General features: G+C 42.0%; 7 protein-coding genes across 8 annotated transcripts; 2 read left to right on the forward strand and 5 right to left on the reverse strand.

The window, feature by feature from the left end:
• Positions 1-1,974: 1,974 nt before the first annotated feature.
• On the reverse strand, positions 1,975-2,913 carry LOC134504689 (olfactory receptor 5J3-like). Its single transcript, XM_063314040.1, has one exon. The coding sequence runs from the start codon at positions 2,911-2,913 to the stop codon at positions 1,975-1,977; it is 939 nt and encodes a 312-aa protein (XP_063170110.1).
• A 5,851-nt stretch (positions 2,914-8,764) lies between these two features.
• On the reverse strand, positions 8,765-9,703 carry LOC134504761 (olfactory receptor 5AP2-like). Its single transcript, XM_063314169.1, has one exon. It carries the CDS (start codon positions 9,701-9,703, stop codon positions 8,765-8,767), a length of 939 nt encoding a protein of 312 aa, XP_063170239.1.
• A 5,197-nt stretch (positions 9,704-14,900) lies between these two features.
• On the reverse strand, positions 14,901-15,839 carry LOC134504841 (olfactory receptor 5AP2-like). Its single transcript, XM_063314286.1, has one exon. It carries the CDS (start codon positions 15,837-15,839, stop codon positions 14,901-14,903), a length of 939 nt encoding a protein of 312 aa, XP_063170356.1.
• Positions 15,840-24,198: 8,359 nt separating this feature from the next.
• LOC134504921 (olfactory receptor 5AP2-like) lies at positions 24,199-25,137 on the reverse strand. Its single transcript, XM_063314401.1, has one exon. The coding sequence runs from the start codon at positions 25,135-25,137 to the stop codon at positions 24,199-24,201; it is 939 nt and encodes a 312-aa protein (XP_063170471.1).
• Positions 25,138-40,405: 15,268 nt separating this feature from the next.
• Positions 40,406-41,356, reverse strand: LOC134504998 (olfactory receptor 5AP2-like). Its single transcript, XM_063314528.1, has one exon. The coding sequence runs from the start codon at positions 41,354-41,356 to the stop codon at positions 40,406-40,408; it is 951 nt and encodes a 316-aa protein (XP_063170598.1).
• Positions 41,357-51,875: 10,519 nt separating this feature from the next.
• On the forward strand, positions 51,876-54,523 carry LOC134487335 (olfactory receptor 5AP2-like; the record flags this gene model as incomplete). The annotated part of the gene is made up of 2 exons (XM_063289082.1): positions 51,876-52,787; positions 54,506-54,523. Coding segments are annotated over exons 1-2 (930 nt in total), but the record flags the coding sequence as incomplete, so codon positions are not given.
• A 9,085-nt stretch (positions 54,524-63,608) lies between these two features.
• On the forward strand, positions 63,609-68,101 carry LOC134489793 (olfactory receptor 5G9-like). Of its 2 annotated transcripts, XM_063292662.1 has the most exons (2): positions 63,609-63,623; positions 67,172-68,101. In XM_063292662.1, the coding sequence occupies exons 1-2, from the start codon at positions 63,609-63,611 to the stop codon at positions 68,099-68,101; spliced, it is 945 nt and encodes a 314-aa protein (XP_063148732.1). The 2 variants fall into 2 exon arrangements, with proteins under 2 accessions (XP_063148732.1, XP_063148740.1); XM_063292670.1 differs by lacking the exon at positions 63,609-63,623 and having other exon boundaries at positions 67,166-68,101.
• Positions 68,102-72,089: the final 3,988 nt, after the last annotated feature.

Below are 72,089 nucleotides of genomic sequence, written 5' to 3' on the forward strand. Positions count from 1 at the left end.
AATGGTTTCTGTTTATATTTGCCCTCTAGGACAGGTGAGGGGAGCATGACATCGTGCAAGCAAAAAAGATTTCCGATGGTTCACTTCCTCTAGCTGGCTAAGATACCTGGCAGGGGTGACAGTATATCTAATAAAGTCTGGAGCCAAGAACGATGGGGCTTTCTCTAATGAAGAGGAGAAATTATCTTGGAGGATTAATGGTGCAAGGCCTTGAGGAAAAAAATTAAGTTTTAGCCAAAGATTAAAGGAAGCTATACAGATTCTTGATTCAACTTTTGTCAATCCTGTCTCCAGGGGTAGACAGGTTTTTGAGACACAACCAGGCATCTGGAGAATTGCTATAATAAATTTAGATTGTGTTTTTTCCAGCAGTGTAAAACAAGAAGCTGAGGGTCCAAGCTGGGTCCCATGAAGAAGCTGTGCTAGCAACTTGGCCTAAAAAAGCTTAATTGCAGCAGGGACATAGTATCCTCCTTTAGAGTGGAAGGATTTGAGGATGGCGTTAGCTGATCTTTGACCAGAGGCAACTGCATATTCACAATGTGCTTTCCTTGAGCCAGTGGCATGTATGATCACACCTAGATACTTAAAGGTGGTCGCTTGTTCTATGTTGTGTCCATTGAGATACCATGGGTGAAGTCTTGGCCTTTTAGCAAAGGCCATAATCTTTGTTTTCTGATGGTATATTTCCAGTTTATTGTAATTACAGTACTGGAGCAAGGCTCGCAAGGCTCTTTTAAGACCTACTGGTGTCTTAGAGAGGACTACTGCGTCATCTGTGTTACTGCATAAAGCAGCAGGGCGATACTGCGATCTCCTATTTTGTGGGGCTGGTAATTTGGATTGTTTATCCATTTTACCATAAAAATTAAAAAGCATGGGGGCCAAGACTTTCCACTAATATAAAAGATAATGAAATCTGCATGGGGGACTACTAGGGAATCTCAAATAGAAATTAGACTAGGAAGGTGAAAAGCATCTCAGAAAACGACAAGGGCAGACAATTTCTGGATCACACATGGATCCATGAAGTCACCAGTAGTTGAGTTTGACCAGTGGAAGACTTTACCTGAATCTTGTACATTATTAAATCAATGCTATATGACTTAATATTGGCTTAATATAATTTATTGAGACAAGGAAAAAAAGGTGGATACCAGATGGCTGTTTTTCAGACAGCTTTCTGGAATCAGTGGAACTGTCATATTTTAGTGTTATTATAAAGGGTGGCAAGCTATAGAGTTTCCTGGGTGACACATCAGATTCTTTAAATCGATTGTTACAGAGTTTGGCAAGTGATACTAATAAAAAATAGGACACCTATAATTTGGCACTTTATGGAACCATAAAGGGAATAACCGATCTCTGCTACCTAAACTTGAAGGAATAAACATATGGACACACGATGGAAAAGAAGAAGTAAAGAGAAAAAATTTAATTAACTTGTACATATTGCTTAAAAATAGAGATTTATATAAATATTTCTCACTGGAATCTATTCAGATTGGAAATCCACATGCACATAACAGAGACTAGGCAGGTCTGGCAAGCTGAATAACTGCTGTCCAGCTAAGGAAGCTAATAAGGAAAGATCAGCCTGGATTCAGCCAGATATGAAGGCTGGCTATCTTTTAACTCTGAAGAACTGGTTCTCTCTGTTCTTCTTCCTCCTTCTCTGCTCTGCCCTTTGGTTTGTAAGCAACTAAAGAGCAGAGCCTGTCATTCCTTCCTAATTGACGGCAATCATTAGGGCATGATAGCTATCTGAGAAATGGCATAACTCTTCTTGAGATTTCAAATTTCATTTTTTGAACTGAAAAGTAAATGGATAGTTAGTACCAGAGCTCTAAGAACTTTATACAGCATAATTTTTTTTAATTTAATGAAACTCAATGATATAACCCATTTGCTACTAGAACAGCTTTTGTCTAAAGCTGAATTTTGGTAAAGAGCAATGGCTCTAAAAAAGTATAATCATATAGGTTGAACATGAAATGTTCTTGCTAGGACATTTCTGAAAGCACCCCTTACCTCCTGGTTCCTCATGCTGTAGATTAACGGATTGAGCATGGGGGTCACCACTACATAGAACACAGAAGCCATTTGGTCTAGGTGCTGAGACCATCTAGAGCTTGGCTGTGCATAGATGAAACTACCACATCCATAGAAAATACCAATGACCGTGAGATGAGAGGTACAAGTGGACAGGGCTTTCCTACGGCTCTTGGCAGAGCGGTCCTTTGAAACAGTGACCAGGATGTAAATGTAAGAGGTGAGGATGGTCAGGCTGGTTGTTATTACATTGAACCCAACAAATATAAACCTCAACAGATCATTAAAGATAATGTTGGAACAGGCAAGTTCTAATAGGGGAGGAACTTCACAATAAAAATTCTTAATGACGTTTGGACCACAGTAGGATAACTGAGATGCAGCAGTTGTGTGCACCAAAGCATTTATGATCCCAGCAATATAAGAAAATGCTATAAGCTGGACACGCTTTTTTGGGGACATGGTGACCAAGTAGAGTAGAGGATTGCAGATTGCCACATAGCGGTCATAGGCCATCACAGCTAGGATGTAACACTCTGTGGTGGCAAACAGGCCATAAAAGTAAAGCTGAGTAAAGCAACCTGCAAAAGAAATAACTTTATTCCCTTTTAGAAGATTGGATAGGAACTTTGGAGTGACAGACGATGAATAGCAGATATCCAAGAACGATAGGTTGGTGAGGAAAAAGTACATAGGTGTGTGGAGTTGAGGACTGGTCCTGATTAAGGCAATCATGCCCACATTCCCCACCAGAGTGATGGCGTAAACAGCAAAAAAAGTCACAAAGAGGATCAGCTGCAACTGTGGGTCATCGGTCAACCCAGTGAGTACAAATTCTGTCACCTGTGTGCTGTTTCCCATTGAGTCATAATAACGCTGTGGAAACTGAAACAAGCAGTAATCAATATTACATGTTCTCTTAATCATTTCAGGTATGAATAGGGTGACAAAATCTTAAGGATCATTGAATCCTACAAACCCAACCCCATGGCATTGTGTCTGAATATCAGGAGAGGTCAAGGAAAGTGAGGTAGATTATTCCTCAGAAATAATGTATGTAGTAGCAGATGCCTCCACTATGAGAAATACCCACAATGGTACAATACTATGTCACAGAAATATATACAAAGGGAGAGAGAGAGACATAGACACACACATACTGCATTGTGGGAAACGGACTTGAATTTTAATCCAAACAAAACCAAACTAGACTAAAATACATCCTGAGGTGAAAATGTTCTTGCAGGAAGAGAATGTTGTTACTCTACATTGTAGTAAATGCAAAGAGCAGAGGTCTCCATCTTAGACTTGACCAAAGAGATGAATCAGGTCGACCACCAGGCCAGAAAAAGACGTTGGCTCAGGATGACGAAGGATGAGGAGACTCATATCATGAAGTATCAATATTCTGCTGATCTATTATCATTTCTTCAGTATTACTACTGGAGGACAAATCAGTAAGTAGACAGTACTCCAGATAGGCAGTGAAATAGATACGAATATACCCTGATCCAAATTAAGGGACCCAAAAATATCTCTTCCAGTGCAGAAATAATAACAACAGTGCTTTCAGCTAAAATGTTGGATGGAGACTCATGGATGAAGAAGGAAAACATTTCTTACTTCAATTCCATTTCAAACTTTAAGTCAGACTAGAAAAATAATAAACTGCTTGTCTTCCACTGCAGTGAAAACCGTTGACAAGCCATTATGCCAGGTCTTGTGTTCTGGAATAAATAGGATGCTTCCTATTTATTCCAGAACACAAGACCTGGCATAATGGCTTGTCAACAGTTATTCTTAGAATAGGATGTATGAGGAAAGAATTTTCAGTCAATAATACAGAGCAGTTTTGTAAATGTCAAATTAATAGAGATATCCTGTGAAACTTATCCTATTAGACTAAGCTCAATCACAGCTTCAACAGTTTAAGGCATTCTCTTCCTTCAGAGCTTATTTTGGGTTGGGGATTGATTACTTCCATGTGAAACCAACTGCAGAATTCTTTGAGTGTCGGGAGGTAATTCAGATATATTTCAGCTCCAGGTGACTCTAGCTGTTCTTATTACTATGGTAATCAATTTTCCCATGCGGTCTTTGGGACTATGCAGGAGAACTTAATTCTGCTGAAGAAATCCTTGGTATTCCCTAAGTAGTTCTGATCCCACTATTTGTTCTAATAGTTACCAAGGGAAGTGCATCAGAGCGGAATTATAATGTTTTCAGTATATGAGAGAACAAAACACTCATTTTTAAAGCACAGACTTCTCTGTAAAATGTCACCTTGTAGTGACAGGCTGCTTGTCCCACTCAGTTCTGAAATTCCCTGCTGAGTGGGTCTTCTTGCCCCATGAACCCCTGAATGCCAAAAATACGCTTGCAGTTATCAATTTAACCTGATAATCCCCAACTTTCGGTATTCTTTTTTCAGCTCATCCAGCTCCAGTGCAGTGAAGTCTAAGCATGATTGAAGAATTGTTATTATTATTATTATTATTATTATTATTATTATTATTATTATATTATTTCTGCACTGGAAGAGATGTTTTGCAGTGTTGCCAAAGAGATGCCTATAAATAAATAAGACCACTCCCTCTCCTTCCCCTCTGCTTTTTGCTTTCTCTGCCATCTACTCCCTCCATTCCTTTTGGAAACCAAATATTTATAGCGAAGCCATGATGGAAACCTTTTATCATTTCTTTTCCAGCTCTCGGATCAGATTTGAGCTCAAGAACTCCCTTGGTCATTTTGGTCTCAAAAAGGCTACTTCCTTGAACATTCAGAAGTAGATGAACTTTCATCCTCTCCAGTCATCCTGTATTTGAACCGTTGCAGCCTTATGCCAGATGGTGACTTTTAAAAGCATGGAAAAAAAGACCCCAACAAGAGTGTACTTGTAAAACCCTTCGCATGAATGATTACCTCTGAGTGCTGCGTAGACAACATTTACGTACCATTCAAAAGAGACAAGAGAAAAGCCCATCTACTCTAATAAAGATCAAAAATAAAAAAGCATGTAAATTGTCTGCCATTATAGTTAATACAAGAAACATGAATTAATATTATTTTTTAAAAAAAACTTTAGTGATCATAATCCCAATCATTAACAATAAGTAAAGTCATCCAAAGCCAAAAGAATAGCACCTGGAGCTGTCCTCCTTGGCTCTGAAGAGTCCTGGTGCTGCCATCGGGGAGGTGGCTGGACACATAAATCTGCGTGCTAGGTTTTTGTCTACGAATTCCCGTAGTGCCTGCCGCTCTTTTTGTGTCAGTCGGTGCAGTCTTCTGTCCTAGGCAGCCTCGCCCCCGGTTCCAGTTCAATGGCATAGTCTGTCCTTTCGGGGTGGGGGGAAGCTGGTTTGATTCTTCCTCCCCAAAAACTCCCTTCAGGTCTCTGTATTGTTCAGGGATGTTGTCAATTTCTGACTCCCCCCCACTCCCCGTGTTTTGTTCTTTCGATCTGAGGCTGCGCCTGCTAGTCCTTGCCTGTTGGTCTATGGGCTGTGCTTCCTCACACTTCCCATCCCTGAACCTCGAATTGCTGTGTATCCAGTCCACTTGGGGGTTCCAGGCTTGCAGCCATGACAACCCCAGGACTACCAGCAGATCTGACACAGGGGCCACTATAAACTGCAGCGCTCCCCGTGCCCCGCTATTTTCATTCAGACTGATTCAGTACAGTCCTTAGCCAGTCCACCCTTCATCTCAGTCCCATCGAGTTGAACAAAGTCGATGCATTCCTTTAGTTTTTCCAGTTTTAATCTCAACTTGTTAGAAGAGTAGGGTGCGTGAGGCACTGAGTATACCCCAGTCCAGGAGCCCAGTGAGGCTTACTCTGCTTCTGCCTCCCATTGCATTTTTACCAGCATTGCTGGGCAGTCCCCATTTATCATCCAATTTGCATGCCCCTTGTGCTCAGTCTGTTCACAGGCGCTCAGAACAGACTTGTGTTGTTTCCCACCCTTTGGTACTCCTCCTCCGTGGAGTCCCCCACATCTGACGGGGTGCCATGGGGTCTGCCCCTTTTGCCACAGCCATGGGTCCCTTGGGCTTTGCTGCTGGGGTCTTGACACCGCCTCCCACCTTGCTCCCTGCAAGGGCTGCATTCTGAGGGCAGTCTACGATGCGGTGTCCCTCCCCTCCACGCTTAAAGCAAAGTCTCTTCTTTACCCAGCGCTCTTTCTCCTCCCCCCATGTTTTATGAAATCCGTGGTTCTCAGATTGGGGGTTGGGTGCCCCTGAACACTTGCCTCCCACCTTGTTTTGCTATTGCTCCTTGACATGCACTTGCAGAGTTTCTATTTCTCCAGCCAAGCAGATCCACTCTCTTACAGTCTTTGGGCTGCCCTGCATTAGTGCCCACTGTACTATTTCCGACTGTAGACCCCCTTGAAAACACTGTACTTTCAGTGACTTGGGCCAACCTGTCAGCCTCCCCACTAGCTTCCTGAATTCCAGCGAGTATTCAGAGACCAATTTGCTCCCCTGTTTAAGGCGCTGCAGGTTCACTTGAGCTTTCACTTTGATCAGAGGGTCCTCAAACCACTCCGTTAGAGTGCTCGTGAATTCGTTAAAGTTACTCAGTTCTGGGGCTCCTGCATCATGGAGCCCCACCAACCATTCAGCTGCCTCCTCCTCCAAGCAAGTTGACACGCAGTTTATCTTTGACTCCTCTGAGAAAAAGGACCCCTCATACTCCCTCATAAAGCTCCTGATGTGGGTCAGGAAGCAGGCTAGGGTTTTTGGGTCCCCATAAAATTTTGCCTTCAGTTCCTTGGGGCCGAGGGGCCCGTCAGTCCCTCATGCAGGGTTCCCTGTCCCTGCTGCACCCCCCATGGCAGGGGGGTTAGTGGCTGTATCTTCTGTCACCTGCTGCCCCCCTCTCATTCCAGGACCTCCAAGGTCCCCCTCCAGCATCCAGTGGTTCCCTGTCTCTGCTCTGCCCGGTGCCCATGGATCTAGTTTCCGCAATACTCTCTCGAGCATTGCCTGCATGCACTCCATGTGGTCTTCATCTGGCCAAGCCTCCAGCCCACCTCTCTGTCTGCTCCCAGGCCCCTGAGTTCAGGGCTTCCATCCGAAGTGAATGTTCCCATGAGCAATCCCCTTTCAAGGTCTTCCCCGACGTTTCAGGACCACCTCGGATTATACTCTGGCTCCTCTCCGTCTGCACGTTCGCTGGTTGTTGCTGTTTATGGGTTGTTTAACAATCATTCTCCACTGGTGCCATGTCGGAATAACACCTGGCCAGGGGCTATTCATGACACAACTGCTCTTTGGGAAGGGGGTGTTGCCTGCTCAAAAAGCATATCATTTTCATTTCCCTTCTACTTTTCACATATTCCCATGGTCAGTTACTTCTAAGCGTATTCAGAAATTTCCAGTCCAACTGATCATGACAGCATGTTTTGATCTGAGTTTTCAGATTATCTCCCCTTGGAATGGATATAATCTATCTTAAAAATAGATTTCAGCAACCAGAAATACCATATATACCATCTAATATTGGCTCCTCCTTACCGTCCTCTCTCAGACCAAGCACACACAAGTGCACTAAGAGGCAGTTGCAGACTTTTACTAGGTGGGTTTTTAAGCAACCAGCTAGCAGCAAAGGGAAGGTTATGTGCAAATGTACACATGCGCACAAGAGCAATCAAGTTCCCACAAGTCTGGCAAACTTGCCTCAAGAGACAGTCCAAAATTCAAAGGAGCAGGCGCAAGAGTGTTCAGGCAGATGCAGGGGTCCAAACCGTTAGCCAGGTCATCAGCCAGTTCACACTCAAAGTCGTGGCCACATGGGTTTGAGTCCAAAGGCAAGGCGCGCACAGTGTCTGGGTTTGCAAACCGTTGTTTCCAACAAAGAGAGTCGAGCTCATAGCTCTTCTTAAATTACAGCAGCCCCGGTGTGGCTCATTTAGGAGGGTGATGCACCTTCCTGGTGAGTAATCTCACAGATCGCCTTGCTCTACTCTCCTCGCCACCCACCGGGCTCCTGCATTGGGAGGGGTTGGTAATTCCATGCCCTCATCTTCAGAGAGCAGCAGCAGCTCTCTCTGCTGAGTGCTGGCCTGCCCCGCCTCCTCTGCCTGTTCAAGCGCTGTTCATCTGGTGATACCGGAGCTGACTGCTCTTTATCCGTGGTTACTTCTGGTGCTGGTTGCCCTTCTACATCTGAATCTGACTCCAAATCCGAGCCCACAGTGACACTTGCCATATAGTACATTGGGCTGCTGTAGGCATTTGCTGTGGAAGTCGGGAACACAAAGCATGTCTGACATGCTTGAATAACTGCTGTCCAGCTGAGAGAGCTAGGAAGTGAAGATGAGCCTGGATTCAAGCAAATACATATAAACATTGGCTTTGTTCGAACTCTGAAGAACTGGTTCTCTCTGTTCTTCTTCCTCCTTCTCTGCTCTGCTCTGCTCTTTGGTTTGTAAGCAACTAAAGAGCAGAGCCTGTCATTCCTTCCTAATTGACAGCAATCATTAGGGCATGATAGATATCTGAGAAATGGCATAATTCTCCTTGAGATTTCAAATTTCATTTCTCGAACTGAAAAGTAAATGGATAGTTATTACCAGAGCTCTAAGAACTTTATACAACATATTTTTTTTAATTTAATGAAACTCAATGATATAAACCATTTGCTCCTAAAACAGCGTTTATCTAAAGCTGAATTTTGGTAAAGAGCAGTGGCTCTAAAAAAGTATAATCATATATGTTGAACATGAAATGTTCTTGCTAGGACATTTCTGAAAGCACCCCTTACCTCCTGGTTCCTCATGCTGTAGATTAATGGATTGAGCATGGGGGTCACCACTACATAGAACACAGAAGCCATTTGGTCTAGGTGATAATTCTGCCTAGAGCTTGGTCGTGCATACATAAAACTACTACATCCATAGAAAATGGTAATGACCATGAGGTGAGATGCACAAGTGGAGAAGGCTTTCCTGCGGCTCTTGGCCGAGTGGATCCTTAAAATGGTGACCAGGATATAAGTGTAGGAAGTGAGAACAGTCAGGCTTGTTGCTGTTATATTGAAACCAACAAATACAAATAACAGCAGATCATTAAGACTAACATCTGAGCAGGAAAGAGCTAAAAGGGGAGGACCCTCACAATAAAAATTCTTAATGATGTTTGGGCCACAGAAGGACAGTCTAGATGCAGCCACTGTGTGCACCAAAGCATTAATGATCCCAGCAGTGTAGGAAATTGCTATCAGCTGAGCACACTTTCTCTGGGACATGGTGACCAAGTAGAGTAGAGGATTGCAGATTGCCACGTAGCGGTCATAGGCCATCACAGCTAGGAGGTAGCACTCTGTGGTGGCAAAGAGACCATAAAAGTACATCTGTGTAAAACAACCCCCATAGGAAATAATCTTCTTCTCTTTCAAAAGATTGGAAAGGAACTTTGGGGTGACAGATGATGAGTAACAAATGTCCAAAAAAGATAAGCTGGTGAGGAAGAAGTACATTGGTGTGTGGAGCTGTGGACTAATCCTGATTAAGATAATCATGCTTACATTTCCCACCAGGGTGATGGCATAAACAGCAAAAAATGTCCCAAAGAGGATCAGCTGCACTTGTGGGTTAACAGTCAACCCAGTGAGTATGAATTCTGTCACCTGTGTGCTGTTTCCCATGTAGTCACAATACCACTGTTGAACAACACTTCAGTCAATTTTCCTTTGCTTCTCAAATATTGTAATGTAGCCTCAAATATTTACAATTTCAACTGAGATCAGAGTCAATTTTTAACTTTTTAGCCAAGGAAAGAGAAATTGGAAGATTTCTGAGAAAGAGCTTAAGTAGTACAATAATATTTAGTTTAGAGTGAGCAAGATTCAGTCTGCATAAGTAATGTTTTCTTCTGAACTGCAACTAGGTTGTCATACTTATAGAATTCGGTGCTATGCAGTGAAATAGCTAGGGATATGCATTGTATGAAGTTCGCTAGGCATCTGGACAAGAGCCAAGCCAAGGTAACCATCTTTGTAAAAGGACACATCAGGTATGATATGTGAAAAAAAACCCTGCAAAGATTGAGGTCTCCTTGGATTCCTAAGCACCCCCTCTTGCAATCTCAGCTCTGTAAAACACCATATTTAAAACATAAATTGGACCTGGGCACCATTTTGTATGCTTGACATGCAGGCTTGATCTGGCGTTCTCTGAACATCCAGCCAGATGTTCTCCTTGAAGTAACAATAACTTGTCATCCCATGAACTCCTACAGCATATTCTCACAAGCAACAAAAGACAACAGTCATATAGTTGTCTTTTGATTAGCAAGCTCACTTATATTCTTCCAGCTCAATAGCATCTATCACATTTTAAAATATCGTATTTTTTCAAGCTTCTGATTGCAGGTCTTTGAAGATTATGCCAACATCCTTTTGCTGCTCTGAAGAAAGCCAGATATTTTCCTCCAATCTTCAGCAACTCAACAGCTTTCTGTGTTTCTGCAGACAGTAATGATTCTTTCAACTCTCTCTGGAATAATGGAGAACTCTACTGAGAAAACATGGGTTTGAGGAACATCTCCCTGAAGTGCTTCAGATTGCTCCATCCACTGATTTGTGTTAATTATACAGTCAAGATTCAGTAAACCAACTCACAATTGTTGGAAACATTTACCAATAGAAAATGTAGTATTCAGTAGAGATCACATTTGGTCCTTTTCTTTCTTTATTAATATTATTATATCATATCCTTTTTCCACACAATGATGTTCTTCATATGGACACAGGGACCCTTTCAAAAATTATTATTATTATTATTATGTAAATAGAAAAAAATACATATTAGCAAAACAGTATTCAAAACAGTATTCAAAATATCCTAAGATTGTTCACCTGCTTGGTGAAGGCCTCCCAGGAGGTGGCATGTGGCTGAGTCCAAGCAGGGGTGAATTCCTCCTTGAGAGAGGGACTGGTCTCACCAGCACTTAGGGAGACAGTGGTCAGTACCCTCTTCAGGAAGTCATAATTGCACCCGACTATGTTGGATAATTTCCAGCAGTTCCAAAGGGGCTTGGATCAAGCAGATTATCTGCACTCCTTTCAGTCCGGTTTCACACCTAGGCACGGTATAGAAACAGCATTCGTCGTGTTAGTTGATGACTTGTGGTAGGACCAAGATGGAGGTAGTGCACCCTTCCTGGCCCTCCTTGATCTCTTGGCTGCCTTCAGTACCATCAACCATGGTAACCTCTTGGCAGCTCAGGGGTGGGGAGTGAGAGAAAGAGAGAGAGATCTTGCCCAAGACCCTTACTTTGTAATGTGCCTCAGCGACTCAGAGTGTTGGGTCCAGAAGTGGTACAACCCCTTGGATGAACTTTTTCTGGGATTTATGTCTTTGTATGTTGTTGTTTTATTATTTCTTTAAATATTTTGTTTTACTATTTTTTAATTGATTCATTATTGTTATTGAATTATTGTTATTGTTATTGAAGATGCACCCTGTCTGAGTTGTGCACTAATTTGGGTGGCTGTATAAGTCAGTTAAATAAATAAAATCTTAAATCTTACCTTTTTAAAAATTGGGGAACAGTCCTAACAGCCAAGCTTTTACCTGATCAAGCACTCATGAAGAAGACCCAATTTATATCAGAAGGCTGGATAAAATTTGCCCCATACTGATTGGCAGTATGCACTACTACTATGCAAACTGCATCCAGATAGGGAATATTTTGATGCTCAATTGTGTGATGACACAGTTTACTGAAGAGAATGCTGTTTTGCAGTATTCTGGCTGCTGGAACATCAAGATCAAGAAGGAGAATTGGGCTTCCGATGCTGGAAGCTTTTTGAAGAATATTCGGACTTTTCAAGGCAGGCGGCAAAATTGGAGACTTCTAGGGGGAAAGCTCTGTGTATAATGATGATATATATAAATACATTGCTTTATTTCGAAGTGGGATAATTGCTCAAATATGTTTATCAGGATGGCTCTTTAAGGGTTTAAATAGATGCTTCTGTTTTTTGTATAACACTCTCATCTTTGGTAAAAGGATATTAACAAAATTACCTTTTTACACAGTATATATAATAGTAATGAGATGTATGCAGGTTATTTTTTGTTAGTTTAGTTGGCAAAGAGGAATACAATTATACTGAAGAAAGATAATATTTAACTGTTTGCTTATTAGGGGAAAAAACATGTTTGAAGGGGATTTTCTATGTTCTTTAAGTGGGAAGGAAAATTTGTTTTAGAGGAGAATGCTGTATTGAGAATTGAAAGGCTCTATAGAAATAATGTTTATCATAGTTTAAAAAGGGATTGATATTGATTTACGTATATCTTTGCTGTAGAAAGTCGGAAGTCACTCTGTAGTAGTTTTCACTGTATTTTTACACCTTTCTAGTTTCTTTTTCTTCTTTTGTAAGTTTTTTTATTAATGCTTTTTAATTTTTACCTATATGTTGAAAATTTAATAAAATTTAAATCCCCCCCCCAAAAAAATCTGTCACAGGGAGGACAGGGTCTTGAAATACTTGATTCAGTAGAGGACCGGTCAGCCCTCAAAACAGAGGGGCCCTGGCTATCTGATTACTCACTGATAAACACAGAGTCTTTGAGATCATATAGAGAGAACCTGAGGGAGAATCCCAAGTTTAGTCAATTGCTGACTTCACTGTTTTCCACCGCTCATGTATAGAAGTTGTAGGTCAGCCTTGCGAGGTACTCCAGGCAAGAAGCACACCCGGAAATACTAGCCCTAACTTTATTCTAAGGTTACATCAACAGAATCTTGCCAAGTCTGAAAGTACATCTCTCCCCCCTCAGCTTTACAGTCGAAGAAACTACGGAGGGTCCCTCCTGTGATGTCTGCCACGTCCACATTCCTCCTGCAGGCTCAGCTGCTGCTGGTCTGACCATTGTGTAGTCTGCTGTATCTTCTGCACTGTTGCTACAGCCTCCCTCCTCAATCTTGGGGTAAAGTAGGCAACGGGGAGGAAATTGGAGGAGGGGCACAGCTATCCAAACCCACCACCTGCTGCTGTTTCCTGTTCAAGGATGATGCGCAACTGGTGCTACCGTTGTGATGCTACGGATCGGTGGAATGCCAGTGTTTTTTACTTGGCAGAGTAGTTATGTTTTTATCCCAATATTGTGAGAATCAACCTCTAAAACAATGTCATCTCGGAACTGTTTTACATAAGAGATGTCTTCTATTTATTGCCAAAAATAAAATGCTGATAATGCAATCCTTTAGATCACCTCCTCCAGTGTATGTGAAAGAGCTCGGATGTCCAAGATGGAATTTGTTTCATGTGAGCTTGCCTCTCACCTCCCCTGCAACCTGCAGAACTATTTCCTGGGTGAGAGACAGCAACTTCAGACAGCCCCCAATTGCTCTGTGAGAGAAATGGCAAGGAATCCAACTATTGTAGAAATGAAGCTGGCTTATCTGGCTTTTCTAAGCTGCTGGATCAGCCTATCCTGAAACGGTGGCAGCGTTTTCAGCTAAAAAGTTGGATGGAGAAAAATGGATGAAGAAGGGAAACAGTTCTTACTTTCTAGAGTCCTTGGTGGTCTCTGAGTTTGGTTGTTTGCTTACAGATGTTTAGTTGCCCGACTAGGCAACATCTTCAGTGATAGAAAGGAGTGGGGTTTGCTCTCTGTTTATATACAGTAGCTTGCCCTGACAGTGTTGATGTGGGTGTTTACAACTACATGGCATCGCTGTAGCATGCACACAAACCAACTAAAGCCCTCCAAAACACCTTTGGTAAACCAAAATACCCACTAGCCCAAGAAGTAAAAACAGGAGTCATCTACAACATACAGTGTATGGACTGTAACAGCCACTATGTAGGACAGACAGACAGAAGACTAGCTGAACTCATCCATGAACACCAACTAGCAGCCAGAAGACACAAAGAAAAATCTGTCCATGTGTTGGAGATGGATGGACAAAGATGTCTGTCCATCTCACAACACATGGAGAGACTCGACCATACTTTCAACTGGGAAACTGCGAGCATCCTAAACCAAGCTAAATCCTAAAACACTAGGGAATTCCTGGAAACTTGGCATTCAGACAAAGCAGCCATCAACAGACACATAGAGGTAAACAACATTATATACCATTCAAAAGAGACAATAGAAAAGCCAAAAGACCAGTACACTCCCTGGCCAGCAATCAACACCCAGATAAGCAAAAATTAACACCAGGATTAACACCAGATGAACAATCAAGCAGTAAGCAATACCCTAATCAAGGAACTACCAAGGAGAGAATAATGTCCCCTCCAACACTGTCAGGGCAAGCTACTGTGTATAAACAAAGAGCAAACCCCACTCCCTTCTAGCACTGAAGATGTTGTCTAGTCAGGCAACAAAGCTGTTTAATGAAACACAATGACATAAACCATTTGGTACTAGAACACCTTTTATCTAAAGCTGAATTTTAGTAAAAAGGAAGACAGAAGGATATAAACCACTTGATAAAGCTGAATTTTGGTAAAGAGTAATGGCTTTAAAGGGATGCGGTGGCGCTGCGGGTTAAACTGCTCAGCTGCTGAGCTTGCCGATCGGAAGGTCGGCGGTTCGAATCCGTGTGACGGGGTGAGCTCCCGTTGCTAGTCCCAGCTTCTGCCAACCTAGCAGTTTGAAAACATGCCAATGTGAGTAGATTAATAGGTACTGCTTCGGCGGGCAGGTAACAGCGTTCCATGTAGTCATGCTGGCCACATGACCACGGAAGTGTCTATGGACAAATGCCGGCTCTTCGGCTTTGAAACGGAGATGAGCACTGCCCCCTACAGTTGGACACGACTGGACTTAATGTCAAGGCAAACCTTTACCTTTACCTAATGGCTTTAAAAGGTATAATCATGTATGTTGAACACGAAATGTTCTTGCTAGGACATTTCTAAAAGCACCCCTTACTTCCTGATTCCTCATGCTGTAGATTAATGGATTGAGCATGGGGGTCACCACTACATAGAACACAGAAGCCATTTGGTCTAGGTGATAATTCTGCCTAGAGCTTGGCCGTGCATACATAAAGCTGAGACATCCATAGAAGATGGTGATGACCATGAGGTGAGATGCACAAGTGGAGAAGGCTTTCCTACGGCTCTTGGCAGACTGGATCCTTAAAATGGTGACCAGGATATAAGTGTAGGAAGTGAGAACAGTCAAGCTTGTTGCTATTAAATTGAAGCCAACAAATACAAATACCAGCAGATAATTAAGACTGACATCTGAGCAGGAAAGAGCAAAAAGGGGAGGACCCTCACAATAAAAATTCTTAATGATGTTTGGGCCACAGAAGGACAGTCTAGATGCAGCCACTGTGTGCACCGAAGCATTAATGATCCCAGCAGTGTAGGAAATTGCTATCAGCTGAGCACACTTTCTCTGGGACATGGTGACCAAGTAGAGTAGAGGATTGCAGATTGCCACGTAGCGGTCATAGGCCATCACAGCTAGGAGGTAGCACTCTGTGGTGGCAAGGAGAATATAAAAGTAAAGCTGAGTAAAACAACCCCCATAGGAAATAATCTTCTTCTCTTTCAAAAGATTGGAAAGGAACTTTGGGGTGACAGATGATGAGTAACAAATGTCCAAAAAAGATAAGCTGGTGAGGAAGAAGTACATTGGTGTGTGGAGTTGCGGACTGATCCTGATTAAGATAATCATGCTTACGTTTCCCACCAGGGTGATGGCATAAACAGCAAAAAATGTCCCAAAGAGGATCAGCTGCACTTGTGGGTTAACAGTCAACCCAGTGAGTATGAATTCTGTCACCTGTGTCCTGTTTCCCATGTAGTCACAATACCACTGTTGAACAACACTTCAGTCAATTTTCCTTTGCTTCTCAAATATTTGTAATGTAGCCCAAGAGCAGAGTCAATTTTTAACCTTCTAGCCAAGGAAAGGGAAATTGGAAGGTTTCTGAGAAAGAGCTCAACTAGTAGAATAATAGTCAGTTTACAGTGAGCAACATTCAGTCTGCATAGATAATGTTTTCTTCTGAATTACAGCTAGGTCATCATACCTATAGAGTTAGGTGCTATGCAATGAAATAGCTGGGGTTATGTATTTTATGAAGTTCACCAGGCATCTTGAGAAGAGCCACGCCAAGGTAACCATCTGTGTAGAAGGACACGTTGGGTATAACCTACAAGTTGTGATTAAAATAGTTCCAGTCCATGAATAAATTTCTCCACTGGATTATTAAAGACAATTGATAACCATAAGAGTGCAACTGAAATCTTCAAGCAGAGCAACTCTCCTTTAAACCTGGAAAGAGATCAAACAAGTATCAGAGCAAATACCATTTGTACTTACTTTCCTTTCACAGGATGGCTGGACCAGCTGCAGTAAAGAATTAGCAAGCCAAACTAACTGAAGGGAGGCTCTTATCCCTTTCAACTGTGTATATTGCTCTGTTTGTGCATGCTGGATCTCCATGCTCTATGACTTGTAGAATCTGATCTTTGGACTAGAAGGGCTCCTCATTTCTAGAGATGATCCAATGAATTCTGAATAGCAAAAGCCACACTGATTCTCATATTGTATTAGTATGTGTTGGCTTGAATATAACACTTGTCTTGTTTCATCTCAAAATACCTATATATCTCAAAATATATTTATTCCTCACTGATCTTTTAAATTTCCTGATCTATCAAAGGTTTTTTTTAAAAAAAAAAAACAAGGTTCAAATCTTGAGGTCTTCTTAGATTCCCAAGTAGCCCCTGTTGTTTCTGATGCAATCTGATTTATGTAAAACACCATATTTAAAAAATAAATGGGCCCTGTGCATCATTTTGTATGCGTACCATGCAGGCTTGATCTGGCCCTTCTCTGAACATCCAGTGTCTTTGAAGTAACAATAACCTGTCAGCCCTTGAACTCCTAAAGCATAATCTCACAAGCAACAAAAGACAACAATCGTACGATTAGCAAACTCACTTGTATTCTTCCAGCTCAATAGCATCCATTACATTTTAAAGTATTGGTAATTTTTCAAGCTTCTGATTGCAGGTCTTTGAAGCTTATGCTAACATCCTTTTGCTGCTCTGAAGAAAGCCAGATATTTTCCTCCAGTCTTCAGCAACTCAACAGCTTTCTACGTTTCTGCAGACAATAACGTTTCCTTCAACTCTCTCTGGAATAATGGAGAAGAGAACTCTACTGAGAAAAACATGGGTCTGGGGAACTTCTCCCTGAAGTGCTTCAGATTGCTCCATGCACTGATTTGCGTTAATTATACAGTCAAGATTCAGTAAACCGAATCAGAATTGTTGGAAATATTTACCAATGGAACATGTAGTATTCAGTAGAGATCATATTATTTCCTCTTCTTTATTTATTAATAGTCCTTTTTCCACACAATGAAGTTCTTCATATGGAGACACAGAGCCTTTCAAAAATAAGATTCTTCTTCTTCATGTTATTTTTTATTAGTGGTAATACTATTTAAATAGAAGAAAATATTAACAAAACATTGTTCAGACTTGTTCAGGGGATATATAAAGAAGTGATATAAAGTTGTCAAGCAGTGATTTTCAGGACTATTAAAGACAGTACGATCTTGTTGGCATGATTTCAGTCAGAGTTGAACTGTGGTTGGGCAGGTCTGGTGGAGTTGGTTGAGGCACAGTCTCATGTGATTATCTGGATAGAGTTTGATCCTTTTGGCCCCGAGGAACTGAATAGCATCTTTAGTGCTCCAGATGTGTCCACCTGCATTTTAGACCCATGCCCCTCCTGGTTGATGAAGACCTCCCAGGAGGTGGCATGTGGCTGAGTCCAAGCAGGGGTGAATTCCTGCCTGCATTCTGCACTAATGTGGGTGGCTGTATAAGTCAGTTAAATAAATGAAATCTTAAATCCTGCCCTTTTAAAAATTGGGGAACACTCCTAACAGCCAAGCTTTTACCTGATCAAGCACTCTTGAAGAGGGCCTAATTTAAATTGGAAGATTGGATTGGAAATATGCCCCATACTGATTATGCAGTATTATTATGCAAACTGCATCCAGATAGGTAATATTTTGGTGCCTAATTGTTTAATGATAATGTTTTCAAGTTTGTATGGATTATGCCATGTTTATCTCCAAAACTATGTAAAATGTATCCTAAATAAATATATAAACTTTTCCATTATCATGGAATTAAAACAGTCATGTAATTACTAATTCTAAACCTCATTACCTTCAGGTAGTTCTCAGCTAACGACTGCTCTGAGAAAGTAGCTTTGTGACCGGTCCTCAAACTTACAACCACCTCAGGGTCCCACAGTCATGTGATTACTAACAAATAGACAACGTAGTCCAATCAAATTAGAGACAACACCATTCCCAGAAACCAATGAATCAATACCACCCAGGAAACCTCCAGTTACTAACCACCACCACCTCCACCTGGAGTTCAATTATTATTCAGACTGGAAACACTGCAAGGCAACCCTCATCTTTGAACCATTGCCCTGAGGAAGCCTCACTGAGACATGGGTGAAAATCTGCTCACACACACACACAAAAAGCAAACTGATCAAGACCTCAGTATTGATCTCCCAAAGGCTAGAAAACTCAACTACTAAAATTGCACAGCAAACCTGGGCAACCTCTATTCCTAGAAATCCATAGAAACCTGTATTTTGAACATCTGTATAATATTATAATATTATTGTATTTTGAACATCTATCAACCAATACAATAATAGGTTGTATTGAAATTCAAAACTTTGAGGACTTCCGGTGTGGACAATGGTGCATTGAACAAGTTTTCCCCCAAGCTTTGTGGGCTGATCTGAGAGCGTGGCATTTTTGCAAGGGGGGAGGAGCTCAGGCAGGCTTCCTTGGAGCCCAGAAGTGTTCTCTGGATCAAGGAGAACCCCAGGAATCATCCCTTCATGTCCTCCAGAAAGCTGGTCACAGCCAGAAGATTGCAAAATGGGGTTTTGAGTTCGACTGGTGAGTGATCAGCGGGGAGGCAGGGTTGTCATCCTTTCCCAAGCTGCGCTGAAGCCAAAAATGGACTTTAAAACCAACCACCCCATTTCTAAAACACCAAGGTTTTCTGTATATTTGTTACCTAAGAGAGGCTTTTTACAGCTGCTGTACAAAGAAATGAGGAATCTCCTGGCGATTTTCATTATGTTTTTCATTATTTTGGGGATTTATTAATTTGGAAATTTGGCTTTTATGTATATGTATATGTATATGTATAAAGTGTAATGCTGGGAATTAAGATCTTTGTTTTTCTATTGCCATATTTTAAAATAAACAAAGGTTTGTGGATTATAAAAGAGCTTTCCTACTTCAGTGAATCTGTGGAGTTGAATTTCAACCTACCTCTTTTTACCTTCCTGTGGGAACAGTCTTTGTTTTTGTTTTTTCCATGCTGATTGGTTCTTTCCAAAGATAAAGAGGTATATATTTATATATGTTTACATATTTCATACATTATATCTCCACCATTTTATATTTAAACAATAATCTTATTAATATCCTTTTACCCAAGTTAAATTCATTATCCCAAAAGTGAAAACTTCTGTCTAAACCTTTGAAAGACCATCCTAATAAATGCAATTAAACAGTTAACCCACTTCAGAGTAAATTAAGGCATGTATAGATCTCAATGTTACACACAAGCTGTTCTCCTTGCAATCCTCAACCTGCCTTGTAAAGTCCAACTCATCTTCAAGGACCTTCCATCCCTTGAGGCTTAAATCTTGTGTTTGATCTTGATACACCAAGAATGCAGCCATTTCCGTTCCTTTTACACTCAAAGCTTTTCCTTCTTCAAAATTAACATTCCAGAGGTGAAGGTTCTTCCCTTCGCTTTTTGGCTTTGGGATGTTACTCTTTTTTTTCTTTGAGAGCAGGGCCTTATTTCCCAAATAACTCTCTAAGAGATGGTCCAAAGCATAAATAACCTTGACATACAGCTCCTTAAAAGTATCTTTAAAATCTTCTATATCCCTCCACAGAATGTTATGACGCCCTCTTGTGCCTTAGGATATTAGACCAAAGGCTTCCTTTCAGAAAGAAAATGTTACTTAGTAGGAGTGGAATAATAAATGTAGATTTCTCACAGGAAAGCAGATACATCAAAGCTAGGCTGACCATATGTACCGTTTTGAATGGGACCGTCCCGTTTTTTTTATTTCCCAACCGTCCCAATGTTTTAATATAAATGTCAATTTTGTACCATTTTTTAAAAACGTTGGAGCCGTTATTGGGAAAAGCGGGAAAAAATTGAAACTGAAATTGAAAAGGAGGCTGACTTGGCAGTAGTTCTCAATCCAGTGGGGAACCTAGAGCAGGAACTGCAGAAACAGCTGATTGGCGGTGAGCGAGAGGAAGAGTCGCTGCCGCCAATCAGTGCAGTGGAAGACGGTCAGAAAAGCGCGCCCAGCAGAAAAGAAGCCGATTGGCTCTCAGGCCAAAACGGCAGGAAGAAAATAAAATAAAAGGGAGCACCAGAGAAGAACAGGTTGTTGGGACAACCATTCACTAGACTCCTCCGTTCCTGTTCTTCTGCCCCAGCTTGCTGCCGCCTTCAGCTCTCCTGCACTTCTCCAGCCTGCTGCCGCCTCCATTTAACCCTGTCCCGTTTTGCCATCCCAATGTCCCGTTTTTGTCTCAAGGAAATATGGTCAGCCTAATCAAAGCTCAACTCTCTCCTTAATAATAATTAAAAAAGAAGAAAAATGCTGTTTTAAAAATCGTGTGGGCAGCTTTTGAGTCCATTTAAGGCTTCGAGACAGCTTAGGAAATGATGGCAATCCCTGCCTCCCAGATGCTAGCTTACCAGTCGATCGCGAAACGCTGTTTTGCAGTATTCTGGCTGCTGGAACATCAAGATCAAGAAGGAGAATTGGGCTTCCAATGCTGGAAGCTTTTTGAAGAATATTCGGACTTTTCAAGGCAGGCGGCAAAATTGGAGACTTCTAGGGGGAAAGCTCTGTGTATAATGATGATATATATAAATACATTGCTTTATTTTGAAGTGGGATAATTGCTCAAATATGTTTATCAGGATGGCTCTTTAAGGGTTTAAATAGATGCTTCTGTTTTTTGTATAACACTCTCATCTTTGGTAAAAGGATATTAACAAAATTACCTTTTTACACAGTATATATAATAGTAATGAGATGTATGCAGGTTATTTTTTGTTAGTTTAGTTGGCAAAGAGGAATACAATTATACTGAATAAAGATAATATTTAACTGTTTGCTTATTAGGGGAAAAAACATGTTTGAAGGGGATTTTCTATGTTCTTTAAGGGGGAAGGAAAATTTGTTTTAGAGAAGAATGCTGTATTGAGAATTGAAAGGCTCTATAGAAATAATGTTTATCATAGTTTAAAAAGGGATTGATATTGATTTACGTATATCTTTGCTGTAGAAAGTCGGAAGTCACTCTGTAGTAGTTTTCACTGTATTTTTACACCTTTCTAGTTTCTTTTTCTTCTTTTGTAAGTTTTTTTATTAATGCTTTTTAATTTTTACCTATATGTTGAAAATTTAATAAAATTTAAATCCCCCCCCAAAAAAAATCTGTCGCAGGGAGGACAGGGTCTTGAAATACTTGATTCAGTAGAGGACCGGTCAGCCCTCAAAACAGAGGGGCCCTGGCTATCTGATTACTCACTGATAAACACAGAGTCTTTGAGATCATATAGAGAGAACCTGAGGGAGAATCCCAAGTTTAGTCAATTGCTGACTTCACTGTTTTCCACCGCTCATGTATAGAAGTTGTAGGTCAGCCTTGCGAGGTACTCCAGGCAAGAAGCACACCCGGAAATACTAGCCCTAACTTTATTCTAAGGTTACATCAACAGAATCTTGCCAAGTCTGAAAGTACATCTCTCCCCCCTCAGCTTTACAGTCGAAGAAACTACGGAGGGTCCCTCCTGTGATGTCTGCCACGTCCACATTCCTCCTGCAGGCTCAGCTGCTGCTGGTCTGACCATTGTGTAGTCTGCTGTATCTTCTGCACTGTTGCTACAGCCTCCCTCCTCAATCTTGGGGTAAAGTAGGCAACGGGGAGGAAATTGGAGGAGGGGCACAGCTATCCAAACCCACCACCTGCTGCTGTTTCCTGTTCAAGGATGATGCGCAACTGGTGCTACCGTTGTGATGCTACGGATCGGTGGAATGCCAGTGTTTTTTACTTGGCAGAGTAGTTATGTTTTTATCCCAATATTGTGAGAATCAACCTCTAAAACAATGTCATCTCGGAACTGTTTTACATAAGAGATGTCTTCTACTTATTGCCAAAAATAAAATACTGATAACGCAATCCTTTAGATCACCTCCTCCAGTATATGTGAAAGAGCTCGGATGTCCAAGATGGAATTTGTTTCCTCTGAGCTTGCCTCTCACCTCCCCTTGCAACCTGCGGAACTATTTCCTGGGTGAGAGACAGCAACTTCAGACAGCCCCCAATTGCTCTGTGAGAGAAATGGCAAGGAATCCAACTATTGTAGAAATGAAGCTGGCTTATCTGGCTTTTCTAAGCTGCTGGATCAGCCTATCCTGAAACCATGGCAGCGTTTTCAGCTAAAAAGTTGGATGGAGAAAAATGGATGAAGAAGGGAAACAGTTCTTACTTTAATTCCATTTCAAACTTTTAAGTGAGAGTAGAAAAATATTAAACTGATTTCTAGAAATATTTGTACATACTATTCCTAGGTAAGGAGTAATTACTTTAACCTTAAGGAGAATGAGATATTGCATGATATCTTAATGGACCTCTTAAAGTTTCCCTTGACATTAAGTCCAGTCGTGTCCAACTCTAGGGGGCGTTGCTCATCTCCGTTTCAAAGCCGAAGAGCCGGTTTTTGTCCGTAGACACTTCCGTGGTCATGTGGCCAGCATGACTACACAGAATGCCATTACCTGCCCGCCAAAGCGGTACCTATTAATCTACTCACATTTGCATGTTTTCAAACTGCTAAGTTGGCAGGAGCTGGGACTAGCAAGGGGAGCTCACCACATCACGCAGATTCGAACCACCAACCTTCCAATCAGCAAGCTCAGCAGCTCAGCGGTTTAACCCGCAGCGCTACTGCGTCCCTTGGACCTCTTACTTTCCACTAATATAAAAGATAATGAAATCTGCATGGGGGACTACTAGGGAATCTCAAAAAGAAATTAGACTAGGAAGGTGAAAAGCATCTCAGAAAACGACAAGGACAGGCAATTTCTGTATCACACATGGATCCATGAAGTCACCAGTAGTTGAGTTTGACCAGTGGAAGACTTTACCTGAATCTTGTACTTTATTAAATCAATGCTATATGACTTAATATTGGCTTAATATAATTTATTGAGACAAGGAAAAAAAGGTGGATACCAGATGGCTGTTTTTCAGACAGCTTTCTGGAATCAGTGGAACTGTCATATTTTAGTGTTATTATAAAGGGTGGCAAGCTATAGAGTTTCCTGGGTGACACATCAGATTCTTTGAATCGATTGTTACAGAGTTTGGCAAGTGATACTAATAAAAAATAGGACACCTATAATTTGGAACTTTATGGAACCATAAAGGGAATAACCCATCTCTGCTACCTAAACTTGAAGGAATAAACATATGGACACACAATGGAAAAGAAGTAGTAAAGAGAAAAATTTAATTAACTTGTACATATTGCTTAAAAATACAGATTTATATAAATATTTCTCACTGGAATCTATTCAGATTGGAAATCCACATGCACGTAACAGAGACTAGGCAGGTCTGGCAAGCTGAATAACTGCTGTCCAGCTAAGGAAGCTAATAAGGAAAGATCAGCCTGGATTCAGCCAGATATGAAGGCTGGCTATCTTTTAACTCTGAAGAACTGGTTCTCTCTGTTCTTCTTCCTCCTTCTCTGCTCTGCCCTTTGGTTTGTAAGCAATTTAAGAGCAGAGCCTTTGCTTCCTAATTGACGGCAATCAATAGGGCATGATAGCTATCTGAGAAATGGCATAACTCTTCTTGAGATTTCAAATTTCATTTTTTGAACTGAAAAGTAAATGGATAGTTAGTACCAGAGCTCTAAGAACTTTATACAGCATATTTTTTTTTTAAATTTAATAAAACTCAGTGATATAACCCATTTGCTACTAGAACAGCTTTTGTCTAAAGCTGAATTTTGGTAAAGAGCAAGGGCTCTAAAAAGCATAATCATATATGTTGAACATGAAATGTTCTTGCTAGGACATTTCTGAAAGCACCCCTTACCTCCTGGTTCCTCATGCTGTAGATTAATGGATTGAGCATGGGGGTCACCACTACATAGAACACAGAAGCCATTTGCTCTAGGTGATAATTCTGCCTAGAGCTTGGCCGTGCATACATAAAACTACTACATCCATAGAAAATGGTGATGACCATGAGGTGAGATGTACAAGTGGAGAAGGCTTTCCTGCGGCTCTTGGCAGAGTGGATCCTTAAAATGGTGACCAGGATATAAGTGTAGGAGGTGAGAACACTCAGGCTTGTTACTGTTATACTGAAACCAACAAATACAAAGATCAGCAGATCATTAAGACTAACATCTGAGCAGGAAAGAGCTAAAAGGGGAGGACCCTCACAATAAAAATTCTTAATGATGTTTGGGCCACAGAAGGACAGTCTAGATGCAGCCACTGTGTGCACCGAAGCATTAATGATCCCAGCAGTGTAGGAAATTGCAATCAGCTGAGCACACTTTCTCTGGGACATGGTGACCAAGTAGAGTAGAGGGTGACATATTGCCACGTAGCGGTCATAGGCCATCACAGCTAGGATGTAACACTCTGTGGTGGCAAACAGGCCATAAAAGTAAAACTGAGTAAAGCAACCTGCAAAAGAAATAACTTTATTCCCTTTTAAAAGATTGGATAGGAACTTTGGGGTGACAGACGATGAATAGCAGATATCCAAAAAAGATAAGCTGGTGAGGAAGAAGTACATTGGTGTATGGAGTTGCGGACTGATCCTGATTAAGATAATCATGCCCACATTCCCCACCAGAGTGATGGCGTAAACAGCAAAAAAAGTCCCAAAGAGGATCAGCTGCACTTGTGGGTTAACAGTCAACCCAGTGAGTATGAATTCTGTCACCTGTGTGCTGTTTCCCATTGAGTCATAGTAACGCTGTGGGAACTGAAACATGCAGTAATCAATATTACATGCTCTCTTAATCATTTCAGGTATGAATAGGGTGACAAAATCTTAAGGATCATTGAATCCTACACACCCAACCCCATGGTATTGTGTCTGAATATCAGGAGAGGTCAAGGAAAGTGAGGTGAGATTATTCATCAGAAATAATGTTTGTTTGTTTATTTATTTATCAAATTTTGCCACTGCCCATCTCCCCCCAGATATAGTAGCAGACATCTCCACTATGAGAAATACCCACAATGGGGCCATACATTTTTTTTCCCACAATACTATGTCACAGAGAGGGAGGGAGGGAGAGAGACATGGACACACACATACCGCATGGTGGGAGACGGACTGGGGTTTTAATCCAAACAAAACCAAACTAGAATAAAATACATCCTGAGGTGAAAATGTTCTTGCAGGAAGAGAATGTTGTTACTATACAGTGTAGTAAATGCAAAGAGCAGAGGTCTTCATCTTAGACTTGACCAAAGAGATGAATCAGGTCGACCACCAGGCCAGAAAAAGATGTTGGCTCAGGATGACGAAGGATGAGGAGACTCATATCATGAAGTATCAATATTCTGCTGATCTATTATCATTTCTTCAGTATTACTACTGGAGGACAAATCAGTAAGTAGACAGTACTCCAGATAGGCAGTGAAATAGATACGAATATACCCTGATCCAAATTAAGGGACCCAAAAATATCTCTTCCAGTGCAGAAATAATAACAACAGTGCTTTCAGCTAAAATGTTGGATGGAGACTCATGGATGAAGAAGGAAAACATTTCTTACTTCAATTCCATTTCAAACTTTAAGTCAGACTAGAAAAATAATAAACTGCTTGTCTTCCACTGCAGTGAAAACCGTTGACAAGCCATTATGCCAGGTCTTGTGTTCTGGAATAAATAGGATGCTTCCTATTTATTCCAGAACACAAGACCTGGCATAATGGCTTGTCAACAGTTATTCTTAGAATAGGATGTATGAGGAAAGAATTTTCAGTCAATCATACAGAGCAGTTTTGTAAATGTCAAATTAATAGAGATATCCTGTGAAACTTACCCTATTACACCAAGCTCAACTACAGCTTCCTCAGTTTAAGGCATTCTCTTCCTTCAGAGCTTATTTTGGGTTACTTCCATGTGAAACCAACTGCAGAATTCTTTGAGTGTCGGGAGGTAATTCAGATATATTTCAGCTCCAGGTGACTCGAGCTGTTCTTATTACTATGGTAATCAATTTTCCCATGCGGTCTTTGGGACTATGCAGGAGAACTTAATTCTGCTGAAGAAATCCTTGGTATTCCCTAAGTAGTTCTGATCCCATTATTTGTTCTAATAATTACCAAGGGAAGTGCATCAGAGCCAAATTATAATGTTTTGACTATATGACACAACAAAACACTCATTTTTAAAGCACAGATTTCTCTGTAAAATGTCACCTTGTAGTGACAGGCTGCTTGTCCCACTCAGTTCTGAAATTCCCTGCTGAGTGGGTCTTCTTGCCCCACGAACCCCTGAATGCCATGGAAATGCTAAAAACGTTCTTGCAGTGATAAATCTAACCTGACAACCCCTAACTTTTGGTCATCTTTTTTCAGCTCATCCAGTTCCAATGCACTGAAGTCTAAGCATGATTGAATTATTATTATTATTATTATTATTATTATTATTATTATTATTATTATTATTATTTCTGCACTGGAAGAGATGTTTTGCAGTGTTGCCAAAGAGATGCCTATAAATAAATAAGACCACTCCCTCTCCTTCCCCTCTGCTTTTTGCTTTCTCTGCCATCTACTCCCTCCATTCCTTTTGGAAACCAAATATTTATAGCAAAGCCATGATGGAAATATTTTATCATTTCTTTTCCAGCTCTCGGATCAGATTTGAGCTCAAGAACTCCCTTGGTCATTTTGGTCTCAAAAAGGCTACTTCCTTGAACATTCAGAAGTAGATGAACTTTCATCCTCTCCAGTCATCCTGTATTTGAACCGTTGCAGCCTTATGCCAGATGGTGACTTTTAAAAGCATGGAAAAAAAGACCCCAACAAGAGTGTACTTGTAAAACCGTTCTCATGAATGATAAGCTCCATTTTTTCATGACTCCTAGCCTAAAAAGAGTACTCGATTACCCATCACCATGTGAGGGGTCATTGACCATCCCAAGGAGGAGTCAGCCCTTGAGGTAGTCAGTGGGCCATGAAAAATAACGCTGAATAAGACAGCCAACCAAAGGAATTATTTGCTCTTTCAAATGACCATTGGGGAACACTGCAGTGGCAGCAGTTGAGCAACCCTTGTTCAAGGAAAACAAGGGAAAAGTACACTGAAGTCCTCTGAGGAAGGCTAGGCTAGACCTGATTAATGTAGAAGCAGGTCCAGAAAGGTATTCTTGAATAAAAATATTTTGGCAGCTTCCTAAGTTCCGTGCCAGTGCAGCATGTTTGGGAATCAAACTGAATAATGCAAATGAAGGATGGGAAAAGAATTTGAATTGTAGTTTTAGTTACTACATATTTCATAATAATTAACAATAACAAATTAGCTGCTTCCACACCTTTGAAATCTCAGTACCTTTCCAGACAGATAGCTTACCCCATCACTGGAATACTTTGTAACCTCCAAATTTGCTACTAGCTCCTGCTTAAATTATGTTCAATACAGTCTTGCTGGGAGGTTTTTTTCTATAGTTGAGGGGAAAAAAACATTGTTCATGTACAGGAAAGCAATCTTTTTGTGGGATCTTTCAAAGCAGTCAAGGCATCCCTAAATACTTCACTCTTCTTGGACAGCAGTCCTTCAGTTAGGGGAGGCCCAATGAGTCTCTGTTTCTATAGCCATCTGTCATGTTCATTGTTTCAATGTTAAACGTACATCGTAACGTTTCGCATGTCATTTTGCTGATGCGTGTTTTGGTTGGGAGGGGAGGAGGATTCTGTCTCCTGGGATGTTATCTGTATTCAGCTGGATTGGAATGTGTTTGGGTTATTTCGTGTGTTCACGGTTTTCTTCCCAGGACATCAGCAGAAATTGTCACCAGCACCTGCGGTGGGGAATTTGAAACAGTTTGGGCGAGGGGAGGGATTACGTTCGCACCGACGGTTTTTAGTTTGTATTTGGTGCGCTTTTGCTCATTCTCAGCTTTCTCTGTATTTGCATACTATTCTTTAATAAATCAGATATCATTAAGTCCCTACTTGTGAGTCTGGTTCTGTTAGGGTAGGCAATCATTACATAAAGCTGAGAATCTTAAAAGTTTACCGTTAGCCCCTTTCCGGATTTATCTTGTGAGGGAGTAGCGCTAGCGATGACCGAACCAAAACCCCAAACTGGGGAAAGCGAGGACACGAGCAATGGGGAACCCGACTCCACGGTGAGGAGAACGGAGAGGGTCCCTACTCGGGAACTATCTGAGGTACAGGTGATTTCGTGTTCCAGTCTGGAGGAAGAGGAGGTTGGAGGAAAAGGAGCCCCTGAACCTACTGGAGAGTCCCCTGGCGAGCTGATTACTTGGGATGAAGCACAGGGACCCCTACCAGGGACGTCCAAGACATCCTGGAAGCAGCGGTACCCGATGTCCTCAATCGTTGTGAGGCAGGACGGGGGAAGGAAAGAGGATTCCCAAACCCCTGGAGGGATAAGACTATTGGAGGCCAAATTTGAGTCGATGGAATATATGCTAAAGAAACTGTCAATGGACTGGGGGCCCTGGGAGAGGAGGAGAGGAGAATCAAGCACCAGGCATTCATCCCTTTCTCCCCCTCCCCGCTCAGTAGAAAGAGGAAGAAGACAGCAAAGGGCTGAGCCAAAATCTCACAGAGTGAGAATTTCCAGGTCCCCTCCTTGAGAGCGGAGATCCCCAATATCCAAAAGAAAGACCAACCTCCCAGATGTGGCGAGGGGCCCGCCTGGAGCGGGGGTTAAAGACTTTGCAGTCAAATTTGATGGGGATCCAACTAAGTTGTCATTTTTTCTTACCAATGCAAGGAGTTATATGGACGAATTCGGACCGTATTTCCGTTCTGAAAGGGCCAAGATAAATGCCATTGCCACCAAACTAAAGGGGCGTGCTGCTGACTGGTTTGTCCAGTTAAATGAAGCGGACGCTCCTGAGTTTGAGGATTTTGAAGAATTCCTGTGGGCCTTAAAGCTACACTTTGTAGACCCATTAGCCAAAGAAAGGGCAAAGAGGGCTTTAAAAGAACTCAGCCAGGGGCAAAGATCCATAGCAGACTACGCTTTGGAATTTAAGTCATTGGCTGGAAAGGTTGAGGACTGGTCCCAGGCTACCTTAATAGAGCTATTTAAGGATGGTCTGAACATGGAGGTCCTGTGGTGGTCGTTGGGCAGAGATGACCCAGATACCTTGTATGAATGGATACAGTTGGCAGGGAAGGCTGAACATGCCCATGAGACTTTCGCACACAGTAGGAGGGCGTTGAGACACGCGGCGCTCAGCAAGGGATCCCGATCCACTGCCACGACTGAGAAACCCAGGCAACATGCCTGGGAGGAGGAGAGGGAGCGCCGTTATGCCAAAGGGCAGTGCCTCCGGTGTGGGAAAGAGGGCCACAGGGCGGCTGCTTGCCCAAAACCCAGGGCAGAAGATAGGTTGGGAAAAGCGACGGGCAAATCGCCCTCACTGCCCAGGAAAAAGAAGGCAGCCAAGGCAGAAACTGAAGTGGAGGAGGTTCCTTACTTCAGGGGAGAGGAGGAAAACGATCTAAAAGAGGCAGCGGGAACCGCCAGCCACCTGCTCTGAAAAGCGCCTGTGGGCAGGTGGTGGATGATGGGCGCGAAGATGTTTTGGTGAGTGCAAATTGCCCCATGCTGAATGTGAAAGTGAAGTTAGGCTCCCACACTAAGACCATTGAGGTTTGGGCATTAATCGACTCGGGGTGTTTGCAATGCTTAATGCAACCTGACGTGGTGGCTGCTTTGGACTTACCCAGCTTTCCACTGCAGCGTCCCATAATTATCACCCAGCTGGATGGTTCAACGGTGGGAGGGAGACTGGTGACTCATTTCACGTTGCAGTTGGGCAGCCACCGTGAGGGGCTACAGTTTGTGGTAGCACCTGTGGGTCATCCCCTCGTCATCTTGGGGATTCCCTGGCTGGTCCAACAAAACCCCTGTCAAACACAACCCCTATATAAATTGGGAACACAGGACTTTGACTTTTTCCGATGGCTTTTACCAAGCCCCTGCAGCAGAACGAGTACCATGTGCTGCAGTGGGGAGGGCTGTGGCAGCAACCCCGCATTTCGATGTGACATCACTGGAGGGCTTGCTGGAGAAATACCAGGACTTTGCGGATGTGTTTGGTGAGATGGAAGCAGACCAACTCCCGCCCCATCGAAAAACTGACTGTGCGATAGAGTTGGTCCTCAACGCTCAACTGCCCAAGCCAAAGATTTACACCATGACTCAGAAGGAGCTTGCAGCATTGAGGGATTTTGTGGATAAAAACTTGGCCAGGGGATTTATCGAACCAGCAAATTCTCCGGTTGGCACCCCCGTACTGTTCCGGGGTAAGAAGGATGTGACACTGAGACTCTGTACCGATTACTGCGGGTTAAATGCAGTCTCCATATCAAACAAGTATCCTTTGCCCTTAATAAAAGACATGTTAGCACATCTGGCAAAGGGGAAAATCTTTTCCAAGCTGGATTTGAAGGAAGCCTATTTCCGCATCCGCATACGGGAGGGGGATGAATGGAAAACTGCTTTCAATTGTCCACTGGGTTCTTTCCAGTATAAGGTCTTACCTTTTTGGTTGGCGGGGGCACCAGGGGTGTTTATGCAATTAATCAATGAAGTTTTACATGACCATTTGTTTAAAGGTGTACTGGTGTATTTAGATGATGTTTTGATTTATCCTGAAACTGAAGAGGAGCACGAATGCCTGGTGAGACAGGTGCTTAGCAAATTGAGAAATGCTGAACTGTTTGCCAAACTTTCTAAGTGTGAATTTCATAAGACTCAGCTTGACTACCAGGGGTATAGGATCTCTGACAAGGGCATTGAGATGGACCCTGGGAAAATTCAGGCCATTTTGGGGTGGGAGCACCCACGCACCCGGAGACAACTCCAAAGTTTCCTTGGATTTAGCAATTATTATCGCCAGTTCATCCAGGGGTTCGCTGAAATTGCATTGCCCTTAACTGACTTGTTATGTACCAAGGGGTTGGGGGACACGCGCAAAGTAAAGAACCCAGGGGCACTGCTGAATTGGACAACTGACCGCCAGGTGGCTTTTGACAAACTCAAAAGCCTGTTCACTGCTGAACCAATTTTGCAGCACCCTGATCCCACTAGACCATTTGTAGTTCAGGTAGATGCTTCTGATTTTTCAATTGGGGCGCTTGTACTGCAAACAGATGCTGACAATCACTTGAAGCCTTGTGCTTATTTGTCTCGGAAATTTTCCGAAACGGAACAGAGGTGGCATGTCTGGGAAAAGGAGGCTTTTGCAGTCAAGGCTGCTTTGGAAGCATGGCAGCACCTCCTAGAAGGGGCTAAATGCCCTTTTGAAGTTTGGACTGACCATAAGAATTTAGAAGCACTCCGCACACCTCGCAGACTCAGTCCTAAGCAGATTTGCTGGGCTCAGTTTTTTAGTCGCTTTGATTTTCAATTGAAATTTATTCCGGACAGGAAAAACTTCCTAGCTGATGCGCTTTCTCGCCTACCCCAAGATTTGGTCCAAGCCCCTGAAATCATGGGCACAGTGTGGACGGAGCCCCAGATGGGGTTGCAGGCTGTCACACGCAGCCAAACCCGTGCGCAACTGCCTCCAGCTTCAGTTTCACCAGCTGGGAGGAGGACGCCAGTTCCCTCTCAATTGCAACAACAGTTTCTCCAGGAACTGAAATCCGATACTTGGTTGCAGGAGAATAGAGACAATGTTACTTTTGACAATGGGTTGGCTTGGAAGCAAAACCACCTCTATGTGCCTGACAACTTGCGAAGGGAAATTTTAACTAGGTCTCACGATGATAAAGTGGCTGGTCATTTTGGGTTTGTAAAAACGTTGCACCTGGAACGGCACCAGTTTTGGTGGCCTACCCTGAGACGTGATGTAAAAGATTATGTTGCTTCTTGCCCTGTCTGTGCCATGTCAAAATGGAAGGGGGGTAAGCCGCAGGGGCTTTTACAGCCAGTTGCAAGCCCATCCCATCCATGGGAGGAGGTTTCTATGGATTTTGTTGTGGACCTACCTCCTAGTCAGAAAAAGACTGTGATTTGGGTCGTCAAGGATTATTTTTCCAAACAAGTCCATTTCATTCCATGTGCTTCTATTCCTTCCACCCCACAATTGGCATGCCTTTTCCTACTACACATCTACCGGATTCACGGTAGCCCCTCCCACTTGGTCACGGACCGCGGGACACAGTTTACTTCCCACTTTTGGAAATCATTTTTGAAACTGGTTGGCACCAAACAGGCATTGTCCACTGCTTCGCATCCAGAGACTGACGGATCTACAGAGGTTTTAAATTCGACCCTTGAACAATTTTTAAGGTCGTTTGTCAACTATCAGCAAGATAATTGGGTTGATCTGCTACCTTTTGCTGAGGTGGCTTACAACAATGCTGTCCATCAGAGCACGGGGCACACCCCTTATCCTCTGAAACCTGCTGCCTGATGTTTCGCTTATTTTGGGGGGGGGGGTATGTCATGTTCATCGTTTCAATGTTAAACGTACATCGTAACATTTTGCATGTCATTTTGCTGATGCGTGTTTCGGTTGGGAGGGGAGGTGGATTCTGTCTCCTGGAATGTTATCTGTATTCAGCTGGATTGGAATGTGTTTGGGTTATTTCGTGTGTTCAAGGTTTTCTTCCCAGGACATCAGCAGAAATTGTCACCAGCACCTGCGGTGGGGAATTTGAAATGGTTTGGGCGAGGGGAGGGATTACGTTTGCACTGACGGTTTTTAGTTTGTATTTGGCGCGCTTTTGCTCATTCTCAGCTTTCTCTGTGTTTGCATACTATTCTTTAATAAATCAGATATCATTAAGTCCCTACTTGTGAGTCTGGTTCTGTTAGGGTAGGCAATCATTACACCATCCATTTTTAATGTCTCCGCAAGTCCTTGTTTTTAATTTTGCAACCTCTGAAATTAATTCTTGGCAAAGCATTAAATGTATTACTTCTCTTCCACCCCTTCCACCCATCAGCTGGAAACAGGAAGCCACATTCCAAATGCTATGCATTCTTCTCTCCATTCCAATCACCCAAGTTGTTCCAATTAATGGCTTATCTTGTGCTTACAGAAAACAAATGTGTTGTGGGGTTGGGGGGTGGAAGCTAATAGATGCATTTTATTTTATTATAGAGGGAAATAGCTGTGCAGGTTTACACTTTCTCTTTACTTGCTTCCCAACATTTTCAGAACAAAATCCTGCAGAAAGCTGGTGTTGCCCAGATCAGCCAGTTTTGAACCAGCCAAAGCCTGCATCTGGACACAACAAAGTAAGAGACAGCTCAGAACAAGAGCAAGGGTAAACCAGATCATCCCCATCCCAAAAGGCTCTTCCCAATCTTACACAGTAATATACCTCTCTTGCTCCTGAGTCTCTAGTTTTTATGAGCTGAATGATTTGGTAGTGAAGAACATTGCTCATCGTGGACATAAAACACATGAATAAAGAAACCCAAGTGTTTTGAGGTATTATGCTATCTTGTTTTATGAATGTTTGCAACACTTGAATGAAGGTAAATATGATAAAGTGATAATAGGAGAATATTTTAAAGAAAAATTGGCTCTCAATCCCGAGCTTGAAAGAAATACACCAGTACAGAAAAAACAATCATTAGTGATGGAATCAATTAAAACTTATATGGAAGAATTGAAATTAATAAACCCTTGCTGCTTGATGTATCCAAATTGAACTGAAATTTGCAGCCTCTGTAATTAATGAATACGTGGCTATTTTGAGTTGGGACTGATTCATTTCATGCGGTTTGTATTTTAGTTAGTGTAATGACTGTATTACTCAGTTTACCATTCGATAAGTTCGATTCATACGTGATTTTAGTAGAAATCTCTTTAATGGAAAGTAGCACACAGAAGAGTGAAAAAGTTGTGAATGAAAGTTCCTGCATTTTCCCCAAGTTTAACAGCCCAATAAATGCAAGCCCGCTCCCTCTCCTAGGCATGCAGTCCCACTCTTCACGCCAGTCAGCTTAACTCCACACAGATGTCTCCAATGGCTCAGCAGCTTGACCCTGGATACCAGAGATAGTCCAAACAAGATGTTTTCACACCCCTGGCATGTTCCCCCCCCCAACTCTACTGACCCACAAGTCCCAACACGTGTTAAGTCCATTCATGCATGCAAGTCCAATCAGATGTTCTGGGAACGTTTGATAAGGGAGTGTGACAGTCTGAAAACAGGAATGCATTGTGCAGTATCTTTGTTAAATGTAGATAAGACCATTTTGATTGCAACCTTGGCACAAAAATTGCTGAAGGTATTACTGTCAATAATTCATCCAGCAAATGCTGGCTTTGGAAAGCTTCTGACAATTTCAAATAACTGGTAGATAGTTTAAACAATACATTCTAAAAAATATGTAATGGACATAGTGCCATCATTAGATATAGGAAAAAGCCTTTGATACAGTACAAATTAAATTTCTGGAACTTGTTATAAAAATGGATTCCCATCAAACTTTCAAGACTTTTGAAAGATTACAAAATGAGTATATCTAAATGGCAATATATGCAATGAAAGTATTTGTCGCACTCATTCTTTGGACAAGACATATCAACTGCCTTGGAAAATTCTATGGATTTGAATGCCCCAGATAAAGGTTTTTTAGAGACTAAACCAACAATTCTGTTTTATCCACAATGAAAAAAATAAATATTAACAATATCAAAGAAAGTTGGAACAGAGAACTGGATTTTCCTATATTATAAAATCATTGGTCGCAACTTTTAAGAAATGTTAAATGTATTTGTTAAGAATAGTATTTATGAACATAAAACAAGGTCAATACTTTACATTTCTTCCTTGAGTTTATTGGACTCAGTGGATATGTTTAAAAAAAACTAGTTGTTGATCTTACATTGGAGATGTAATACATGTAAAAGTACATCAGTAAACATGCTTTGGTCCTATTCCTGATAACTCCTTATTAGTTAAAAGGTCTTATTAGGGTGAGCCACGTTCTTGGAAGGGAATTAAAATGGAAATCTGTTATTGTTTTTGTAAGTATACTCCAAAAAGTTTAGAATGTGCCCTATTTATCAAAGATACTGTATTTATCAAAGTTGGACTGCTGCCCAAAGAGCATTATGCGTTCCTGGAAAGTCACTTGTGCATCAGAGACTACAGCTTGGCTTGATAAAACGTGTCAGCTCGATGCCTTTGAATTGGCTGTCTATGACATAAAGCCAAGACAGTGCAATTCTGAGTCAGGTTCAACTTGTTTAAAAACTGTATTGTAGCAATTTTCTATAGGTGTAGCTTGTGTTGAATAGTATTGGTTTGTATTTCACTTAGTTTTGGGGGTGCCCTTTTATTTTTCTTTGTTTTATCTGGTTATTTCATATTGGTTTGATTGTATTTGTATCTATACATTTTTCTTTTTTAGTACTATATCAAAATGTTAAAAAATTAAAAACATAAACATCCTTTCTTCCAGAAGAGTGTATTGTGCTTTGATCAGGCACAATAAGAGACAAAGTCCAGCAGGATTGTTTGGGGGACATGCAGAACCTCAGTTCTGCCCCTTCTCCCATTCACATCAATTGCCTTTCTGTTCCCTTCCCTTGTCCATAAGGATTTGCTGAATGCCTTTGTCACTTTGGGATCCCTAAGCTTTTGTCTTCCTTCCCTCGGTGAAATGGGACTTGCAAAACTCCCTTTGTTTTGTCTTGCTTAGTTGCTGCTCATCTTAATTCAACAACTGCTCTTTGGGAAGGGGGTGTTGCCTACTCAAAAAGCATATTGTTTTCATTTCCCTTCTAACTTTCACATATTCCCATGGTCAGTTACTTCTAAGCATATTCAGAAATTTCCAGTCCCACTGTTCAAGACAGCATGTTTTGATCTGAGTTTTCAGATTATTTCCCCTTGGAATGGATATCTTCTCCCCTAAAAATAGATTTCAGCAGGCTTCTTGCAGCAACCTGAAATACCATATGCACTATCTAATATTTGCTCCTCCTTACCAAATACACGGAGTCCTCACTTACCAACCAGCCGCTTAAAGGCCATTTGAAGTTACGATGGTACCCCAAAAGTAGATTTCCAACTGGGGCCCAAAATTACTATCCTCATGAGGCCTCCATGATCACATGACTCAGATTTGGCCATCCCAGAAGTGGTGGCCATTTTGGGTCACATGACCACCCTTTGGTACCAGGAAGTCCTCCAGGCTTATGATGCTGGATTTCTGAGGCCCATGTGATCACATGCAGATTTTTTTCCCTGGTCATGAGATCGCAGGACATCCTGAGTCTTTGTAGCAGGCACGGTCACATAGTCGCACTACTTTTCCATTCAGTACTATATTAACTTATGCTTTTTCCCAGTTTTTGTTTAACTTAAGTAGAGATTTGTGTGGTGGCATGCATGTTCCATTCTTTCCCTGTCTAATTTTTAATTATATTTAACAGTGCTGAATGCTGGTTTACTGTTTTTAAAACAGTTGTTTGTTCCAAGAATTTCCTTCCTTTTAAAGTATTTAGAAGCAGAATGCAGTACTACAGACTGCTGTATCTACTGCTTTTTTACTGCTATAAGATAAGTATTGTTGATCTAGGAAATTTGTTTTATTTCATTTTTACTATACTGTATTGGTTTTATTTCTATTTCTATTTAATTTCTTTTATTTTAATTTCTTTTCCAATACTTTGGAAATACTGTAGTAGTACTGTATGTACAAAATAATGTTGGGAGTCTTCAACTGCTTTATTTGCTTTCTGTCTTCAACAGCTGGAGCCCCATCTGCTTTTTCTGTGTTTTCCAACAGCAGCAGAGCACCAAACTCTGTATTGCATTTATTTTCCCCCCAAAATGGCTTGTCCTTACAAATGGACTGTATATAGGGTCTGGCCTTCACAGTTCACTCTCTCCAATCATCAATATTGTAATCAGATGCAGTCCTGCGCATGCTGTACACTAAAAATCAGATTTATATACAGTACTGTATAGTAACAAAAGCTGCAGAGTTTACTACAGCAGGGGAAAAAAGTTACAGTATTGTACAGTACCTTTAAACCTGTTTAGTACTGTACTGTAGAACAAAGATACTAATGAAGACCTTACAGGAAAAGTTTTTAATAATCAACCAGTAATATTAGTTGAAAATCATAGTAATACTAACTGAAAACAATACAACTGTAGCCACAGAAGCATTTCCATAGTCATGTTTTGGTGGAAAATATATGACTACCATACTCCACCCCACCACGGTACTGCAAAATAACTCCTGATTTGCTTAACAACAGCATTGTTCACTTAACAACTGAAGGAAACCACAAGCTCTGATCTTGATTCACTTAACGACTGCTGTGACTTGCTTAAAGACCATGGTAAAAAAGGTAGTAAAAACTAGTCTGGACTCACTTAACAACCATTATGACTTACAACGGAAAATCTGGGCTCAATTGTGGTTGTCAAGTGAGGACTACCTGTAGTACATTAGGCTGCTATAGGCATTTGCTGTGGAAGTGGGGAACACAAGGGCCATATGTATCTGAAAAGCCTGAATAGCTGCTGTCTAGCTAAGAACACTAGGAAGGGAAGATCAGCCTGGATTCAACCAAATATAAATGCTGGCTTTATTCTAACTCCGAAGAACTGATTCTCTCTGTTTTTCTTCCTCCTTCTCTGCTCTGTCCTTTGGTTTGTAAGCAACTTAAGAGCAGAGCCTGTCATTCCTTCCTAATTGATGGCAATCATTAGGGCAGGATAGCTATCCAAAAAATAGAATAACTCTTCTTTAGATTAAAAAATTCCATTTTTTAAACTCAAAAGTAAATATATAGTTACTACCAGTGCTCTAAGAAATGTATACAGCAGGTCTTCAAATTGAGGGCTTTTGCTGATGATTTAGTTTTAATATTACAGGATCCCCTGACCGTTGCTGAACACCTGATGAGGAAACTGAAGGAATTTGAGTCATTAGCTGGCCTTAAAGTAAACAAACAAAAAACGAAGATGCTGACCAAGAATATGACCATAAATAATCAAGAAATGTTGATGGGTAATACTGGTTTTAAAATTGAAAAAAAGGTCAGATATTTGGGGGTGACATTATCAAATATGAATTATATGTTGTTTCAAAATAATTATGTTAAATTGTGGAATGATGTAAAAAAAGATTTGTTAAGGTGGGAAAAATTACAATTGCCAATGATGGGTTGGATATCTGTGATTAAGATGAATGTTTTGCCTAGAACGTTGTTTCTCTTTTGGACAATACTGATTTTGACAACAGATTTACCACTAAAACAATGACAGAAAGATATCTCTGAGTTCATTATGCAAGGGAAGAAATCAAGAATCAAATTTAAATTGTTATAAGATGCCAAAGAATGAGGAGATCTAGGTTTGCCTGACTTGAAATTGTATTTTGCTGCCTGTTGTTTGCTTTGGATGAAGGATTGGGTGACCCTGAAGGACAAGAAATTATTGGAATTAGAAGGACATGATCTCCGATCTGGGTGGCATGCCTACTTGTGGTATGATAAAGCTAAAAATAAAGATTTTAAAAATCATTTTGTTAGGCATGCCATATTGAGGGTTTGGAACAAATATAAACCAGTATTGTCTCCTAATCTACCTCTGTGGTTGTCCCCTCAAGAAGGTTTTTTAGAAGAGAGATGGCAAGCAAATTAAATTGGTTGAGATATGAAGACCTGTTGAAGTTTGAGGAAGGCGTACCTAAATTTAAAACAAGGGAACAACTAGAATTGGAAGGTCATACTTGTCACTGCTTTAATTTGTGCAACTGTCAGAACAGTTCAATTTGGATAAGAAGGTATATAATTTTGTTAATGAAAAACACAATTCAAAATGGAACTTTGTACAAATGATGAGCACCTCATTAAGAAAATGTGTAAAATGTTGTTGCAATTGAATTTAGAAGATGAATATGTCAAAGATTGTATGATTAAATGGGCTAAGGATTTCGGATATAACATTATGCTTGAACAATGGGAGAATATGTGGAATAAAGTTTTGAAATTTACTTTGAATTATAATTTGAAAGAGATTTTTTTAAAATGATGAACCATAGGTATTTAACCTCTGATAAGTTGTCAGAAATGTACAATGGGATATCAAATGTTTGTTGGAAATGTTTACAGGGTGAAGGAACTTTTTATCATTTGTGGAAAAGCCAAGAATTTCTGGAATCAAATATCTATTATTATTCAAAAGATTCTTAAAGTGGACTTACAACTGAAACTGGAGCTGTTTCTCTTGGGTCTGATGGATCAACAGTTTGAGAAGCAGCATGGGATTCTGTTTTTACATATGATAACAGCAGCAAGACTCTTATACGCCCAAAGATGGAAGGATGCACAAATCCCTTCAATGGAGGACTGGATGTTTAAATTAACGGAATTGGCGGAAATGGCTAAACTGTCAGCATTGATAAGAGAAAATGCCGTAACTGAATCTGTTTCTACTTGGAAGCCAGTTCTGGACTATTTGCAGGCAACTGAAAAAAATGAAGATTTGATTTTGGGTTTTGATGATTAAATGGTTTGATTTTAGAGAAATAATGTTATTAAAAGTTTAATTAAGAGTAAGAGATTAACTTTTTCATATGCTTTTATATCTGTAATGAAGAAAGTCAGAAGTCACCTGTCTTCTATACCTTTCTATTTATTCTTGCACTGTTTTATTTTTACTTGTTTCTTTTTAGATCTGTATTCTATCTCTTTTATATTCTGTATTTTGTATTTTTATTATATTTTGAAAAATATTAGTAAAGCTTTAATAGTTAAAAAAAAAGAGCAGATCCTGTCATTCCTTCCTGATTGAGGGAAATCATTAGGGCATCATAGCTATCCAAAAAACGGGATAACTTCTTTTGATTAAAAGACATTTTTTGAACTCAAAAGTAAATATATAGTTACTACCAGGGCTCTAAGAAATGTATACAGAATAATGGTATTTTATTTAATGAAACACAATGATATAACCATTTGCTACTAGAACAGCTTTTGTCTAAAGCTGAATTTTGGTAAAGAGCAAGGGCTCTAAAAAGCATAATCATTTTGTTGAACATGAAATGTTCTTGCTAGGACATTTCTGAAAGCACCCCTTACCTCCTGGTTCCTCATGCTGTAGATTAATGGATTGAGCATGGGGGTCACCACTACATAGAACACAGAAGCCATTTGGTCTAGGTGATAATTCTGCCTAGAGCTTGGCCGTGCGTACATAAAGCTGAGACATCCATAGAAAATGGTGATGACCATGAGGTGAGATGTACAAGTGGAGAAGGCTTTCCTGCGGCTCTTGGCCGAGTGGATCCTTAAAATGGTGACCAGGATATAAGTGTAGGAAGTGAGAACAGTCAGGCTTGTTGCTGTTATATTGAAACCAACAAATACAAATACCAGCAGATAATTAAGACTGACATCTGAGCAGGAAAGAGCTAAAAGGGGAGGACCCTCACAATAAAAATTCTTAATGATGTTTGGGCCACAGAAGGACAGTCTAGATGCAGCCACTGTGTGCACCGAAGCATTAATGATCCCAGCAATGTAGGAAATTGCTATCAGCTGAGCACACTTTCTCTGGGACATGATGACCAAGTAGAGTAGAGGGTGACATATTGCCACGTAGCGGTCATAGGCCATCACAGCTAGGAGGTAGCACTCTGTGGTGGCAAAGAGAGCATAAAAGTAAAGCTGAGTAAAACAACCCCCATAGGAAATAATCTTCTTCTCTTTCAAAAGATTGGAAAGGAACTTTGGGGTGACAGATGATGAGTAACAAATATCCAAAAAAGATAAGCTGGTGAGGAAGAAGTACATTGGTGTGTGGAGTTGCGGACTGATCCTGATTAAGATAATCATGCCCACATTCCCCACCATGGTGATGGCATAAACAGCAAAAAATGTCCCAAAGAGGATCAGCTGCACTTGTGGGTCAAGGGACAACCCAGTGAGTATGAATTCTGTCACCTGTGTGCTGTTTCCCATGTAGTCACAATACCACTGTTGAACACTTCAGTCAATTTTCCTTTGCTTCTCAAATATATATAATTTAGACTGAGATGAGAGTCAATTTTAACTTTCTAGAAAAGGAAAGAGAAATTGGAAGATTTTTGATAAAGAGCTCAACTAGTAGAATACTATTCAATTTACAGTGAGCAACATTCAGTCTGCATAGATAATTTTTTTAATCCGAATTACAACTAGGTTGTCATACTTTGAGAATTAGGTACTATGCAATGAAATAGCTGGGGTTATGTATTTTATGAAGTTCACCAGGCATCTTGATAAGGGCCAAGCCAAGGACACGTTGGGTATAACCTACAAGTTGTGATTAAAATAGTTCCAGTCCATGAATAAATTTCTTTCTTGTAGAAGCTGATCTTTGGACTACAAGGGCTCCTCATTTCTTGAGCTGATCAGATGAATTCTGAATAGCAAAACCCACACTGACTCTCATATTGTAGTAAACTCACCACTGTCAACCCTATTCTTGTGAGCCTATCACATTGGTGATTAATATAATTACCTCCATGGAGAAGTTGTTTTTCACTCGATAAAATAGTTGGTTCTGTTGGCTACCTTCTAAGAACGACTTCTATGAAAACATTTGAAGATTTACTTGTGACTAAATATAGATCCCTTTTCAGTGTTGGTTTGGTCATGTCAGCCCTCCTATCTTTTGTTTATTAGTCTTACTTGCTTTTTTGTACCACCCATTACTAAAATCTCACAGTTTAAAACAAAATCTTTTACTGCTTTATAAATATAACACTTGTCTTGTTTCTTCTCAAAATACCTCATCTTCTATTCCAAATAATTATATTTATTCCTCACTGGACTTTAAAATTTCCTGATGTATTAATGGTGGGGGGGTTTTTAAGAAAAATACTGCAAATCTTGAAGTCTTCTTAGATTCCTAATCACCCTGTTTTTTTAATGATGCAATCTGAGCTATGCAAAACACCATATTTAAAAAATAAATGGGCCCTGTGCATCATTTTGTATGCGTACCATGCAGGCTTGATCTGGCCCTTCCATGAACATTCAGCCAGATGTTTTTCTTGAGGTAACAATAACTTGTCATCCCATGGACTCCTAAAGCACACTCTCGCAAGCAACAAAAGACAACAATCGTACGATTAGCAAACTCACTTGTTTCCTTCCAGCTCAATAGCATCCATTACATTTTAATATATCGGTAATTTTTCAAGCTTCTGATTGCAGGTCTTTGAAGCTTATGCTAACATCCTTTTGCTGCTCTGAAGAAAGCCAGATATTTTCCTCCAGTCTTCAGCAACTCAACAGCTTTCTACGTTTCTGCAGACAAGAACGTTTCCTTCAACTCTCTCTGGAATAATGGAGAAGAGAACTCTACTGAGAAAAACATGGGTTTGGGGAACTTCTCCCTGAAGTGCTTCAGATTGCTCCATGCACTGATTTGCGTTAAGTATACAGTCAAGATTCAGTAAACCGAATCAGAATTGTTGGAAATATTTACCAACGGAAAATGTAGTATTCAGTAGAGATCATATTATTTCCTCTTCTTTATTTATTAATAGTGTTTTATCATATCCTTTTTCCACACAATGATGTTCTTCATGTGGACCCAGAGTGCCTTTCAAAAATGTTGTCATTATTATTATTATTATTATTATTATTAAACTCGAAAATACATGTATTTACAAAACAGAGTTCAAAATAGTAATAGAATTGTTCAGAGAATATATAAAGAACCAAAACAAAGTTGTAAAGCAGTAATTTTAAAGACTCTTAAAAGATGATATGATCTTGTTGGCATGATTTCAGTCAGAGTTGAATTCTGGTTAGGCAGGTCCTGTGGACTTGCCTGGGGCAGTCTTTTGTGATTATCTGGAAAGAGTTTGATCCTTTTGGCCCTGAGGAAGTGAATAGGAGCTCTGGGTGTGTCCACCTGTATTTTAGACCCACCAAAAATACATATTAACAAAACAATATTCAAAACAGTATTCAAAATATCCTGAGATTGTTCACCTGGTTGGTGAAGGCCTCCCAGAAGGTGGCATGTGGCTGAGTCCAAGCAGGGGTGAGTTCTTCCTTGGGAGAGGGATTGGTCTCACCAACACTTAGGGAGACAGCAGTCCATACCCTCCTCAGGAAGTCATCATTCGACCTGACCATGTTGGATAATTTCCAACAGCTTCAAAGGGCCCTGGATCAAGCAGATTATCTGCATTCCTTTCAGTCAGGTTTTACATTGAGGCACAGTATAGAAATAGCGTAAGTATTGCTTGCTGATGGGTTGTGGTGGGACCAAGATGGAGGTGGTGCACCCTTCCTGGCCCTCTTTGATCTATTGGCAGCCTTCAATACCATCAACCATGGTAATCTCTTGGCAGCTGAGGGAGTTCAATATCAGACACAGAGTGTTGCAGTGCTACTCCTCTTTCCTCCAGTTCATTTCCTTCCCACTCCTGATTGACATCTACATGAAACCATGGGGTAAGGTCATGCATTGGCACAGGGCAAGGTATCATCAGGATGCCAATGATACTCAATTCTACATCTCAACCCCAGACCCTCCAAGTGATGTTGTCAAAGTTCTGTCTTGGTGTCTAGAGGTTGTAGGTGGGAGAAATGAGGCTTATACACTTAACTCTCATAAGGCCAAGTGGCTGTGGATTATGGGACCCTCTGCATCTGGAGTCTTTCCAGTAAGTCAGTAAGTTGCAGTCATGTGATGTCACGCTTAACAATCATGGATTATTCACTTAGCAACCACAGCGGAACTGACGTAAGTCCGGCGTGGTCACACAATGTTTCAATTAATGACCACATCACTTAGTGACAGAGTTGCCAGTCCTGATTGCAGTTGTTAAGTGAGGACAATCTGTACTTCCAATTTAACAACTGCATATACAAACGGATCACAGGAACATCTATCGGGTCCTCCACTTCAGGGCTCATGGCAGAAGCAGTGATGTAACACCTAGAAAGCATTGCCCTTCCCAAAATCAAACCCAAACTGTGGATTGGATATGTTGATAGGATGACCTATTTGTCATCCTAAAAGAAAATCAAATCAAAAATGCACTTCAAATGCTTCACTGCATATAGCCAGGGATCAAGTTCACCAGAGAGACTGAGAAAGAAAACAAACTTTCAATCTTCAATTTCCTCATCTCCCAACAGAACGATGGCAGGCTGCAAACCCAGGTTTACAGAAAACCAACACACCAAATCTTAGTTTCCACAACAACCACCCCACAGCACACGAGATCAGCTGCACAAGAACTCTCATCAACACAGCAGTTCACCAACACTCAGGAAAGCAGTTTACCTTCAAACTATTGTATTAAAAAGAAACAAAACAAAAACATAAAGACAAGAACCACTACAATAGTGCTCCCATATATTAAAAAATATATATCAGAAAACACCAGCAGACTGCTCCAACCACTAGGCATCACAGGGGCATACAGACCTACAAAAACATTATAAAGAATTCTGTGCAAAGCAAAAGACCACACACATCACTAAGACAGTATTAACACTGTATTGTACACAAAATTAACTGTCAGGATCGCATCGAACTCTCCGTAGGTTCAACAGAACACCAGTTACATCAAAAGATTAACGAATGTCTAACTGCAGCAAAGAACCAGGATCACAAACACTTAATGACCACCACATCCTCAATAACAATCACACATCTACTGGGAGAACATGAAAATAATGGACAACCAGAGAATTCCTCAAAGACTGATACTCAAACAAATGGGCCATCAGCAGATCAATGGACTTGGATGAAATCTATCACCCAGTCAGGGGCCTGATCCAAACCACACACAACAAACAGACAAGGTAGACCAATCAAAATAGAGACAACACCATTCCCAGAAACCAATTAATCAATACCACCTAGAAAACCTCCAGTTACTGATAATCACAGAACTTCTGAGATCATATAGAGAGAACCTGAGAGAGTCATTTGTCATTTGCTGACTTCATTGTTTTCCACCACTCATTTATAGAAGTTATACTGTATGTCAGCCTTGCGAGGTACTCCAGGCAAGAAGAACACCCAGAAATACTAGTTCTAATTTATTGTAAGGTTACATCAACAGAATCTTGCAACTTTGAAAGTACATCTCTCCCCCATCACCTTTACAGTCCAAGAAACTAGAGAGGGTCCCTTCTGAGATGTTTGCCCTGTCCACATTCCTTCTGCAGGCTCAGCTGCCACTTGTCTGACCACTATCTAGTCTCCCAAGGCAGCTCTTCCACCTGTCTCCCAAGTTCATTCCCACAAACATTACATTATAAGAAGTTTTGTGACTGTATTATCATCCTGACTGGCAGATAGATAGATGATAGGTAATGAGACATGGACAGAGACAGACGACAGAGATGATAGAGATAGATAGATAGATAGATAGATAGATAGATAGATAGATAGATAGATAGATAGATAGATAGATAGATAGATAGATAGATAGATAGATAGATAGATGATGGATGGATGGAAGGAAAGAAAATATAAGTAAGCTCATCTTTTATGCATCATCTTATCCTCTAAAAGTGACAGTCAGTCCGATCCATTCAATGAAAAGGAATATTCTTTGCCACCACTTTCTTGCCACCAAATAAACCTTGGCCAATCTGCATGTAATTTGTTTCTCACCATATAGAATCTATTTGCAATGCAAATTCATTAAAGTAGGGGCAACTTGTTAATAAAATCAGAATTTTGGAAAGCATAGTTGGAGAATGTCTGCACTTACTTCTATTAAAAGTAGCAATTATTGTATTAATTTATATTACACTTCCCATACTACATTCCTTAATATATAGCTTTCCTATAATTTTATCCTATAGGGTGAAAAAACAAAAAATGATGGCTTCTTAAATGAAAAGATGTTAAAGACATGTAACTCATATACCTTTTTGCCAATGTCTGTGAAATTTGGTATATAGCTTCCACATATAATGTTCTAATTTTCTCAGAATTTTCATTCCATCCTGAATGAAAATTCCATCACAGCCAGGGCCAGTTTCAGGAATCACAATATATAGCTACATTGGAGCCCAGAAAAGTGAAGCCTTGTAGCAGAACAGCAGAAACAGGTGGGTTATGGGTAACCCTAAGAGTGTGCAGAAGTGAAAAAAATAGGCTGCCTTTCTCTGTCACTCTGCTTCTGAGAGAGTGTTTCATGCTTGACACAGGCCAATTGAGAAGTCCAGTCTACCCACTGGCCAACACAGCTCTATGTTAGCCAATGGGTAGACTTTGCTGAAGAGATCTTCAAGGGGCCAAATTCCAGTATAGGGCTAATGCAGGTGCATGTTAGCCACACATAGGTCAGGCCAAAAGGATTTTGATGCAAGCTGAGTCCACAGTGTTAGACAATGGGTAGATCGGGCCACAGGGATAATAATTCTAAGTGGGATTTTACTACATAATGTCTGTTCCCAGAGCATTTCGTCAATGCAAACAACCCTACTATTTCCTCCTCCATCTCATTTGGAAGAGCCATCTGCAGTGTTACGCTAGGGTTGTGTGTTGGGGGGTGTAGAAAGCCAGGGAAGTCACTTTGAAGCAAATAGCTAGGCAAAAAGGACAAAAGCATTCCTTAAGTCCTGGGAACAGAGACAGTATTAAGAAGGGACCTCCCTGACTCCCTGGGGTGCAAGAGGGAAAGGAAGGAAAGCACAGTCAAACTTGCAAGATTCTGTTGTTACACCCTACCAATAAAGTATTATTCCAGTCTTGCTGTGGAGTTCATTTGCAGGTCTGATCTACCTTGTGGGGTTGACAGGTGGCAAACCTGGCATTGCATTAGGCCCCCAAATTCCTTAAATTGATCCTGGTCACAACTAAATGAATTCGGCTTTGGAATTAGCAGTCCATCTCCCTCTGTGGCCTGAATATAGATGCAGCATTTGCTTTGTGTTTCTTTCATTCTGAAATAAGCCAATCAATAACTATCACTCCTATATCTGTGCTGTTGAGGTCAGAAGATCCTCAGGGAGGAGGCCCCAAAGTGACAAATTCACCATATAAAGATCTGTCTCTGTTGATAAAAGCCTATGAATAGGGAGGAGCTTCAGAGCTGCGCTTAGTGAGATGTAGTGGCAGAGCTAAAGCAGATAGGAGGATATGGAGGGAAGGAAGTATGTCTTTCCATAAAATTAATATAAAAAGGAAAGTTTGTATGCCCAGAATCCAGCTGTAAATATTAATGAGACTCTCCAGCTCTATCAGAAGCAAAAAAAGGAGCACAAGCTATGGCATAAATGGTAAGTGTAAAATGATGGTAACTGACACTAAAAGAACAACCTAATCAGTCAGACAACCTCCTTCTCCTCATCCAGAGGATGGACTGAAAGATAGGAGAACTTACAGCATGAATTATAGGCAGAATTATAGGCATCAGACTTTGATATGTCTTTATATTGTGCTGGGGAAGCGTGGTTATTTCCTCCCCAAGCAATTACAATTGGTTCAGAATTAATTTGCGGCACACGAGCATTGCAAAATCCTACCTGCATTTGCATCATCTGGCCAGGCTCTCTGATAAAAGAGCTTGAGAGAAAAGTGTTATTTAGGATGTCATGATGCAAAAATGAAGAAGTGCAGAATATTGGCAGGTGCCTTTCCTCCTACAGTGGTGAGGAAAACAACACCTACTGAAATTTGTACTGCTGTACAAAAAAAGGACAGCAGTAACTTTTGCCTTTATTGCCTTACTGGGATTGGTAATTTAATTCAAAGAGTGCAGAGAAAACATTACTCTTATCCTTCCTTTTCCAAAAGCATTGAGAAAAGTAATACTGTTAGACATTAGCACTCTCCTTTTAATAGAGAGTTACTGGTGCATTCTGGAGGAACAGCTGACACAGTTTTCTTTGATCAAAGTTCTACTGGAATGTTTTCTTTTCCATGCTTTAATGTTGACAGAAGATAGTTAAGGACTGTTTTAATGTTTAAAGCATGGTCAATGCTACTGACTTTCAAAAATGGAAAGATCTGCTTTATAAAGTCACTTTAAGGATCATACAGAGTACATGCGGTTTCTTGCATCCATGTCAGTGTTTGCTTTCCCCTGGCCAGAGACCATGTAAAAACATGTTCTGTGTTAAAGAGGTACAGACGTTTTAGGCTCTCCCACTAACTAATTGATGTCTTCTTTATGATTGGAGGGGCCTCCTTTTCAAAGTAGAAATTTATCTCATATGATTTTTTGCCAAGTTTGTATAAAGCCGGCCCTATCAATGGGCAAAGTGATGCAATTCCCTCAGGGAAGTGTTAGCAAGATATTGGAGGAAAGCGTTTTGTGCCCTGAAGTCTGTCCATGGCTTCTAAGTTGGTATACTGTCTGCAGGGGTGATGGAGATATTACCCTCATGTCAGTGTTAAATATTCTATTGCTAGCCCAGTTCAGTCTTGTACAAGGAATAGAAAAGAAGATATCATTGTCTCAAGTGGCAAAATATCTTGGGCCAACTCGGGGTTCATGGCATTGTTGCAGAAAAGTTCCTTCACAATCCCAGAACGATCTATTACAAAAATTCTTCCCTTGAAATGATTCAGGGGTGGCCTGAAGGAATGTGAGGTGGGGAGAGAGAGAGTAAGGCTCAAAGCCCTGCTCTTGGATGTTTTCAGTAACAACTATAACATGGCCATTTTAAAAAGAAATACACTTCAGTATTAATTTTAAACATGTGTAGCTGAAGGTTTGATCCCTTACAAGTCTCAATTCTCTGTGAATGTCAGAACAGCAAGCCTTTGCAAAATATTACTAGAAAATACAGGGATGCCTTGAGCAGTATCACAAACTTTGAAATTCCTTAAACCTATGAAATAACTATCTCAAGGAGGAGCCTATTCCATGCTAAATTGTCATCATGCCACTAGACTTCTCAGAGACTTCAGGAGAATTAATCCTATGAGATCTCGCAAATGAAAAAAAAAATGCAGTGCTTTAAAAAAAATGAACAGAGGCCTGTAGAGATCAAGCAATAATGAGTAACTGTCAATAACTGAGAACTCATACTGCACCTCGCCACTCACTTGCTCTGGAGAATCTTCTTGTCTGTTGTTTTTGCTGGAATAGACCAGCATGGCAACCCCCTTGGCACATGTTCCAAAGTAGTTCCACTGATTCCTAATGAGATAGACACAAGACAGGAGCTGAAATCCTTCCAAACATATTTTATATGCAGTTAAAACTCATGTGATAGATCAGCTTTGGCTTGGTACATCACTCATTCATAGCTGGAGCAGATGTCACCATCCACAGTTACAATCAGAAGAGAAGACAGAGATACCACAGTCAGTCATAGGAATGCTTGTAAATGGTTTTGGCTGCCATGAATAAGTTGCAGCCATCTCAGCTGTCACCCCACAACATCTTCCTCAGAGGAAGGTGAATATCAATGCCCTTTCTTAGGGAACAACCTGAAAAGCTGAGATGGCACCTGTGGCTGACTCCATAATGGCAGGCAATATTTCTGCAGCCAAGAGCTGCATTTTCCTTCTAAAAAGGTTTTTTTCTCTCTCTTTTGTCAGTGACTTGGAAAGATGTAACATACCTATGTTGCACCTTTGTGGGCAGGGGCATATTATTAAAACGTGCCATCACAAATCAGCAGGAATGATCTTAGGGGGTTGCAAAAAATAGGGCTGGAGGCCATCCACGGCCTACAAGAAATGGCTTGCCCATTGATGTCCTTCAGATCAAGTTAAGGATGGGCAATTTTCATAGAGTAACAGAATTGTAAAGTTGGAAGGGGCCACAAGGATCATCTAATCCAACCTTCTGCGATGTGCAGGAACACCAATTTAGCCATTGAGAAGTGGCTGTCCAACCTCTTCTTAAAAACTTCCAGAGATGGAGAACCCACAACCTTCAGAGGTTGACTGTTCCACTGTTGTACAGATCTTAAACAAAATCGAGACAGTTGCAACTTCTACCTGTTATTTCTGCTCCTAGTTTCTGCATGGAAAACAGTTCTTGCCCATTTTCTCTGCAGCTTTCCTCAACATACCTGAACATACCTATTATGTTTCCCCTCAGTCTCCTTTTCTCCAGACTGAAATCTCAGGTTTCCTCCAGTCTGTAGGTGTATTTGGACCAGGATTGTGGCTGACTTTCTATGACCTGAACTGAAGTCCCATGACAACACAGATCAGCTGAAGAGAAATGCTTTTTGATGCCTTTTCCTTTTAGGCAGCAGGTAGACAGGCAATAGTGTGTGCTTTGCATACCTGTTGGGATAGGCTGGTCTTGGCTTAAAGCAAAAATAATGCATTATGTTGCATCCTATTCACTGGAATTGATTTTTTAAAATAAAATGTTAAATGTTCCTAATAGGGGTATATGAGCATGGCCTAAACATGTTAAGGCTTCCCTAGATAATATGCATCTAACATATTGAATGAAAGAAATGGAATTCTTCATTCAAGTGCAAATGCATTTTTAAACATTTAAAATGTTAAAAACTCAACATGTGAGAATGGAAATTTTGCCAAATCAAATTGGCTGAAATTTGGTTATAATTTATCTATTGCCTCTGTGTGCTTGTGCATACTTGCCAGTACAATGTTTTATCCTGGATGTGAGCCCTTTGATCTTTCAGCCTATGCTTTTTGGTCTTGATGGTTACTATGATGCCTGTGAACCTGCAAACATTTATTTCATACTGGGGGAGGGAGATACTTTCTTATCATTTATTTTTGCAATATTTATATCCTAACAGACTATGGGCAGGGATATAATTATATATTACACATTGTATATTTGAAGTTTATATACATTGTAATAATAATAATCCTTAGATTTAGTTGCCCTTTTTTCCATATTTGCCATTCATAGCTTCTAATTTTATAAGTTACAAAGTGGTCTATAGATCCAAATACATTTTTTAAAAATATTTTTTTTTTAATTTGTGAGTATAACAGTCAAATTATAATGAACAGAAAATAATAATACAACAGTGGTAATTCAGTCAGAAAAACTTATACAAAATAGTGATTAACATGAACTAAAAGTGAAGGGGGAAAATGAGCCATATGATATTAATATTGCAGTAGCTAAATTCATTAACATATTATTAAGTCTAGATCATATGGAAATAAGTTGTTCCATCTTCTCAGTTGAACAATATAAGGACATTTCCAAAACAGATAAAGAACCCATCTCTTGATTCTACTCTTTAATATCAGGAGCGTAGATTTCTTTCCACCACTGTAGAATAATTCTCTCTGCTGAGTTCTTCATAAAATGTCAGACTCCATATTTCTGGAGTACAATTCAACATCACATTTACATCTTGAATTACTATGTTTGTCCCCAGGTTGTTTTAACACATGTAATAAACTGCAACAAAAAGGAGCCTTAAAAGAGAATGAGCAATAATAGCTACATACAGTAATTTAAGATTAAGCTACTGTTAACATCTATGGATTTACAGGGGGGTGTGTCAGTCCATCTTCTTTGTCTTACAGGCTTACTGATCTGATGCCATGGCCCAGTGGAATCAAACCACTGTGTCAGAATTCATCCTTGTAGGATTCTCAGATAATCCACTGGTCCGTACCTCTCTTTTTGTGGTATTTCTAGCCATCTACATAATCACTCTTCTGGGAAATCTTGGGATGATCGCACTGATTCGTCTTGACTCCCATCTCCAAACACCCATGTACTTTTTCCTTAGCAATCTGTCCTTCTCAGATCTCTGCTACTCTACTGTCATTGTCCCCCAAACACTGGTGAATTTCTTGCTTGAAAAGAAATCCATTTCATTCATTGGCTGTGCTGTCCAGTTTTACTTCTACGCTGTGTTTGCCAGTGTAGAATGTCTCCTACTAGCTGCCATGGCCTATGACCGTTATGTGGCCATCTGTAACCCATTATTGTATCCTGCTGTCATGTCCAAGAAGGTTTGCAGGTTCCTGGTGCTGGCTTCATACCTTGTGGGTTGTGCCAATGGCATGGTCCACACCAACACTAGCTTTCGCCTTCCCTTTTGCAGCTCCAATGTCATTAATCATTTTTTTTGTGATGTACCCTTAATTCTGAAGCTTGCCTGCTCTAACACTCAGCTCAACCAGATTCTGCTTTTTGTGATCTCTTCACTGATAGGACTCTGTTCATTCTTCATCATTCTTATCTCTTATATCTACATTATCACTGCTATCCAAAGAATCCACTCAACCGGGGGAAGGAAGAAGACCTTCTCTACCTGTGCTTCCCATTTGATGGCTGTCACCTTGTTCTACACCACAATTCTTTTCATCTACCTGAAGCCTTCCTCAAGCAACACTGAAGCACAAGACCAAGTTGCTGCTGTCTTTTATACAGTGGTGATTCCTATGGTAAACCCTCTAATTTATAGCCTAAGGAATAAGGAGGTGAAGGAAGCCCTGAGAAGGATAGTGAGGAAGACTGGGGTTTCTGCTCAGGCATAAATGGTTAACATTATGATATCATTTCCTCATATTGAGAATTACAAATTGTACTGGGCACAGAACAGGGTGACTTGCTTCCAAGAAAGCATGCACATAGAAGACTGTGCTGCATATCCAAGAAATCCTTATTCTTCTTCTAATTATTATTTTATTATAATAAAGTAGAAAAGGGAGGACACAGCTAGATTAAAGCCTTTGCGATGTCTAGTTGCTGATGTTGCCATCAGAAGAAAAAAAATTCAAAGCTGCAAAGATAGAATGACAGTGGGAACATGGAAAGTAACAAGCATGAGCATCGGAAAGCTCAACATCATGAAAAATGAAATGAATTAAATGCATATTGACATCTTAGGTACCAGCAAATTGAGAACCATAACTGGATACTTTCAGTCAAAAGACCATACTGTTTACCACTCAGGACATGAAAAACAGAGAAGGAACAACATAATTTTCATGGTCAAAAAGGATATAGCAAAGACCATATGTGGGTACAATGAAGTCCATGACCAAATAATATCAATTAAACATTGCAGACAACTCTGTAATTTGACAGTTATCTGTGTTTATGTTCCAACCATTAATGCAGAACAAGAGGAGGTTGATAGGTTTTATGGTCAACTTAAATCTGAAATTGACAAAATACACAAGTTGCTAGTTGGAAACTTGCATGTCAATGTTGGAAATAGCAAGGAGAAAAAAAAAATTGGACTGTATGGCCTAGGAAACAGAAATGAAGCAGGGGAATGCTTTATCAGTTTCTGCTATTCCAATGTTTTCTTCATTGGTAACAGTCTTCAAACTACCAAACTTATGCCTATATATATAGACATCACCCAGATGGAGTATGCAGAAATCAATTGACTATATTATTGGTACAGGGAAATGGAAGAGTTCAGGTATTATAGCTAAGGCATGACCAGGGGCTAACTGTGGAAAAATCATAAACTACTCATGTGCAGGATCCATGTTAAAGAGGAAGAACAAAGCCAACCAGTTTGCACAATATAATCTTGTGCAAATACCGACCATTTTCATGGAGAACATCAAGAATCACTTTGAAGTCAAGTTGGATGGATTTACATGTTATTGGTTCACCTATATGCAACTGGTAGAACATTTTAAATTGGACAAAAAGAACTATAAATTTGTTAATGAAATAACTCAGTTTGAAATGGACCTTTGTATAAATGATGATCATGTTATTACTAAGATGTATAAGATTTTGTTACAGATGAATATGGAAGATGAACAAGTCAAGGACTGCATGACTAAATGGGCTAAGAATTTTGGATATAATATCATGTTGGATCAATGGGAGAATATGTGGACAAAAGGTTTGAAATTCATGCTGAATTATAATTTAAAAGAAAACTTCTATAAGATGATGTACCATTGGTATATAACTCCTGATAAGTTGTCAGAAATGTATAACGGTGTAACCAATGTCTGTTGGAAATATTTACAGGGTGAAGGAACCTTTTACCATCTTTGATGGACTTGTGAGAAAGCTAAAAAGTTCTGGGATCAAATATGTATTATTATTCAAAAGATTCTTAAAGTAAATATACGAAGAAAACCAGAGCTTTTTCTTTTGGGATTGATGGAAAAGGAATTAGAGAAATAACGTGGAGTGTTGTTATACATGATCACAGCTGCAAGATTGTTATATGCACAACGATGGAAAGATCCACAAATACCTGTGGTTGAAGATTGGATTGTGAAACTAATGGACTTGGCTCAAATGGCTAAATTAACAGCTTTAATAAGAGATCATTCTGTTTCTGCATTTATATCAACTTGTCAACCACTTTTGGATTACTTGCTTGTAATAGAAAAAAATGAGCTTTTGATTTTGGGTTTTAGAGATTAAATGGTTTGCTTTAATAGAAATAATGTTAAGATAGGTTAATTAATTATAAGATATTAGATTTGTAAGTTTATCTACATCTGTATTGGTGAAAGTCAAAAGTCACTTTCCTTTTCTGTTTTTCTTTCTACTGACACTTTTATAGTTGGCTCTTTTTTCTTTAGTTCTGTTTTCTATCTGTTCTATATTCTCTTTTGTTTGTATCTTAACTATATCTTCAACATAATAAAGTTTTATAAAAAAAAAAAGAATCACTTTGAAGTCCTGAAACTCACTGATTGGGTGTCATGACCTCGTTGCAAGGCACAAAGAGCCTCACAACGTGGATCATGATCATTAAGGAAAAGGGGGAAGAAGATAATCCAATCAGGGATTAAAACAAGCACCCAAAGACACCCACACCCATGATCCCATCAACACCTGAAAAGAGAGACGTCAGAGGAGTGAAGATAAGGAGCACATGGTGCCCCGGAGAACTCAACCGTTGCAGGAAGACAAAGAGGACACCGGGGAAAACGCCCACGCAGCCATCAAGGATCCCATCAAGAGGGATCGGGGCATTGAGGGGTGGGGAAGCCCGGGGCAATACAGGAGGGTATAAAAGGGGCACCCCCACACTACCTACCCCGTTCCCGTTTTTCGATCTGTCAGCTATCATTCCAATAAACCAGAAATCCTTAATACCCATTAAGTGAGTCTGTGTCTTATTGCGAAGAGAGGCTGGCCCTGACATAAAAACGGGAACCGCAAAAAATTTTTTTCCACCTGGTACCTATCCAACACGTTTGTGAGGGACCCAGCCAGGCATGGAGAACCAGGAACCGAGGAGGCGCAACCCTTCGGCGCCCGGCGACGAAGCCCCGCTCTCGCAGGGCGGGATGCAGCTGAGGTCCGGGCGATGCAACGCCCCGGTAAGTATGGGACCCAGCTGGGGGGAAGCAGCGGGGGAGGGACCCACCTCGGCGCCCCGGAGCCCGCGAGGCACCGGGGGCGAGACGAGGGGACCCTCTCCAAGCCTACAGGCAACCCCGGAGGAAGCGCGAGACGAACCGCCACCCTGGGCGCTCGAAGGCGAGGGCGCGCCTGGCACCGCGGCGGGATCGAGGGACGATCCGTCCTCTACCACGGCCAACGGCGAGGGCGAGCGGAGCGGCGAAAACCTCGGCGGGAAGCCGGGGACGGCGGAGAGGCTCGACGCGTTGGAGGAAGGGATGCAGGTGGTGCGGCAGATGCTCCAACAGCTGACGGCGGCACAGGGACTCCGCGACGGAGGCGGCGCAGAGGCACCCCCGGTCGAAAGGAGGCAGGGCGAGCGGGGCGGCGGTGACGGCGGAACCCGACCCAAGGAGCCCAACCGACGACCTGAGGCGCACCGGGAGGCGAGACGGGGTGGAGACCCAGCGGACGGCGGCGACCACGGCGGGACCCGACCCCAGGAGGCCACCCAACGAGCGGAGGCGCGCCCGGACGTGAGACGGCGGGACAACCTCGGCGGCGGCGGCGTCCGGCCCCAGGAGCCCACCCCACGACGGGAGATGCGCCAGGCTGAGAGGCGGAGGGACGACCCGGCGGGCGGCGACGGCGACGGCGGAGCCTGGATCCAGGAGCCCGACCGAGGGAGAACACCCCGCCCTCCCCCCCGAGCGACGGGACGACGACCTTGCGAGGAGCCCCAGAGAGAGGCACCAATGCCGCAAGAGAACCGGAGACACCCCGACCCGCAGCAGCTCCTGCAGAGCCCGAGGCACGACGCAGAGGGGGCCAGGAGCCAGACCAGGACACCCGCCAAAGACTTTGGCATAAAGTTCGATGGGGACCCCTCGAAACTCTCCTTCTTTTTGACTAACGCGAGGTACTACCTCGAAGAATGGGGTCCCTGCTTCAGAACTGAGCGGGGCAAAATCAATGCCCTGGCCATAAAATTAAAAGGACGGGCCGCCGATTGGTACGTCCAATTGTGCCAATCAGGCGCCCGGGCGCTGCAGGACAGCACTGAATTCCTGCAGGCACTAGAAAGGCACTTCAGGGACCCCCTGGAGCAAGAAAAGGCAAAAAGGGCGCTAGAGACACTTAAACAAAGCCCGCGCTCCGTGGCTGAGTATGCCATGGAGTTCCAAGCCCTAGCCGGAAAAGTGGACACTTGGTCTCAATCGACACTGATTGAGAAGTTCAAACATGGACTCAACTTAAAGGTCCTCCAGTGGGCACTTGGCCGCGACAACCCCAGCTCCCTCACGGGGTGGATCCAGCTGGCAGCGGAAGCGGAGAACGCCCACGACACGTTCCTCCACGCAAGGAGGGAAACGCAACAGATGGAGAAAGTGAGACCCCCACGCACCAACGCAAGGCAGGTGAGGGCGAGACCCCAACCTTGGAAGGAGGAACGGGACAGACGCTTCGCAAAAGGGCAATGCTTCACGTGCGGCAGGGAAGATCACAAAGCAGCCGCATGCCCCAAAACGACGCCCAGAGAGAGCCCAAGGAGGGCACAAACAGCACCAACCCCAGCGCCAAGAAAGCGACCAGCAGCAAAGGGGGAGTACCGACGCAGACACGGCCCCTACAGTTCAGAGGAGGAGGAAAGCAACCCCGATGAGGCGGCGGGAAACGACAACCACCTGGCCTAAGGGGCGCCGAAGGACAGGTGGAGGACACTGACAGGCGCTTCGACAAAGGGGTGAGTGAGGAATGCCCCACCCTCTACGTCCGTGTCACCCTCACCCATAGAAATAAAACCGAAAAGGTCTGGGCACTCATTGATTCGGGTTGCTCCAAAAGCCTCATGCACCCTGACCTGGCAGCCGCACTCGACCTCCGCTGCTATCCACTTCAGCACCACCTGGTGTTCTCGCAGCTCGATGGATCTGCAGCGGGAGGGGGCCCGGTCACCCAATACACCGGACAAACCGCGCTACGGCTCGGCAGCCACGAGGAAAAATTGGCTTTCATCGTGGCACCGGTGGGGCAACCCCGACTCATACTGGGGATCCCATGGCTCGTGCAGCAAAACCCAGTCATCAACTGGAGAACCAGAGAGATTAAGTTTGCTGACGGGCGTTACCAAGCACCTTCAGGGAACAGGGTTCCCCGAGCAGCCATGGGGGGGGGCGACGACGACTGTGGAACACAGAGAGACAGCACTGCCAGAGGGACTGCCGACCAAATACGGGGATTTCGCCGACGTTTTCGGTGAGAAAGAGGCGGACAAACTCCCCCCCCACAGAAAGACGGACTGCACCATTGAACTGGTCCCGGGGGTACCCCTACCCAAACCAAAAATATATGCTATGACCCAGCGAGAGCTAGCTGCATTAAGGGACTTCATAGACAAAAACCTGGCGAGAGGTTTTATCGAGCCAGCAAACTCTCCAGTGGGAGCGCCAGTCCTCTTTCGCGAGAAAAAGGACGGGTCATTGCGGCTCTGTACAGACTACCGCGGATTAAACGCAGCAAGCATTTCAAATAAATACCCCTTACCCTTAATAAAGGACATTTTGTCCCACTTGGTAAAGGGTAAGGTATTCTCCAAACTGGACATAAGGGAAGCCTACTACCGCATACGGATACGGGAGGGGGATGAGTGGAAGACTGCTTTCAATTGCCCATTGGGGGCGTTTCAATATAAAGTACTCCCATTCGGATTGGCAGGAGCACCGGGGGTATTCATGCAGTTAATTAATGAGGTCCTGCGTGACCACCTTTTTAAGGGGGTTTTGGTTTACCTGGATGATGTATTGATCTACACAGAAACAGAACGTGAGCACGAACGCTTGGTAAAAGACGTGCTCAAGAAACTTCGCAAGGCAGAGCTGTTTGTAAAGCTCTCCAAGTGCGAGTTTCACAAAAAACAAATTGACTACCTAGGGTATAGGATTTCTGCTAAAGGGATAGAAATGGACCCCAGCAAGGTCCAAGCCATCCTGGCATGGGAACGCCCACGCACGAGGAGACAGCTGCAAAGCCTCCTGGGATTCACTAATTTCTACAGGGGGTTCACGCCCAGGCTGGCAGAGACTATATTGCCCCTAACTAACCTGCTAAAGACTAAGGGCTTGGGGGACACGCGCAAATCGAGGAACCCGGGGGCGCTACTGAATTGGACAGCTGACTGTCAAACGGCTTTCGAGAGACTGAAAACCCTCTTCACAGCTGAGCCAGTGTTACAACACCCCGACCCCACCAAGCCTTTTGTGGTGCAGGCAGATGCCTCCGACTTTTCCATCAGAGCCATCCTGCTCCAAAAGGACTCCGACAACCACCTAAAGCCCTGCGCCTACCTTTCCCGCAAATTCTCCGAAACGGAGCGGAGATGGCACGTATGGGAAAAGGAGGCGTTTGCAGTGAAGACAGCCTTGGAAACGTGGCGACACCTGCTGGAGGGGGCCTCCTGCCCCTTCGAGGTCTGGACGGACCACAAGAACCTGGAGGCACTCAGCACACCAAAACGACTCAGCCCGAAGCAGGTGCGATGGGCTCAGTTTTTCAGCCGGTTCAATTTCACGCTGAAATTCATACCGGGCAAGAAAAACTTCTTGGCAGACGCCCTTTCCCGACGGCCACAGGACGACACGCAAGCCTCCGACATCGTAGGAACAGTATGGACCGAGAAACAGCTCGGCTGCCCAGCTGTCACGCGGAGCCAGACAAGGAATCAGCGCACGCCAGCACGAACGGCGGGGAGCGATCGGAGCCGACGCTCAATTTCACCGAACTGGCAACAAAGACTCACACAAGCACTACAGCAAGATACATGGTTGCAGAATAACCAACAACATGTATCTTTCAAAGACAACATCGCCTGGAAAGAGAAAGCCTTGTACGTGCCCGAATCACTGCGGGGGGAAATCTTACACAGAGCGCACAATGACAAATCTGCAGGGCATTTTGGGTTTGTAAAAACCCTCCACCTAACGAGGAGGCAATTTTGGTGGCCAAACCTCAGAAAGGACGTAAAAGACTACGTAGGCAACTGCCCCATATGTGCCACCACCAAACGTAAAGGAGGGAAACCCCACGGGCTGCTACAGGCGGTAGCCAGCCCCTCCCGGCCATGGGAAGAAATTTCCATGGATTTCATTGTGGACCTCCCACCCAGCCAAAGAAAAACTGTGATATGGGTGGTAAAAGACTATTTCTCGAAACAAGCACACTTCATCCCGTGCACAACTATCCCCTCCGCACAACAGCTGGCACGTTTATTCCTAACACACATATACAGGATCCACGGCGCCCCCTACAGGTTGGTGACCGACAGAGGAACACAATTCACGTCAAAGTTTTGGCGGGAATTTTTAAAACTAATCGGAACCAAGCAAGCACTGTCCACTGCGTGGCATCCAAACACGGACGGATCAACAGAGATCCTAAACTCAACACTTGAACAGTTCCTGAGGGCATTCATAAATTATCAACAGGACAACTGGGTAGACCTACTACCTTTTGCAGAGGTGGCCTATAATAACGCGGTACACCAGAGCACTGGCCACACCCCTTTTAAGGTGGTCTATGGAAGGGACTTTGTACCGATACCAGAATTGCCGCAACCTGAAACCCTGCCCTGCTCACCAGACGATTGGGCGGCACAGCTGGCAACAACCTGGCCTATCATCCAAACGGCCCTAGCAGACGCACAAACAACGTACAAAAAATATGCGGACAACCACAGGGCGGAGGCACCGAACTACAAAGTGGGAGATAGGGTCTACCTCTCCACTAAGTTCATAAAGACCTCGCAACCCTCGAAGAAATTGGCACCGAAATTCATCGGACCTTTTAAAATCATACAGGTAATCAACCCAGTTACGTTCAAATTGGAACTGCCTTACAATTTGAGACGGGTCCACCCAGTGTTTCACTGTGCACTACTGAAACCAACGAGCACATCCAAATGGCATACGGAAGAACCTCCACCCCCACCCATAATGATAGACAACCAACAACATTTTGAAGTAAAAGAAATACTGGACTCAAGAATGCAAAGAGGAACACTCCAATACCTCGTGAGATGGAAACATTTCTCACACCCAGAGTGGGTCCAGGCACGACACGTCATGGCTAGACAACTAACAAGACAGTTCCATGAGGCATACCCAGAGAAACCAGCACCATAGAACATCTTTGGGGGGGCAGCATGTCATGACCTCGTTGCAAGGCACAAAGAGCCTCACAACGTGGATCATGATCATTAAGGAAAAGGGGGAAGAAGATAATCCAATCAGGGATTAAAACAAGCACCCAAAGACACCCACACCCATGATCCCATCAACACCTGAAAAGAGAGACGTCAGAGGAGTGAAGATAAGGAGCACATGGTGCCCCGGAGAACTCAACCGTTGCAGGAAGACAAAGAGGACACCGGGGAAAACGCCCACGCAGCCATCAAGGATCCCATCAAGAGGGATCGGGGCATTGAGGGGTGGGGAAGCCCGGGGCAATACAGGAGGGTATAAAAGGGGCACCCCCACACTACCTACCCCGTTCCCATTTTTCGATCTGTCAGCTATCATTCCAATAAACCAGAAATCCTTAATACCCATTAAGTGAGTCTGTGTCTTATTGCGAAGAGAGGCTGGCCCTGACATTGGGAACCAGAGGAATTGTGGAATGAACTTAAAGAACTTAAGGATGAGAGTGAAAAGAGACTGCCAAAGATCATGAAAAAAGAAAGCAAATTGGCTGTCAGAACAATGGTGGGAAGGGAAGGGAAGGGAAGGGAAGGGAAGGGAAGGGAAGGGAAGGGAAGGGAAGGGAAGGGAAGGGAAGGGAAGGGAAGGGAAGGGAAGGGAAGGGATCTCAGGAAGGAAGTTAAGAAAGAATTTCAAAGAGCTGTTGGAAGAGACAAGAAGCATCTGTAAAGATGTAAAATGGAAACACAGAAAAACAAAGTCTTCCAAAAGATCTCTGAACTCAGAGATACCAATCTCAAATTGGTATGCTAAAGCATTCTCCCATAGCATCAACTATTTCAGTGGTGAAATTAGCCTAGGATTTTGCAATGCAGTACACTTTTGGCATCAGCTGATAGCCTTCCCCATTTCTCTCAGACGATCAAGTGGAGTATGTGAATATGAAGAAAATAGCCAATATCTGCAAAGTGGGCATCACCCACTGTCTTCACATATTGGCACCCTTTTTGGTCATCACAAAACCATGGATGGATTTGTTCTAAGCTAAATCTACCCTTCTACCACGTGCCTCATAGTGTGCTCAGATCACAAGTAGTATGGGTCTCATCCATCACTTCTGTGTACAAAAGTTCGCACCAGTGGGCAATTATTATTGTTGTTCTTGTTGTTGGTCACACAATCAGCCAGATGTTTAGACTGCTTTGGCATTTTCATTCACCTACTGAGTAATTATTATTATTATTACTACTATTACTATTACTATTGCTATTATTATTATTATTATTATTATTTTAAATTTATATGCCACCCAACTCCCAGTGACTCTTCTGAACTGCAATTTTTTTTTCACCAATACCCTCTGAGGGAAAGATAGTGCATGGCCTCCTCCTCTGCTACTCCACATGTCACTGATGAAGTACAGGGACATGCATTGCCCTGTCTCCTGTAATGCCTCCCTAAAATGATCTCTGAATGCAACATAGACCAGGACTGAGAAACTTTTCCCAGTCAGGGACACTAACTTTCTCCCATAAGTGCCTAGAAGACCACAGGCACTTTACTGGAATGGGGGTGACATCACTGGTATTTTTTTAAAGTTCATTTTGTGGGGAGATGATTAAGCGTTGGCCTGGGGGAAGGGAACCTCATTTCCATTTCCACTCTTAAAAATCATTTTGAAAGGCCCAAATTGCACCAGGGAAATTTGGCAGCATGATTTTAGGCGACTGGAGGGGAAGATTGAGTATACTGGGAAGTGGATTTGCCTACCAAAAATCACACCACTGAACATTTTCCTGCCAGATCTGTGGGGTGATCTCAGGGTGCTAGAATGCCACAGATGAAATGCAGCTGTCTGAAGGTAGCCTGCAGATTGCCCACATTGACATAGAAGGAAAGCACCATTATTCAGATGACAATGAGGCTTAAGGGTATAGTACTCTGCCTCCATTAAAAGACAAAATCTTTCAAGCACTAGACCACTAGATTGATTATCTATTGTTCCTCATGTCCCCTATCTTATAGGTCACCTCAGTTGCCTTGGGAAGCCTTCAGTGTGAAACTGATTAAGGTCTGGTCAGTTTCAGGCAACAAAGGGTTCTAATCAACTAATTAAGGTCACAGAGCAGAGCTTGTTAACTTGCAGTTAGGACCAGGATTAATGAACAAGGCCAGGGTTTTTCAAATTGTGTTCTGTGAAACCCTAGGATTCCACAAGAACTTGATGGTTCTATGATAGACTTGGGGTGGGGGTGGGGAGTTCACTTAAACACAGCCAGGGGCATCCATAGCAATTTTTCTAAGCCTTAGGGGGAAAAAATAGCTAATTTTCTATGTGGAGCTTTTCCTCTTTGTTGGAATTATCAGGGGTCAACTCAGCATTGTCTCATAAGCATAATAAGGGGGTTTCTCTAGTAAGTGCATCTCTATTGTGCTTGTGGGATGTCACATGGGTCACCTGATTTCCACTTCCTTCTTCTTCTTGGGTTTCAGGATTAACAATCTCCATAAATTACCTTTTGGCACACCTGCAAGCAGGAGGTGCTGCAGAATGCAGCTGTCATCTTTTCATCTCGCCTGCACGCAGACATTTCTATTTCCATAGAAAAATGTCTACAAAGAACCGGTGATGAATAAGTGTTTTCTACTATGAAGCTACTTGTATCCAGATCTACTGAATAAATGTAAGCTACTGTGATGAACGCCTACCCAAGTTTCCAACCAGACTCACACAAGAAGCTTATGGATATCTGATTTATTACTGAATAGTATGCAAGTTCAAGAGCAAAGCTGAGAATGGCAAAAGCATGGGTCTTTCAAACTATTAAAGCTTAAACAGTCCCAGTCCCTCCCCCCAGAGTCAGAAAGAGTCCACTCCCTGCAGCCTGCAGGTGTTCCCAACGGTTCCTGCTGGTCTTCGGGAAAGTGTCCTTGAACAAGCGAGATAACCCAGATAGACATTCCAAAGCCTCTACATCAGAGCCTGGTACAAAAGAACAAGAGCAGCCCCCTCCCAAACAGTAACACGTGTCAACACCAGCATGGCATGGGAACTAGTTACGATGTTCACAGGAACATTGAACCAGGAACCATGACAGCTACCTTTTTTTCTCTTCATCTAACTACTGTGTGAAGACTGAATTCTTTTCTGAACGTAATTAAGGATAATGTGCAAGTTTCTTTTTGGTTCACGTTTCTACTTTGCAAGATTGTTGTTAGCTGCCTGGAGTTCTTTTATTGACCTTTAAAAACTCCATCACTCTTAACCAGGAAATCTAGGATTTTTTTAAAAATAACAGGTTCTACAGCCTGGAAAATTCTGAAAGTCCCTGAACAAGGCCAATATGTCAGCATTACTGTTCATACACCAACGTTCTACCCAATGTTCTTGTGTAGAGGGCAAATCTTCAAATGACATTGCAGTGAAATTAGTTTCTGCCATTAAAGCCATTAAGATAATTGCAATTGCCACCAGAGATCAGGCCCTTTTGGAGGCCAAAATCCCCAGGTCCAGTCCCTCAGTATAAAGTCTCTTCCATATAACAGTTGCAGAGAAACAGTCCAGAAGTGTTCAAGAATCTACCCAGGTCATCTTCATGATGCCCTCTTTTGGTCATTTCCTCCATTATATCACTGGAAACGGCATCCTTGGCAGTAAATAAGCAAATCAGCAATGTGGACAAGAATGTCAAAGTAACTGGAAGAGGAAAAAGTACTAGCAGAACACAAGAGAACGGGTAGGTTAAAACAGCATTTGTAGCTGTTTGTTTCTAACATACAATTTCTCATCGTTAGTGAGAAATACCTTCTAAACAATATGCTTTTGGTTTATCCATCTATCCCAAGACCCTACCTGAATGATCCTGTCACTCCCCTCCGCCATTAGATCAGTTGAATGGGCAAAGAATGGTGACAAATCTTTGCGTTCTACCTTCCTCTCTATCTCTGCTCAAAACCAAGTTTTGGAAATCTGTACTGTTTTTATTCCGGTGGCACTTAGAACTGCAGCAGCCATGATTTGACATTCCTCTTGATGCTTTTCTTGTTTTTTCCCCCTACCTTTTAAATTCTAGTTTAGAGTCTGAGAAATGAAATGGTGATGCTAGCAACCCCAGGTGTTCATTTTGGATGCATCAGCTACCTTCTGTATTGCAAATAAGCACTTCCAAGATGCTCCGGCTGTTCATGGGCTGGGTGCGTCTAAGCAGTGCTCCAAGTGCTCCGCATGGTGAGAGGGAGATTCTCGTTTTCTGCTTCAAATGCCTTACAAATGCCTCCCTCGGGGCTGCAGTTACCCCAGCAGCAAGCTACGATAAGCACCACTGGGAATCACCCTACCTAATAGCAGTTCTCTGAGAACGATGGGTGGAGAAAGAGTTAAGCACCATCCCTTACAGATTTGGTTTATCCTTCTCGTGCACTGCAGTTTAGCTTCAGTAAAAATCCCCAAACTTCCAGTGATTCATTTAGCATCATACCTAGTTTGGACCTGAAATAAAACCCAGTGCTATCAATTAGATGGCAAGAAGCTCATGACACAGCAGCAGAAATACCCATTTATGCTGTTGTTGCAATTCTTCGTGCCACTCTTGATTCCTGGCCACTACATGGACAGGTCTGTGCAGTTTCTTTGGCGATGGAAATGGCCTGCCATTGCCTCCATCGTAGGGCTATGAGGGAGACTGACCAGCCCAAAGTCATCAGCTGGCTTCCATGCCTAAGGGCAGGCTAGAATTCAGGCCTCCCCACTCCTAGTCTAGTGCCTTTAGCAACAACATCAAACTGGCTCTCGCCCATTTATAAGATCTTTTAAAGTCCAGGTATTCTTTCTAGCCTGGGATGGGAATGACTATGATATACATATCAGAAACTAATCCCAACCTTAGAATTTGGAACAGTTGCAGAATTTTCTAAGGATTGTTTCTAATGCCATGATCATTTTGGATATGTGTATACTGTATATGTGTGCACTGGGTGACCTTGGGCCAGTTGCTCCCTCTCAGCCCAACTCACCTCACAGAGTTGTTGTTGTGGGGAAAATAGGAGGAGGAAAGAGTATGAGGTATGTTCACCGCCTTGAGTTATTGATAAAAATAATAAAGGTGGAATGTAAAATAAATAAATATGTATATGTATATGTATATGTATATGTATATAAAATGTATTTTACATAGCTATACATGCACATGGCAGGCACATACACATGCTTACTTCTGTGTTAACACTAAAATGATTCTCCAAATGCAGCTCCAAATCAGTGTTCCTCAGCTACTGGAATCTGTACTGCCAGCGATCTACCGAAGAAATGTGTAAGTCTCCAGTTGCCTATGCTGAGAGTCAAGAGAACTTGGCACCTCATCAGAGCATTTCCTGCAGCCAATGATGGGAGCAGCTTCTGAAAGTTTGGGTTAGGTATAATTTGAGTTTATTATTGGGGGGAGGGGCTTGGGGGACACTGCTTGTTGTTGTTTATTTGTTTAGTCACTTCCGACTCTTTGTGACTTCATGGACCAGCCCACGCCAGAGCTTCCTGTCGGTCGTCAACACCCCCAGCTCCCCCAGGGACGAGTCCGTCACCTCTAGAATATCTGCTACCCAGTGGCAAACACTGTTTCAGTCCCAGTTTGTGCTCATTATTTGGATATTGTCCTTGTTTTGGGTTTAGTTGGAGAATACTCGGTGACAAACAACTGCTTCCACCCTAGTTAACTTTCATTATTTGGATGTATTTCTTGACTGGGGCTTAGGACAAACACCGCTTCACCCTAATCAGTTGGGGTATAATACCAATATTGTCTACAGCATTATTGCAATTTTTATGTCCTTCAAACCTACTGAAACTGATAAATATAATAACAGAATATCTATAAACATATATAGACTTAGATTTTTGTTTGGTTCAGTTTTCTTTTCCTATCTTGGGGAGACCAAGGTTCTTTGCTAGTCTGCTTTGTTGTTGTTGTTTATTCGTTTAGTCGCTTCCGACTCTTCGTGACTTCATGGACCAGCCCACGCCAGAGCTTCCTGTCGGTCGTCAACACCCCCAGCTAGTCTGCTTAGTGGAACTTAAAATACAAAGGCTGAAAACCACTGTTTTAAATCATGTGTCCAGAAATATGGGAGCCATTTTCTTGAGGAGCTTTTACTAAAATATCCAGCTAACAGGAATTTTTAAAGGCCTATCCTTAACCTCCAAGAATCTAGAGGCTACTGTTTGTGTTCCCCTAATTGAGGAGATCTAGAAAATGACTTCCACTAGTTTTCAATATCCAGGGGATGTGGGAGGAAGTTATACCAATATCATAGATAAATGTTTTCTTCTTTTTTCCTACAAAATATAGCCAGCCAAGGTCATGGAGAATTATACCACGGTGTACGAATTCATTTTTGTGGGATTCAGTGACTTGTCAAACCTACAGATCCCGCTCTTTGCATTTTTCCTAGTGGTATATATTATCACAGTAACTGGAAATGTTGGAATGATCCTATTAATCAGGATGTGCTCACAGCTTCATACCCCCATGTACTTCTTCTTAAGCAATTTGTCTTTTGTAGATCTATGCTACTCCTCTGTTGTCACACCCAAAATCCTACTAGACATGGTTGTAAAGAAAAGAAGTATTTCATTGACTGGATGTGCCCTACAGATGTGGTTTTTCTGTCTCTTTTTAGCCACTGAGTGTTTTCTCTTGGCTGTTATGGCATATGACCGATATAAGGCCATTTCCAATCCACTTCTGTATACAGTCATTATGTCACGGAGAGTGTGCACTCAGTTGGCAATCATTCCCTACCTTGTTGGAATGTTGAATGCTACCACACATACAACTTTATCTTTTCAGCTGACCTTCTGTCATGGCAACATAATTAACCATTTCTTCTGTGACATTCCTGCAGTCATATCCCTATCCTGTTCAGATACTCGACTCAACCAGGGAGTGCTTTTTGGTCTATCCTGCACCTTTGGTATTGTAAGCACTTCTATTATCATGGTCTCCTATACCTACATTGTCCTAGCCATCCTGAGAATCCGTTCCAATGAGGGCAGACGCAAAGCTTTCTCAACCTGCTCAACCCATCTCACAACAGTCTCTATCTTTTATGGAACCCTCTTCTTCATCTATGTGCGACCCAGCTCCAGCTCAGCAGCAGGTGAGGACAAAATCATCTCTATGTTCTACACTGTGGTCATCCCCATGCTGAACCCTTTGATCTATAGCTTGAGGAACCAGGAGGTAAAAGAGGCAGTGAGGAGACTGACTATGGGTAAAAAGTTCCCCACAAAATAAAAAAGCATGTCCTTTAATGGATTCAGTTCTTGATTGATTGATTGATTGACTGACTGATTATGTGCCATAAAGCAATTGTTGACTCTTGGAAACCACATAGATTTTCTCCATGATGATCTGTTTGTAATCTGGTCTTTCATGTCTTCCAACAATGCATTCATGACCACTATAACTGAGTCCATCCATCTTGCTGCTGGTTGTCCTCTTCTTGCCTTTCCTTTCACCTTTCCCTGCCTTAGAGGCTTCTCCAGAGAGCTACATCTTCACATAATGTGTCTTAAGTAGGATAATTTGAGTCTGGTCATATGTGCCTAAAGTGAGACTCTGGGTTGATTTGTTCTAGTAAGTTATAAGTATTCTTACTCAACAAAATGCATCCCTTTAATCTTTTGTGCTAGTTCCATACAATACAAAAAAGTGTTCAAAGTACAGTACTATAAAGTGATATGACACATTTAGCCATATACATTCATTTCATACCATTCATAAATTAGAGACTGGCAGGGTCAGTCCTGGGCCAAATAAAAATTGCCTAGTTCCTTGAGGATATGATCAACAAGAATAGGCCTCATATTTTGGGCATGTGATGGAAATGGATGATGGAACAGAAAGACTACTATGCTTGGCAAAGTTGTCAGAAGCAAAAGGCAAAAACAGTAGAAAACATGGCTGGTGGCATCAAAGAAATTACATGAATGGAAATTGGAAGAGTTACAAGTTATTTCTAGGGACAGATCAAGATGATAAGCATTTCTCCATGAAGTCAATGGAAATCAAGTCTAACTCAATGTCACCTAACAGGCCAGAGTCCAACTAGGAGAATTTCTTCTCCTATATACAGAGAAATATGGTATACAGGGGCACACCAAGTCCATTTTGATTCTTACAATTATGTTAAATTAACATTTGGGAGAATCCATATCTGAAAATAGAAGGCTTTTTTTTAAGAACAAAGATTTTATTATCTATAATCTAAATGATGTTATTTTTTTGCCATTTGAGGACCTCAGTGTGGATCTCATTAATTGAAAAGCACTAAATGGCAATATCTCCAATTACAACACATTTTGATGTCTAAATATGGACTTGCAGCCCTAAATGCTTAGAAGCTATTTGATTTATAGAGGATCTAGTCAACTGTACAATATCAGAAGCTTATAGCTGTTATTCTTAACCAGTGTTACATTAGGATACATTCAGGCATGTGAAATGGCTCAAAGTATGCCCAAAGAAATTTGTTCTGTTTATGCAGCCAGCTTGTGCTCTGTGCTGTTCTGATGCTGATGAGTGGGGCAAGTTAAGGTGCACTGATGGGTTTTTTTTCTGCCAGTGGAAAAAACGTCTACCAGTCATTCTCTTTAACACAAGGTGAAGTTGGGGCTTAGTGAGGAGGCCAGTAGTCACAACCTGATCTGCAAGGTAGATGGGTGCTTGCTGCTCCTGATTTACTGAGAAGCCCAACCCACTCTGTGATCACCTGCAGCTCCTGATCCATGGGAGCCTCCATTACCCTATTACTTTGGATCCAGTGCTCTGAGGATCCTGCTAAAATAGCAGAGGTTCTCTCCTCTGCTTTACTGGGAAGCCCATGCCCACACAACCTGCCCACATGCTTGTTGACACATGGCACAGAGGATCTGGGAGAAGAATATGACCTCCCCTTCCAGATTCTCCATGCAACCTGCTAAAATGCCATCAGGGATGGAGGGGTTGCTGAGGACATGATAACCAATATGCCATGTGGGGGATCTGGGAGGAGAGAGCAAATATGACTTCAAAAAGGCAAGCAGTATGCAAACTGCCTGACCACCGATTCCCACAGCTGGGAACTGGAGAGGAGGGTGTCACGACCAGAAGCAACCAAGAGGAGCTGGGAAGATCTCACTCCCTGATGCATCATCAGCTCCATCACCCCTGAAGGGCCACATTTCCTGCAAATAATAAGAATTCTGTTAGAATTCATAGTCAAAGTTGAATACAAGAAAAGAAAATCCAAAGCTGCAAAGACAGAATTAGAGGAGGAACATGGAACATAAGGAGCATGAACACGGGAAAGCTCAACACAATGAAAGATGAAATGAGACAACTACAAATTGACAACTTAGGCATCAGTGAATCAAGATGGACTGGGATTGGACGTTTTCAGTCAGAAGATCACTTTGTTTATTACTCAGGGCATGAAAAACAAAGGTGGAACACTATTGCTTTATATTTAGGAAGGGTATAGGAAGAACAGTACTTGGCTACAATACAATTAATGACTGAATAATATTGATCTGACTTTGTGGACAAGCCTTTATCATTCAAGTTTATGCTCTAACCACTGATGCAGAAGAAGAGGAGGTTGATGACATTTATTTATTTGCATTTATTAGCCACCCAACTCCAATCAAGTTCAATTGGAAATCAACAGAACATGGAAGCAAGATGTGCTGCTTTTGATTGGAGACTAGAATGCCAAAGTTGGAAACATTAAAGAGGAAAATGTAGCTGGATTGTATGGCTTAGGAAACCAAATGAAGTAGGAGACATCACCAGATGGAGTATATAGAAATCAAATTGACTATATTATTGCTAAAAGGAGGTGGAGGAGCTCAATTATAGCATCGAAGACATGGCCAGGTGCTGACTGTGGAACAGATCACAAGCTGCTCATGTGCAAGCTCCAAGTTAAGCTAAAGAAGAAAGCCAGTCAATTTCCATGATATGATATTGAGCATATACCCACCCTTTTCAAGGAGAACATCAGAAATTGCTTTGAAGTTCTGAATCTTTTTGATAGAGAACCAGAGGAATTGTGGAATGAACTTAAAATTATTAAGGATGAATGTAAAAAGAGATTGCCAAAAATGAAGAAACAGAAAAAGCAAACTGGAGGTCAGAACAAACAGTGGAAATTGCCAAGAAAAGAAAAGAGAAGCCAAAGCCAAGAAAGACAAAAGTCTCAGAAAGGAATTTAACAGAGTTTCGGAAAGCTATTAGAAGAGACAAGAAGCAGTATTACAACAACATCTGTAAAGACATGAAGATGGAAACAGACATGGAAAAACAAGGAAAACCTTTCAAAAGATCTCTGAACTCAGAAGAAGGTTCCAACACTGAATTGGTATGCTAAATAACAATGGACAGATAGTAAGTGATTGAAAGGAGATCAAACAAAATAGGAGTATACTGAAATTCTGCACAGTAGAAATGTCAACATCTAAGATACCTTAGAAGATATTCCTTACTTATAAAAGCCAACCCAAAAGGCAAAACCTTGTACTGAAAAGAACCCAGAGGACAATTGAAAGCAGTCTTCCACTCATCCCCCTCCCGTATGCGGATACGGAAATAGGCTTCCCTCAAATCCAGCTTAGAGAAGATTTTCCCTTTAGCCAGATGTGCTAACATGTCTTTTATTATTGGCAGAGGATATTTGTTTAATATCGAGACCGCATTTAATCCATGGTAATCTGTACAAAGTCTCAATGTCCCATCCTTCTTCGCTCAAAACAAGACGGGGGCGCCCACTGGTGAATTTGCTGGTTCAATAAAACCCCTGGCCAAGTTTTTGTCCACAAACTCCCGCAATGCCACCAGTTCCTTTTGCGTCATGGCATAGATTTTTGGTTTGGGCAGTTGCGTGTCGGGGACCAACTCTATCGCACAGTCAGTTTTTCGATGAGGTGGAAGTCAGTCCGCTTCCTTCTCACTAAACACATCCGCAAAGCTTTGGTATTGCTCCGGCAAGCCCTCCAGTGGGGTGACAGCGAAATGTGGGGTTGCTGCCGCCACCCTCCCCACTGCAGCCTCCGGAGCGTCGTCCTCCCCAGGGGCTTGATAGAAACCATCCCCAAAAGTCAAAGTCCTGTGCACCCAATTTATATATGGGTTTTGTTGGACCGACCAAGGAATCCCCAGAATGACTAAGGGACCCCCCACAGGCACCACTACAAACGGCAGCCCCTCACGGTGGCTGCCCATTTGCAACGCCACCATGCCCGTG

This window comes from Candoia aspera, chromosome 1 (assembly GCF_035149785.1).
Source record: "Candoia aspera isolate rCanAsp1 chromosome 1, rCanAsp1.hap2, whole genome shotgun sequence".
NCBI classification, from domain to species: domain Eukaryota; kingdom Metazoa; phylum Chordata; class Lepidosauria; order Squamata; family Boidae; genus Candoia; species Candoia aspera.

Coding starts and splice junctions, on each gene's coding strand:
- LOC134504841 (XM_063314286.1), bottom strand. CDS start 15,839: ATGGGAAACAGGACACAGGTGACAGAATTCATACTCACTGGGTTGACT.
- LOC134504689 (XM_063314040.1), bottom strand. CDS start 2,913: ATGGGAAACAGCACACAGGTGACAGAATTTGTACTCACTGGGTTGACC.
- LOC134504761 (XM_063314169.1), bottom strand. CDS start 9,703: ATGGGAAACAGCACACAGGTGACAGAATTCATACTCACTGGGTTGACT.
- LOC134504921 (XM_063314401.1), bottom strand. CDS start 25,137: ATGGGAAACAGCACACAGGTGACAGAATTCATACTCACTGGGTTGACT.
- LOC134504998 (XM_063314528.1), bottom strand. CDS start 41,356: ATGGGAAACAGCACACAGGTGACAGAATTCATACTCACTGGGTTGTCC.